Genomic DNA, 68757 nt, shown 5'->3' with positions numbered 1-68757 from the left:
CCTCACACTTGGGAGTTTCTTCAGGGAGGCGGAGAGAGCCTTTCTGGCTACTTCTAAGCGTGCAGACGCGTCCCGTCTCCCGGCACTGCCCCGCCCCGAGAAGACAGCCATCCCGCGTCCCAGGCGCGTCCTAGAGAAGAAGGTTGCCGGCCCCCAGGCTCCTACCGCCCCCCCCCGGCCCCGGGTCACCTGTACGCGGGCCTCGTGAGCCGCTTCTGCTCGTCGGAGCTGCCCACCGGGTAGTCGTCGGCGTCATAATTGAAACAATTGTAGGGATACTGCGAGCTGTCAAACATCTTGGCGCGCCCGGCACCCGCGGGGGCCACCGTGGCAGTTGCCGCCTCCTCCGTGCCGTCCGCCAGCCCGCCGGGTCTTTGCTGAGGTCCTGCTGGACGCGCGCCAGCCGCGTCTGCACTGTGGGCTGCTCTCCGCCCGAGCGGGGAACCTGGGCTTCTGGGGTCCCCCGCCCGCGCCCACCCCGTTCCCTCGCATCCAATCCCGGCGCGGGGGAGGCCCCAGCCACCGGCAAGGCTGCGGAGGGTTGCGGAGCGGGGGCTTTTGGTGACCCTCTGACCGGCCCACGGACCCAGGGAGGAGGGAGCCGCGCGCCGCGCCGGGTGGTCTGACGGGCGGGGCGCCACTCCCGCCTCCCGCCCCTGTCGCTTCGCTTCGCGGCGTCGCCGCGCTCCGGCTCCCTCCGCTGGGCCCCAGGGTTCCAGGCAGAGTCGCTGGGCAGCCCTCCCACACCACAGTCCCGAGAGCCCGAGCTGGGGCTCCTCGCTGGGGCTCCTCCCTGCCCTGGTGGACGTCTCCTCAGAGCTCCCGGGTCTGTGCGCCCTGGGCGCGTAGGGGGACCCCTAGGCTCCTCCCGGGAACCCATCACCAGAGTGGACTCTTGGGTTGCCAGAGCCAGGAGCCAGGCCACAGAGAGGGTGAGAGTGTCGCTGCCCTCCAGCCCCCGGCCGCCCGCCTCCTTCTGCCCAGGCAGCAGGTCCAGGCAGGGTAGTTTGGGTCCAGCTGGCGCGTCCCTGCCTGGAGCACTGGGTCACAGCCAGGTCAGAGACGCGGGGTCCAGCATTTCCTCCAAGGCCCCGGGTCCCAGCGGCACCGTCTCTCCCTGCGCACAAGGGTGCCTTCTGCGGGGGGGGGGGGGCCCAGCAAGGGGTTCGGGCCTGTGCTGTGAGGGAGCCCCTGAGCGCTGGGTGCCCAGAGCTTGCGGTCCTGGGAGCACACTTCACAGCTAAGCCAGCGCTTCAGCTCCAGAGTCGCGATTCGTGCACAAAAGAAGACAAGGTGTGGGAACTTTAGGGGGGAAAAACGAGGTGGGATCTTGGTGGGCTTGGTGGGGGGGGTGGGGGATGGGGTGTTCTCAGTGGACGTGGACCGCCACCAGAGGCATTTCCGTGAAACCTCCGCAGAGTTCTGCATTGGCCCATGTCTGTGAACCTGCCTGAGGCCAGGAAGCCTGGATAGTCTTCATCTAGAAAATCCTCCCTTCAAAGCAGACTTTTAGCTCGGAAATGACCTGTGTCCCGTCTGGCCGGTGGGCGCCACGAGGGCCCCTGCCGCCCCTGGCGAAGAGGGGCGGGCAGGCCCGCGAGGTGCAGCTGGTCCCCCAGCGCACCCAGGGGGCTGTGCCCTCGCGCCTCCTAGCTTTGGTGCCACGGCTGGCTTCTGCTTGGGATGGGAAGCGGCCTGGGGCTCAAACACGTCCGATGGCTCCGTGTCGTCCTATCAGACGTCAGAATTACAGACGCTGGGCTGCGGGAGCACAAGAGGGCACAGCCCCTCCTGAGAACGTTTCGGCAGTTTGTTAAAACACGAAAGTGACCGCAGTCTTAGCCGGCGATTACACTCTGAGCATTTATCCCAGAGACATGGAAACTGAGATTTGCACAAACACCTGTACACACGTGTTCACAGCAGCTCTTTTTGTCACACCCCCGCACGTCCCCTGACAGGGAAGTGGTTACACAGGCTGCGGTCCCTCCACGCCACAGGGCCCCTCAGCCAAGCAGCCCGCCGTTGACACAGCAACAGCCTGGAAGGGTCTCCAGCTGAGCGCACAAGCCAGTCTCAAGGGCTCACAGACTACATGCTGCCGTTTATACGACAAAATGGAGAAAGGGAGAACAGATAGTGGTTTCCAGAGGCTGGGGGGCGGGGGAGGCGGGTGCAGGCAGGAGGGAGGGGCCCCTGTGGCCTTGACACGCTGTGCGGGTCCTGACTGCGTCAGTGTGGGGGCCTTGGTTACGGGATTGTGCCTGGAGTTCTCCAAGATGTCACCGTAGGGGGAACCGGGTGAAGGGTCCATGGGATCTCTGTTTTATTTCTTGTGACATGTGGAATCTACAATTATCTCAAAATAAAAAGTTTGACTACATAACCCTGCAGTGGTCCTGGAGACCCTCTGCCTACCCCCACCCCCACTACCATCACGGTGCTGAGGCCCGAAGGGGCCACCCATGAGGAGCAAACTCGAGACAGAGCGGTCACCAGTGGGTGCCAAAGACAGGGACTCCCATTGCCCCTGCCCGGCTGGGGCTTTTCTCTGCTGAATCCCCGTGACTAGGCGTGCCCCCTGCCAGCCCTGTTCTTGTCTTTGTCCTTCCCTCCCTCCCTCCCGTCAGGCTCGGGCGCATTCTCAGCTGGGTTCTGAGACTTGCTCTCCCGGGACCCCCACAGTCAGGCAGGAGCAGTGGACACAGACGAGGTGGCAGCTGGCAGAGCTCCAGGCCTGCCCCGTCCCGGCCAGCGAGGTCAGCCAGCAGCAGGGACCCTGCTCGCCGGGGCTTACGCTAAGGACCTTGAAGCCTTTGTCACACATATGATGGACAAGCATGCAACAACGGTGGCCACTTCACTCCGGCCTTCCAAATCTCAGCGAATGGCTCCTGTGGCCACCGCAAACCCTGACCTCACAAGGGGTGGGGGTGGGGGGGGGTCCCTGAGCTGGAGGAACCCAGAACCCCCGTGTTCCCCTTTTGCCTCACCTCTCGTGGGGAGTCGTCTCCTCTAGGCTGGGGCCACACACCTAGCCCTTTATACACCCATGTGTGCTGGCCCACCCTCCGAAAACGAAGGCCACATACCGGCCTGTAGAGAAACAGATGACAAGGATCCCAGGCCCTCAGCTGCTGAAGAGCAGAGCCCGAGTTTGAAACCAGTTGGAACTCAAGAGCTGGCATTCTCAAAGACCCGCGCTCTGTCTGTGTGTCACTTCCGGGACCTGATGCAGAACGGCGTCAGAATAGCATGACGTGGTGCGGCCGTCCTTCCCAGCTGCCGTCCGGGCTCCTTCACGTGGAGTGTGATTTGGTCCCAGACCGTCCTGGCGGGATGCTGCGACCCGTGTAAAGCGGGCAGACACGCTCGACCGGTTGGCCGGTTCTGGTGGAGTCCGTGTTTGGAGGTGCAAGCCCGGTCACCCTTCCGCGTCTGTGGGTCTGAGACCTCGTCTGGGCTCATAGTCTGGTTCTGGCTCATCCCTTGGGATCCAGGAGCCAGCATCCCAGTCACCCGCCAGCTGCTTTGAAACCCACCAGTGAGGACGAGCAGTCCATTTGAGCTCGCGAGACACAGAAGCCACCACCAAGGAGAGTTCTCGGAGCAACCGGCTGAACCCGCCTTCGGTCTGACGCCTCCCACGAGAAGCTAAGCCAGACACGGCCACCTGTTTCGTTTGGGCCCGTACATGCATCTAAATGCCCAGCGGTCACAAGGACCAAAGTTTTCTCACCAACTCTCGTGGGCCAGGACTGCTCTGAGTTCTCTGTGTGTCCACTCACTCAGTCCGTTCACGACTCTGCGTGGACTGGCACGTGGCCTGGTCAGGGCATCAGTCGTGCCTCTCACCGCTCTCAAAAAAAGACGCGGAACGAGTCGCCCTACGCCGACAACACTGGTGATCTCTGGGGGAGAGAACCAGCCATAGGAGCTTAGTTTCGACAAGTTCCGTGCGTTTCTGGCGTAATAAACGTACTACGTGAATTCACGTTGATCACTGTTTCTGTTGTTGTGGAACCAGTTGTCACAAACTGCGTGGCTTCGCTCGCCCCCCACTTGCCAGTCAAACTGCCGAGTCACGGCTGTTTCTGGGCGGTCACAGAACCGAGGTTCCAGGGAAACGGGCCTGTCTGAGGGCAGAGCACCTGCTCACCTGGGCACAGCGGCCCCTCCCCGCTCTGGCCGGCAGGGGGCGCGGCGGCGGGTGTCGGTCTGGTCAGGGAGCCGCCTGGAAAGGGAGAAGCCTGCAGGGTCCCTCACCTCATCTCCACCGAGGTGCTGGGAGACCCCGTCTTGGACTTTCCTCCTGAGGTCGCAGGGGGCAGGCGGGGAGTCTTCGGAGCATTAAAGGAACGACATGCGTTGTTGGTCGATTGCGTAGAAAGTACTGGTTGGTCAGTTAGGAAATTTTCTAACAGATTTGGGGGTCTTAGAATTCTGAAACACGTGCTTGACTTACTTGAAAATCAACTTAGTTATTCGGGGCCTGGCAGTGAGAAGGAAGGGTTCTCTGATCTTGAGCCAAAACGTCCTGAAAATACTACTCGTGATAGTAACATCAGCAGCAAACGCGGACCAGCAACGTCCTAAGATTTTTTTTTTTACATATATTAACTGACTTCTCAGGACGGACCCTCGAGTAACCCTCCTGGCCATTCCTGGCTCACAGCGTCCCCCCACGTCACACTATCTGTGTGTGGTGGGGAGGGGGTTTGAACCCAGGCCCTCCAGGAAGGTGACAGCAACTGCGGGTGTCAGAAGGCGGCCTGGGGCACGCCCACACGTGCGTCCAGAGGGCTGTGGGAGGACACGGAATGGGAGTGTGCAGGGAACCTCGGGGCACCAGCCGCGGGAACCCTGTCCGAGACCAGCGTTAGCGCCTCGGTGGGCCTCACCACCACACCCAGAGTGGCAACGCAGTGCTTGATAAACTCGTATTTGGAGCAGAGGGAAAGAGGGTGGGGAGGGGGAGAGGAACACGGGGCTTTCAGAGGGTCTCCGGAGCATCTTGTTACAGCTTGCTCACGATTGCAAGTTGTTGCAGAAAGTTTAAAAGATACAGAAAGGTATGAAAATAAAAATCACGTGCTGGAACATATCCTTTCGATTTCGGAAGGCAGGAACCATACCAACACGTAGTATTCTTCAAGAATTCGATTTTTCATGGTGAAGAGTGTTGAATGAATGTGGGGCGCCTGGGTGGCTCAGTCGGTTGAGCGTCCGACTTCGGCTCAGGTCACAATCTCACGGTTTGTGGGTTCGAGCCCCGCGTCGGGCTCTGTGCCGACGGCTCGGAGCCTGGAGCCTGCTTTGGATTCTGTCTCCTCCTCTCTCTGCCCCTCCCCATGTGTGCTCTGTCTCTCAAAAATAAATAAATGTAAAAAAAAAAAAAAAAAAGAACGTTGAATGTGTCAGAATTCGCGTATAAGTCACATTTTAAACGCAAATAATTTCACTCTGCGGATCCTCCAATGTGTGCCCGTGGATCTATTCCTGCTAAGTTTCCTTAAAAATCAGGTGCCAACCTGAAAGGGCAGAATCTGCCTTCAAGGCTTGCTCCTGCTCAGCAGGTGGTGGTAGGGTGCGTGCCACGTTCCTGACCTTGTGAGAGAAGTTCTCCGACGCGGCACGCACACACGGCAGCTTGCACTGTTTTCTGAGTGGCTGTGCTGGAGCCCCCTGGAGCCAGGAGGGGGGGGGATTTGGTTTTTTTTCTCCCAGCTTCCAGTGGGTGATCGTGGACCCTGGAACCCCACACTTTAGCCAAAGAAAGGACATAGCTAATTCCATAAATCCTGCCCCCAAAGGGGGAGGGTGTGCCTCACGCTCGCTCCTGCCCACGGAGAGCCCCTCTGTGATGGCTCAGGAAGTGCCTTGTGTCGCTTCCCACTGGCTGGCTAGGGTCACCGCTGTCCTCCAACCATTGCAGCCGGGGGATTGCAGTTCTCGCCCTGGAAATGCCAGCCCTGGTGCCTGGAAGCAAGGTCAGGTCTGCTCAGGTCACAGGACGGAGGCTCACAAGGGAAGCACTCCCTCCGGAGGAGCCACAGGTCCGGGAGAACGAAGGGAGGCCTGCCTCTGACCGTGAGGCTGCCAGCAGGCTGCAGGCATATTGCAGAGTGTGCTGTGGTGGAGAACAGACTGTCCTACGTTTTGCTCATTGCAAGGACGTATGCAGTAGCTCACTAGAAACAGGGATAGCTAGCTACGAGTAGACAGGTAGACAGGGTGAGCCCTTCCTCTCCTGACAAGCCAGCTTTGAGCAACTGTGCATAGATGGAAAAGCGTTTGCAATTTATGTAAAAGTTTTGACACAGTGTATTTTGTTATCTACGCTGGGTGATGCACCACTCCAGACTTAGTGGGTTAAGCTAACAAACATCTGACGTCTTGCAGGGTTTCTGAGAGTCAAATCTGCTGTGGCTTAGCTGACTGGTTTCACTCGGGGTCTCTCATGAGGCCGCAGTTACGGTGTCACCCAGGGTTGTGTCGTCTGAAGGCTCTTTGGGGCTCCCGTTCCGAGAAGCCTCCCCCGTGCCTGCTGTCTGGTGCCAGCTGCTGGCAGGGGTGGGGGTGGGGCGCTCAGGTCCTCACCACGCAGGCCTCTCCATCAAGCCACTCCCAGCAAGGCGGGTAACTTCCCCTGCACAGGAGATCTGAGAGAAGGAGAGGCAGAAGCCTAGTGTCTTCTGTATCCTAGTCTTGGAAGTGACCTGTATTCTACTGGCCTCTCAGACCAACCTGGGTGCCGCCTTGGGGGGGGGGGCCCACAGGGACGTGAACAGCAGGAGGCATGGACCACACGGTGCCCACACGGGGGCTGCTACTACCATGAGAAGTGGGAACCCTTGACTCCAGCAGCGGGGATGGCGTGGAGTAGAGAATCAGCAAGTGCTGAGGACCCAGTCGGCGGGTGCCAGGGCTCAGTGTGGGAGAGGGAGGTGCCTTGGAGGAATGTTACAAGTTCAGTGCACAAGACAAGCGGGGGGCTGGGAGGAGGTTGGTGGGGACTGAACCACGCGACGTTGCTCATCTGAAATGTTCAGTGAGGACTTACTATGTGCTGGGGGCCAGGCGGAGCAGAAAGCAATCCCAGCCTAGTGGGGGAGTAGATGGTCTCCATTCCCAGCCCAGTGGGGGAGCAGGGAGTCTCAAAAAGAGGGAGAAGCCCTGTGACAGGACATACTGAGGCACTCGGGAGAAGGACCAGGGCACTCCCCTCCACCGATGGAATGTTTGAACAGCGCTCAGAATAGGAATGAACAGCATCAAAATTGGCAAAGATGAAGTCAAGCTTTCGCTTTTTGCAGATGACATGATATTATACATGGAAAATCCGATAGACTCCACCAAAAGTCTGCTAGAACTGATACACGAATTCAGCAAAGTCGCAGGATACAAAATCAATGTACAGAAATCAGTTGCATTCTTATACACTAACAACGAAGCAACAGAAAGACAAATAAAGAAACTGATCCCATTCACAATTGCACCAAGAAGCATAAAATACCTAGGAATAAATCTAACCAAAGATGTAAAGGATCTGTATGCTGAAAACTATAGAAAGCTTATGAAGGTAATTGAAGAAGATTTAAAGAAATGGAAAGACATTCCCTGCTCATGGATTGGAAGAATAAATATTGTCAAAATGTCAATACTACCGAAAGGTCTACACATTCAATGCAATCCCAATCAAAATTGCACCAGCATTCTTCTCGAAACTAGAACAAGCAATCCTAAAATTCATATGGAACCACAAAAGGCCCCGAAGAGCCAAAGGAATTTTGAAGAAGAAGACCAAAGCAGGAGGCATCACAATCCCAGACTTTAGCGTCTCCTACAAAGCTTTAATCATCAAGACAGCATGGTATTGGCACAAAAACAGACACACAGTTCAATGGAATAGAATAGAAACCCCAGAACTAGACGCACAAACGTATGGCCAACTCATCTTTGACAAACCAGGAAAGAACATCCAATGGAAAAAAGACAGCCTCTTTAACAAATGGTGCTGGGAGAACTGGACAGCAACATGCAGAAGGTTGAAACTAGACCACTTTCTCACACCATTTACAAAAATAAACTCAAAATGGATAAAGGACCTAAATGTGAGACAGGAAACCATCAAAACCTTAGAGGAGAAAGCAGGAAAAGACCTCTCTGACCTCAGCCGTAGCAATCTCTTACTCGACACATCCCCAAAGGCAAGGGAATTAAAAGCAAAAGTGAATTACTGGGACCTTATGAAGATAAAAAGCTTCTGCACAGCAAAGGAAACAACCAACAAAACCAAAAGGCAACCAACAGAATGGGAAAAGATACTTGCAAATGACATATCGGACAAAGGGCTAGTATCCAAAATCTGTAAAGAGCTCACCAAACTCCACACCCGAAAAACAAATAACCCAGTGAAGAAATGGGCAGAAAACATGAATAGACACTTCTCTAAAGAAGACATCCGGATGGCCAACAGGCACATGAAAAGATGCTCAACGTCGCTCCTCATCAGGGAAATACAAATCAAAACCACACTGAGATACCACCTCACGCCAGTCAGAGTGGCTAAAATGAACAAATCAGGAGACTAGATGCTGGAGAGGATGTGGAGAAACGGGAACCCTCTTGCACTGTTGGTGGGAATGCAAACTGGTTCAGCTGCTCTGGAAGACAGTATGGAGGTTCCTCAAAAAATTAAAAATAGATCTACCCTATGACCCAGCAATAGCACTGCTATGAATTTACCCAAGGGATATGGGAGTACTGATGCATAGGGACACTTGTACCCCAATGTTCATAGCAGCACTCTCAACAATAGCCAAATTATGGAAAGAGCCTAAATGTCCATCAACTGATGAATGGATAAAGAAATTGTGGTTTAGGGGCGCCTGGGTGGCGCAGTCGGTTGAGCATCCGACTTCAGCCAGGTCACGATCTCGCGGTCCGTGAGTTCGAGCCCTGCATCAGGCTCTGGGCTGATGGCTCGGAGCCTGGAGCCTGTTTCCGATTCTGTGTCTCCCTCTCTCTCTGCCCCTCCCCCATTCATGCTCTGTCTCTCTCTGTCCCAAAAATAAATAAAAAACGTTGAAAAAAAAATTTAAAAGAAATTGTGGTTTATATACACAATGGAGTACTACGTGGCAATGAGAAAGAATGAAATATGGCCCTTTGTAGCAACACGGACGGAACTGGAGAGTGTGATGCTAAGTGAAATAAGTCATACAGAGAAGGACAGATACCGTATGTTTGCACTCTTAGGTGAATCCTGAGAAACTTAACAGAAACCCATGGGGGAGGGGAAGGAAAGAAAAAAAAGGAGGTTAGAGTGGGAGAGAGCCAAAGCATAAGAGACTCTTAAAACCTGAGAACAAACTGAGGGTTGATGGGGGGTGGGAGGGAGGGGAGGGTGGGTGATGGGTAGTGAGGAGGGCACCTTTTGGGATGAGCACTGGGTGTTGTATGGAAACCAATTTGACAGTAAATTTCATATATTGAAAAAAAAAAGAATAGGAATGAACAAAAATATGGTTGGTGTGGGGCAGAGAGCGCTAGGATGGGAGGCTGTGCAAAAGCCCTGTGGCACCATGGAGGTGGTGCGTCCATAGCTTCCACTGCCCTCCCCATGAGCCCCAGACTTCTTCTGTGTTGAAGAGAGTGTCTGTATGTGTTTACTGGTGCACAGAACTTCCACTCAATTCTCGGTGAGGATAATTCATCCATTCGGGGGTAGTTTTTGAGTGGCAGGCACCGTACCGATCCTCCTGGGACAATGAAGAGGCCCCTTGCCTAGGGCCACCGAGTCCTGGTCGCTGTAGGACAGGCGGGCCTGGTTGGTGCTCAGGTGGCTGGCTGAGGACCCACCTGCCAGGCAGATGAGCGTCCCCACGGCCCCTCCGCCCTGAGCCCCTGGATTGGGGTCACTGGCTTTTAGAGCGGGTCTTGCTGTTCGCGGGCTCTCCTCCAGGTGGTGCCAGTGGACCAGGCATGGGGAGTGTCCTTGGTGCAGGCCTCCCCAGGCCTTTCCTGGGGCCTTTCCCGAACGATGGTGACCGCGGGACATATCTGGCCACGGCGGCCAGTGGTGGGGAGTTGTCTCCTACCGCAGGCTAGCCTGGTCCGGGCCCCGCACCTGCTGTACCCCATCCGGTCTGACCTGCGGTTGGCCTCTTTAAAGGTTTCAGCCCACTGTTCCCGTTCAGAACGCCAGGCCGGGAGCTGTCCTCACCCCACTGAGACGGGGTGGACACCGTACCCAGTTCCCAGGCGGGCTCTGAGCCCCCTCCTTCCCAGGGCCAGCTGCAAGCAGAGTGGGGAGGGCCCTCCTCGCGACGTGGGGACTCTGGGGTCAGAGGCGTGTCGTCCCTCACCGCCCACCGCAGCCCACACCCAGGCGGAGGCTGCTCGAGGCCTCCTCTGCTCGCCTCTTCTGTTAAGGTCCCTCTGGGAGGGGTGTCCCTCAGGGACACGTGGAGGAGTTTCCCTGGGAGACTGGCCAGGGTGTGGGAGGGACGTGGGAGGGCAGGTGGGAGCCCCTTGGGCGCTGGGTACTGTGTTCACCCTGTCCCAGTGGGGTGAGGACAGCTCCTCTGCCTGGGGGCTTGGCCTTTGGGGCTCTGGCCCCAGGGGTCTGTGCATTCAGCTTACTCCCAGGTGACTGGGTGCCAGGTACACTGTGGGGGCCACCGGGGGTGGGGGGAGGAGTCCTGCAGCCCGTGAGGCTCCCTTGTCACCCTTCTGTGGGCCATGGGGGTGTCCTTTGCTGTTCGTGCATCTCAGGCTTCTGGATGGGGGGCCTGGAAACAAGAGGGGGTCCACCCACTTGCACTACTAAGCCCCACTACAGCCATGTTGTCCCCTCGTGAGGGTCCCTCGTTACACATTGGTTTCCTTGTTTATTTACTTCCTTTAATTTGGGTAGTGGTCCGAGCCAAGAGCCTGCGGCCTCTGTCTGGGTGCCCCCCCCACCCCCCGCCTCCCGCCTGCCCCTCACTTCTCCAGAATGAGTCCCCCGGCCCACTGAGGGGGCACTGGTTTTGACACCCCCCCCACCCCACCACCCCGTTTTTTGTTTTTGTTTCTGTTTACATCACGTTTGAGTTCTCGCCCGCACTTTCTCCTGGGCCCCTCTTGAAATTTCTGTCCAGTCTGTGGACCAGGCAGGCTGGGTGACGCCCCCAGGAGACCCGACTTGCACCAAGAGGAGTTTTGTGGAAAGCCCTTTTTCTTCATTTTGTTCGGGACCGGCTCCCTCTGCCCCCCGCCTCTCTCCACCCCACGAGGTTTCATAGGAGTCCCGGGGCAGGCCGGTCTGGGTGTGGGTCTGTGTTCTCTCTCAGCAGCTGACGGTGTGTAGGGGCGAGGTGTGGTCTGAGCTTAAAGACAGAAAGAGGGTCTCCTGCGTCTAAGGGTCTGGCCGATCCAGGCCCCGAACACCTCTCGCTCACCGCGTCGGATTCAGGAAAGTCGTTTCTCCGGTCGGGGACTCAGTTGTGACAGCTGTAAAATGACATAGTTGGGCGGGGGGTTCTCTCGGGCGGTGCTGACCCTACGGCCTCCAGGCCCGCAGCCCAGCCCCTGACCCCACCTCCTCCCCCTGTATCTTCAGCCGCATTCCGGACGTGTGCCGGAGAAGCTGATGGGCGCACCTTACGAAGCCTTGCGTAACCCCGCCATCAGGCCGCACAGAACAGCGGAGCCTGCTCCTTCCCTCCTGCTCCCACCACCGCGTCCCCGGGGAGTCCCGCCCCTCTCCCTGGATGCGCTCGCTTCCATTCTTGTGTTACCTCCGTGCTTGACAGGCGTATGTTAAACTTTATATTTCAAGTTTCACCTAACACCTGTCGACTTTGCCTCTTGCAGAGAGGGCTTAGCGCTCAGACCACGTCCTCCCCGGCCCCGGCCCGCCTCGGTCACACCACCTGTGCTTTCTTTGGAGCAATAATGTGGGGCATGTCTGTAAATACCGTCCAGAGCTGAGTCGTGAGTTCCCGTAATTGCACATCCTCTCCCGAGGAGCTGATCCTCTGCACAGAACGGCCTTTCCTGTCTGCCCGGTTCCCGGAAGGTGCTCGTCACCGGCTGGGCTGTGCTGTTGTCTCTTCCGGTTCCTCGAAACAACCGAAGAGCCGGTTCCTCGCTGTTCCACGTCTTCCTGGACACGGCCCTCCCGCCCCCGTTCTGCCCACCGATCCGGGCTGGCATCCCTCCCCGTTCCTGCTTCCTGGTCTGCTGGCACGGCCTCCTGGGCACAGGCCGTTCAGGGCCCGTGTCCTCACCCAGGCCCGGTAGGCTCCTCGGTGGGCGGTTGGCCTGCTGGGCCGTTGAGGGAATGTGGCTTCTGGCGTCGTGCCCTTCGTATCCCAGTGGCTGAGCCTTGGGAAAGTGCTTCCCTGTGTCGCGGGGACGAGGAGCCTCCTTTCTGCCTGAGACGCCCTCTTCCCAAGTGGCCTCGGCCTTCGGACTTGTGCGTCGGCTTCGCACTGGCCGATTTTAGCAAGGACCCTTCTAAGTCAGTTTAGTGAGAGCCTCGCCCTGGATGTCGGATCGGGTCCCCATCCCCCAGGGGGTGTCTGGTCCCCCCGGCCCGCTTCAGCAAGAATCCTGACCCCATGCCTCCTCAGTAATTTCCAGCCCACTGACCCCCTGCTCCGTGGCTGCGAATCCCCGCTTTGTCACGCCGTGTCCTGAGCTGAGCCTGGGTGAACAGGGACGTCCCTGTGCCCACAGTGTGCTCTCACTGCCAGCCTGCGCTGGGCTTTCTCTGAGACACCTGCACGTTCTGGTGCCAATGATTCTGCCTGGCTTTTGAAGGGCGGCAGATTACGTCACCCCGAGATGGGCCTCTTTGGCGTGAGGATTGTTTCGAGCTGGTTGTTTTGAGAGTCAGCAGACACAGGAGATACTCTGAAGTGGAGTGGAACTTACCCGTTTGCCGGGGACGTTCGCGCTGAGAAGGGGAACCCCCACGTGCAAGGGTGTGCCCCGTCCTGGACCAAGAGGAGTCCGGGCCACAGAGACGGGCCTAGACCTGAATCTGTGTGACAACCGCACGCTCACTCTTTCTGGTCACCTTTTTCGTTCTCTCTTTGCTCAGGAAACTCCAAGAGACCTGGGGGTTCTGTGTTGGGACCCAAGAAAAAAGACCAAAAGTGTATTTCCTGTTATGCCACAGGCGCCCCGGGAGCCCCACCTACCAGGCAGCTTACGCACGGGCTCTTAGAGCAGGTGCGGCTCCTGGTGGGGTCCCCTGCTGGCCTGCAGGTGGCTGTCTCCTGCCTGTCCCCACATGGCCTGTCCTCTGCATGTGCGGGGAGGAAGACTCCCCTCCTCTTACGAGGAGGCCAGTCCTAGCGGATTGGGGCCCCGGCTCTTGACCTCACTCAACCTTATTGCCCCCTTAAAGGTCCATCTCCAAATGCACTTACAGTGGGGGTCAGGCCTCCACCCAGGAACTTGGGAGCAGGGTCTCTCCTACCTCTGTCCCTTCCCCATCTGTCCCTGTCTGGAGTGGCCTAGTTTGTGCCTTACGCATGGGTTGGTCACCTCTGGTGATGTCCCTGGGTCACCAGCGGGTCCTGCAGAAGCTGCCTGGCCAACCGTACTGGACCAACGGTGGTTGGACAGGGGGGGGGCTGGAGACGTGTGCAGCACCGACTGGCCCTGAGTCAGAGGCCGCGACACCAGCACTCCGTTCCCTCGGGGAGGCCTGGGGTGGGGGGGACGCACCGTCCGGGCCACGGAGCTGTCTGCTCCCTCTCGTGGAACCACGGCAGGCCCTCCTGGGCACTCTCCTCCTCCCCACGTGGCAGGGACAGGGACCGAAGCGGGAGACCGGAGAAGGGTGGCGGGCAGGGCCAGAGGTACGCAGGTGCCGGCCATCGGGCGAGCGCCGGGCTGGAAGCCTGTGCGAGGCAGGGAGCGGGCGGGAGCCACGTCCCCCGTTTACTTCCTTGCAGCCTAAGGCTCTTTTGTAGCTGGGCTGTGGGCAGGCCTCCCGCACCTGAGCGCGGCCCGGGTGGGGCTCAGGGACGTGGAGGAGCCCTCCTGCCCCTCAGTGAACAGCTGGCCGTTCTGGGAACCTGAGCCGACTTTGGGGCCCAGTGTCAGACCCTCACGGAGCCTCAGTTTCCCCATCTGTGAAACGAGGAAAAGAAAATCGACCTGGCCATGTCGCTTTAGAGACCAGTAACAGTTCATTTCGGCTGCTTTGCAAGGTGCCGAGCACACGGAAAGTGATGGTCCTGGGGCAGCAGTGGGGCTGGGAGCATGAGAGGGGGTGCCCAGGAGGCACCGGGGGCTCTGATTTCCAGCGCCCTCTGCTCCCAGGCGTTCTCATGCTGCAGGGTTTACGTGAGCCCTCGGTGGCGTGCTCTCCTCGGAAGCCTCGGGGCTGGCCTGTCACGGCGCCCTCTGCCCTCACGGTGCTGCACACGGAGAAGGTCTGGGGAGCCTCCAGGCGGGCTCCCGGGGGAGGATTCAGGCCCCGCGGCCAGCAGCGCGGGGCAAACGTGGTGTGCCCGCAGGCGCCAGTGCCGTGTAGGTGTGATGCCACCCTCTGGGACCAGCCCGTGTCTCCGGGGACCCCCTCCCAGCTTTGTCCGCGCCTGCCACGGCAGGAGTGGGATGGGCGGTTGCCCCCGGGCCCACGCCTCCTGCTTGCCTACGGGCCACCCTGGGCGCTCCCAGCTCCAGGACTGACTTCTGTGGACGGTGGGTGGGCAGGCAGCCGAGCTCAGGGTGTGGGGACCTGGACCCCAATACACATTTGCTGTATTTTTATTGCACTCTTACCACATTGCAATCTATTCCACAAAAATGCTGCAAAATTAAGCCTGTTGCTGAGCCCCGCGGAGGGGCCCGTGTGACGTATTTACACAACCATCAGAGCAAAGTCAGAACAGCAGCAGCACCCTCAGCGGCCGGGGAGCGTCCCCGGGGCTGCCGAGCGGCTCTGAGAAATGGAAGACGTGGTCGTTTACGTCACTCTGGAGCCAGGAGTCTGTCGACCAGCCCGTGGTTCCATCAGGAGCCCCCCGGGCACCGGGATGGGACGGTCGGCCGTCCGGCTGCAGGGCCCCCAGGAAGGAGGGGAGGCGGGAGTTTATTTCAAGTCAGGTCCAGATGTGAGCAAACTTGGTGGGAGAGGCCAGCCCCGTGGGCTCTGCCCCCTCGTGTGCATTTGGTAGCTGGGCTGGCGTCCGTGTGTGTGGGCGTCGCTCTCTGCCTATGCACATACACGCCACGTATAAATACAAAATAGTACATGAACGCTTCCTTTCCATACAAAAAAGGTGGGTCGCCCCCGCCGCCAGGCCGCCTCCCTCCGTGAGCACAGAGCGCCCGCTCCCCGACCTCCTCCGGTCTCGAGGACGAATACGACGTGTCCTGTCGGACCCACCGCCGAAGGTTCCCGGACTCTGGGAGTGGCCTGTCTGTTCCCAAAGTCACTGAACGCAGGGTGTGGACGCACGTGTCCCTCCTCCGTGGCAGGCCGGCGGCTCTCGGTCACTACCTGCGGGGGGGGACTCTGTGCTCAGGGCCCAGGTCGTCCTCCAGCACGCTGTGCGGCCCGTCCTTCTCCACACAGTCCCTGACGGCCTGCAGCACGATGCGGAGCCTCCGGTCCAGGGCCTCCAGGTGAGGCTGGTACAAGACGGGGGCCACGCGGTCCTTGCTCAGGGACTCTGCCATCAGCAGGCTCAGCTTGTACTCCTCCTTGGCCAGGAGCTGCAGCCGCAGGTAGGTGGACTTCCTGACCCTGCGGGGGACAGGGAGGTCAGGCGCCAGCTCGCAGGAGGCGGTGCCCGGCCTCTAAGGACTGGGCGCGGGGCGCTGGGGCAGGACGAGGGACCGCGTCGGCCCCGAGCGGGGAGGCCGCGGGTTGGTCCTCGGCCTGCCTAGGCCCCTGCGTGCCAGAGGCGCCACGGTGAGGGTCCCGCCTGGCAGAGCAGGGGGCCACGTGAGGCCTGGCAGTACACGGGCAGACGCAGGGCGGGGAGGGACGGCCTGACCCCCCGGGAGACGGCGCTCGGCTCCGCGGCGCACGCCTGCCTGGGCCGGGCAGACCCAGTGCGCCTCGCAGACTGCTGTCCCGGCCCTGACAGGAGGATCCGGTGGGGAGCCCCGAAGAGGGTGGCAGAGAGTGCTGGGGACGGGACCCCTGTGCGGGCGCCAGCGTCTTCAGCCGTAAGGTGGGCCGTTATGGGGTCTGTGGGCTGTGTGCTGGCAAGGGCCTTGGGGCTCTGGCCTGCATGCTGCAGGGACTGGGGGGTTTCTGCTTAGCCTGGGGACGGGCCGGGGCTCCCTAGGGGGCAGGCAGTGGAGGCCTTACCTGCAGCACTGCTGTAAAGGCACCAGAATGGACAGCTCATCGTGGGAATATTTTCCAAACCTGCCCAAAGAAGAGGAGAATTGTCCAGGGTGTCGCCTGCGTGCCGAGGGTACCACAGAGCAGCCCCGGGGACACCCAGGGCCCTGGAATGAGCACCTCACGCGTGCCCTGCTGGGACGCCAGGGCCGTGTGGCCCGGCCCCTGCTGTCCCCGGCACTGGACGCAGGGCCTGGGATGAGGGAGGTCCTGGAAGGTAGCCTAGCCTTCTGGCCGCTGCGTGGGGCAGGAGCTCATAAACGCAGGGTCCTAGGCAGGCAGTCGGTGGTCAGCTCAGCCCAGTGCCGTCTTTTATGCTGGGAACTCGTGGCCCCCACACGTCAACTGTCCGGGCGCCCGGTGCCCACTTCTCCGAGGCATCTGAGAATAGCTTTAGTGGCAGCTTTAACCATTTGGGGAGGGCAGGTCCTGTGTCCCTGCCTGCTGATCAGGCAGATGGCCCTCCTTGGTGGCTCCGGCCAGCAGGCCCCCCACAAAGGGGGCAGGGAGGACCGTTTGTCCCTGCCAGCCAGTCCCAGACATCCACATGAGGCATAAAGGGCTCCTCACGGCCCTGTCCTTCCTGGCAAGCACCCTCTCTGGGCCTCAGTTTCCCCAGGGCGACATGGGGACATAACAGGACCCAGTGCACAGGGTGACTGACCCTGAGGGTCAGAAGGAGCAACACGACAGGCACTTTCTGCCGATGGGAGCCAGAGGCCAGGGGCCCCCACCCTGCACCACACACAGAATGTCCTTGGGGAATGGCCCTCCCCGCCGCCACAGTCTGGGCCCCCCGGGTCTGTAGGAGCAAGAACACAGCTCACCCTCTTCCGTTGTCCAAGTGGATGATAAATGTCTCATTCCCAAACTTCTCGAAAGTCTCATAGTGATGACGGTCCATGTTCCCTGTGGACAGAAGCAAGCTGAAAACCCAGGGCTGTCCCCCCCTCACCCCGCCCCTGTGTGACACCAGAGCCGAAACAACGGAGCAAAGCGGGTGCCGTGGCCACAGCCGGTCACGTGCCGGGTGGGAGGCTCGGGTGCAGGCCGGGGCCGTCGACATACCCATGAGGAAGTCAAAAATGGTCATGTCCATGACGTCCAGCACTCGGCGACTGCTGTCATAGGGGGGCGTCTGCTTTACCTCCTCGCAGTAGTCGGGGTCCACTTCCCACCTGCAGGGGAGCCACTGTGAGAAGGCTGAGTTCCTCCTCCGTGTGGACAGGGAGGCCCAAAGCAGCTCAGCACGGCGGGATTACCGCAGCAACGACGGGGGGTGCAGAGAGGCGTCAGCACAGAATAGCGCCTCACGCCTCTGGCCGAGGCTGCATTAACGGGAGTACGGGGCTGGGAGGTGAGCAAGCCATGTCTGGAGGCCGTCATCAGCCCCAGATGCCGGGTTTCTGGGGGGGGGGGGTCGCTGTTAGGAAGCAGAGCCTGGACACCACGCCCACAGAGACACCTCCACGGCCACCTCTCTCGTCTGAGGGACAGGAAGGGCAAGGAGTGCAAGCCGAGCTTGGACACTGAGAGCCTGTGCTTCTGGGCTGGCCAGCGCCACCGCGGGGGGCACCTCTGATTCTCAGGGTGAGGAAGCCCCGTCCCGCCATCTATTCACAAAGCGGAGGTCTCGTCCGCGTCACAAAGGGAGGCTGGGCGCGCCTCCCTTCCCCGACACCCCTTCACACCCCGTGGCCCTGGACAGGCCCGAGGCCCCTCCGAGCAAAGCGCTGTCAGAATGAGCAGGCGGGCCCGGCCTGGGCTCGGCCTGCCCAGCACTCACTCTGCCTTCTTGCGCTTGTGGTAGGAGCGCCGCCACGGGTTCCGCCACGTCTTCCTCTTGGCCAGGGACAGGTCTGGCAGGAAGGCCGCCAGGGAGCCCTCGATCTGGTCGGGCTTCCCACACAGCGCGTGCTCCGTAGAGCAGTAGTAGGAACACTCGCCGTAGAAGCAGACGTTGTTGGCTGGCGGCAGACAGACACAGGGGTGAGCAGGGAGCGGCACGTCCCACGCCTGCCCTCCCGCACGTCCGCCTGGGCCTCCCACGTCCACGCCGTCCGTCGGACTCGCGCGGCCCAGATCTCCCATTGCTGTGACCCTGTGGTACGGGACACGGAGGCCCACGGAGCGGGGCTGAGCGGCCCGAGGCCGCACAGCTGTGGGAGACGGGACGGCCTCGACAGAAACTCTAGAGTCAACGCTCAGAGGCTTAAAAGGCATAACGGAAGCGTGGACGCTCCACGGCGGGAGGGGATGTCTGCGAATCGCACATCCGACGAGGGTCTGGCGTGTGGCACATGTCAGGAACGCCTCAAGCGTAAAAAGCTAAATAATCCAACTGACGCACGGGAAGGGAGTTCAACAGATACTGCAAAGGCGCAAGGGGCCAACAGGGACGTGGGAAGATGCTCCACACCATCGGTCGTCAGGGGAATGCGGTGGAGCCACAGAGACGCCCCTTCTTACCCACCAGGCCGGGTTTGGTCAAGAGAACAGGCGTTTACAGGTGTCGCGGAGGATGGGGAGAGACCGGGGCCCCGGACAGAGCCGGTGGGGCACAAACGGGGGAGTCCCACACAGAAATATTGGTGGCTCGGGGGCTGGGGGAGGCGGGAGCTGGGGGTGACTAACAGGGACGGGCTCCTTTTTGGGGTGAGGAGAGCGTGCGGAGATCAGCGGGGCTGTGGCACGACGTGACGCATGTACCAAAAGCCACCGAATGGCACACTTCTAAATGATGAGTTTCATCAAAAGATAGGGTGGGGCAAATTTAACTCGATCTAACCAATATGTATAGGCAGTTACTTAATAAAACGCCCTGGTCATTTTGTTGCCCAAAAGAAGTTAATGAATTCCATGGCGCCCGAATCATGTCTCGATGAAACAAGTAATTTAGAAAGCGGGCACCTCTTGCTGACCAGGCGACACGCCGATTTGTTGCCAGAGGCCCCTGCCGGTCAGGGGCGCGATGGCGCTCGTGTGAGTATTTACCGGGAGAATCTTGCGTTCAGTGACTTGTCTGTTTGGTGGAGAGACCCTCGAGAGCCCGGGGAGTGCGGCAGCCAGAAGCCCCCTCCCGGCTGTGCAAACGGCCGGTTCCCCAGACGAGGGGTCTCCTTTCGTGCGGCTGCGCGCCCTGCCCGCATGGCAGTCACGAGGCTCCCGAGTCTTCTGGCCACGCGCTCGCTCCCCGTGGACTCCTGACGTGAGCCTGGCAGGCCCTTCTCGCCGCAGTCTCCGTGTCTGGTGGGCAGTCTCCGTGGGCAGCCGTCCAGAGGAGATGGGGGGCCGGTGCAGGGGCTCCCGCCGCGCCCCGCCCCGCCGGCACACGGGAGTCTCCGCCTGGATGGCCTGCCTCTCTCTTCCTGCCCCTGACCTCATGATCCCCGAGCCGGTGCTGGGGAATTGCTGTGAGGACAGTCTGGGAAAGGCCGGTCTGTGGTCTCGCCTGCGTGTTGACGCAGTTCATCAGCGACCCCCCGACACACAGTGCAGCCATAACCGAGGCGGCAGCCCCACTTTCAGGGGGACAGTCTATCTGATCCTGTTGGCCGGAGCTCTGGGATTTGCTACGCTAAGAGCCTAAGCTGGCTCTGCTCAGAGAGAAAGGCATTTCTTGAGTGCACAGCACGGTCCTCGTCAGACATCCAAATCTGGTTTCTGAAGGAGCAGCCAGGGTGGGGCCCGGAACACTGCCCAGAGGCGCGAAATCGGTGTGGTCTTTCACCTCCTGTGCCTCGGTTTCCCCACCTGAACGAGGGCCCCGGCAGTGCCTGCTCATGGGCTTGGGAGTATTAAACAGGAAATGCGGGTAAGATCAGATGTCTGACACTGAGTCAGAGGGCAGTGCAGGTGAGCGGTCACTAGGTCACCCCCGCGCTTGGACGGGGGAGGGGGAGGGGGACGAGGGGACATGAGCCCTTTCTCGTCTCAGCGATGACGTCTCAGCAGACGGCGGGGAGAAGGTGGGGGCCAGAGTCAGCCCAGGAGAACCTGCTTCCCTGCCACTCTGGGGCCACCGCCTCCAACTCCGGGGACCTCGGGGGGGGGGGTGGGGGCAGGACGGGTGACCCCGAGCGAGAACCTGGTCTCTGTGGAGCTGGAAAGCATGTGGCTCGAGGGCTGAGCATTGGGACCGGGAGTGTTCCAGGCCTTTGCACGGCAGGGAGGAGGGTCCAGAAGAACGGGACGCTTACTGTCCTAACCCCACCTGGATGGATCTGGTGTGGGTGGCTCTCAGGTGGGGCTGGAATTCTGGGGAGCCACCATCGCTCAGGAGTGGCCTGAAGGTGTCCGGGCACAACTCTGGGGACCCTTCTTACCCTCGTGCGCATTTAAACTGGACGCTGTGTTGGGGCGCCTGGGTGGCGCAGTCGGTTAAGCGTCCGACTTCAGCCAGGTCACGATCTCGCGGTCCGGGAGTTCGAGCCCCGCGTCGGGCTCTGGGCTGATGGCTCAGAGCCTGGAGCCTGCTTCCAGTTCTGTGTCTCCCTCTCTCTCTGCCCCTCCCCCGTTCATGCTCTGTCTCTCTCTGTCCCCCAAAAAATAAATAAACGTTGAAAAAAAAAATTTAAAAAAAAAAAATAAACTGGACGCTGTGTCCACAACGTGTGGGTAGAGGCCTTGTGCCTACCCAGCCAGACCCAGGCCTGCGTAGCAGGAAAAAGAGTGACTTGAAAGATGTGGGGCTGAGTGGCTGGGAGGGAACAGGAGGGGCTCCCAGAGCTGCTCACAGTCTGTGTCTTGTCCTAGAGGTGTTTACGTAGGTGGGTTCCCCTTGTAGAAACCCACGGATGCGTGTACCTTCCAGGATGTATGAGATGTGTCCATGGAGATTTACTGCAAAGTACAAAGACTTTTGTGGGGCTTGGCACAACTGGGTTCCGACCCAGCCTGCCTTTGTGGGCCTCAGCACAACTGGGTTCCGACCCAGTCTGCCTTTGTGGGGCTCGGCACAACTGGGTTCCGACCCAGCCTGTCTCTGCACTGTTGCTTGGCGGGGGCGCTTAGCTGCTCTCCTGAAAGAAGACGTATCTGCTTAGACTAGGAACCGATTCCGCTTTTGTTTATAGGAAGGGATCCACACCCTTCTTCACCCACCACATGTGGGACTTCAGTGCTGGGATTCTGGACACTGGTGGCTCCGTGGCCCCTTTGAGAGCCCCCGGCAAAGCTGCCATGCGCCCCGGTGAGACCTCGAGACCCAGAAGCGGGGTTCCTGCAGGGAGGTCGCTGTGCACCAAGAAAGCAAAGTGTAGAAAGTTCTTGACTCATTTTCCTTTCTTGACATTTCCTCCACTTCATTTGGGGCGGGTTACTGAGTCCCCTCTCGGCGGTGCCCATCACCAGATGACCAGGTAAACGACATGGGACGCACCCACCCAGGGCCACGGGACCCTGACATAAAGAGCAACACGCAAGACACCACACAGCGATGTGGAGGGACCTCAGAAGAGTGCTGTCGAGCAACAGAAGACAGACAGACCGCCGGTCACCCCCACTGTGCCAAACCGTAGAAGAAGCAAAGAAACCCTCAGATAGGGAAAGCACATAGCGCTGTTGGGGGTACAGGGCAGGATGGGACCGGGGCAGACGGGCCAGTTCGTTGCTTCTCTGCTCGTGTCAAAACTCCTCGAACTTCGCACGTTGATACTGTCTACACTATGCCAATCGTACCTCAACAAAATGCTTAAAATGGGGAGGGGGGGGCGAGGAAACAACCCGCCCCCACAGGCTGGCCTGAGAATTAAAGGTGGAATCCCACAGCAGGTGCATACCAGTGCCTGGCATACCGCAGGTGCCCAGTGATGTCCGTGTTCCCTTGCTGCGGTAGAATGGCCTAGAACATCCCTGCCGTGTGGTGGCCAAGGTGGAGGGCACGGCGCCCGCGGTGCAGGCCTTGCGGGCAGCAGCAGCCCTGTCTGAGGGCGCTGGGGGCTGCTCACGGGGGGGACAAACTTGTTTCAGGCTGAGGGGACATTATCCAGCCCGAGTGGCCCCACCCACGGCCCGCTCTCAGCAGCAACAGGCCTTTTCGGCCCCTCCGCCGGCACCAGAACAGTCTCTCGGCGGGCTCTGTGATCGAGGCCCCAGAACTCGTCCAGGTCAGACCTGTGGAGGAGCGTCCCTCTAACGGGGAAACCGGGTGATGGGCGTGGGGGAGCGGGCGTGTTTCATCTTAAGTTCTGAACACTGAACGACGTCACTAGAAATGCTGCAATGAGAATCGGAAAGACCACTGACGGGGGGCAGCGGCCTGGGGGGTCCTGTGGGCGTGGCCTGGGGCTGTGCGGGCGTGGCCGTGGTCCTGTGGGCGTGGCCTGGGGCAGTGCGGGCGTGGCCGTGGTCCGGAGGGCGTGGCCTGGGGGTCGTGTCGGCATGGCCGTGGTCCGGGGGGCATGACATGGGGCCGTGTGGGTGTGGCCTGGGGCCGTGTGGGCGTGATCGTGGTCCGGAGGGGTCTTGTGGGCGTGGCCATGGCCCGGAGGGCGTGGCCTGGGGTCGTGTGGGCATGTCCTGGGGCCGTGTGGGCGTGGCCGTGGTCCGGGGGGCATGACATGGGGCCATGTGGGCGTGGCCTAGTGGCCTGTGGGTGTGGCCTGGGGCCGTGTGGGCGTGATCGTGGTCCGGAGGGGTCTTGTGGGCGTGGCCGTGGCCCGGAGGGCGTGGCCTGGGGTCGTGTGGGCATGTCCTGGGGCCGTGTGGGCGTGGCCGTGGTCCAGAGGGCGTGGCCTAGTGCCCTGTGGGTGTGGCCTGGGCCGTGCGGGCGTGGCCGTGGCCCGGAGGGCGTGGCCTAGTGTCCTGTGGGCGTGGCCTGGGGTCCTGTGAGCGCGGCCAGCCTAGACTCGGAGGGCTCATCGCCACGTGGGGCAGCAGCCGGGGCAGCAGGGGCGGCTGACGATGAAGGTGCTGGGGACGTCCAGGCTGGAGGACGAGAGATCCCAGAGTCCCTGACAGGCTGAGGTGGAGGAGGAGCTTGCTGTCTCGGGGGTGGGGGGGTGGGGATTCCAGGGGAAAGCACTAGAACCCAAGGTTGGAGAGGCAGGTGTCCACCCTTGGAAAAGAAGGGCCTTTCCAGCAACTCAGGCTGTGCAGACAGGAGCTGAATTACCTCTGAGCCGACGGGCTGCCCGTCACCGGGGGCGTCCAAGCAGCCTGCAGCCTTGGGCAGGCTTAGACAAGGCTGATGAGAAGCCCTCCAAGCCCCCTCCCCTTTGGTTTCTGGTCGGGTGGTGAGACGCTGCCAGCACAGGGGGTAGGGGCACATAACCTCTACGTGGGTTTTATGTGCACGAACTGACAGATGGACCCACACCACCAGGAGGGTATCTGTCTCGGGGTGGGTCCCACTTATCACCGCACTCCACTTCTCTGCCATCGCCGGGACCTCCCAGAACCGAATATGAGGTAGAAGGTGTCCCCACCCTCAGGCCCAGCAAGCACGAGGTGCTCAGCACGGGGCCTGGCCCAAAGGAAGTGCTCACAGGGACGGACGGACAGATCGCAGAGCCCTGAATGCCACATCGAAAAGCTCCTGGGGCAGGTGATTCGGTAGGGCAGGAGTCTGTGTGCGTCTGAGACTGACGATTAGCACCGCTCTGTGGCAGGCCCTTGTGCTGGCCCTCGAGGGCGCCAGGGGAGGCCGCCACTCTACTCGCTCTTCCTGCTGAGCCGGGGGAGGGAGGCAGAGGAGTCCTTGTTGCTGTGTGAGGGTCTTGCTGCGGGGCGGGGGGGGGGGGGGGGGCAGGGTGGTGGTGCCTAAATCCGGGAGGAAGTTCAGGGAACAGAGGTCTCCTCCAGCCGGACCACTTGGACGAGACTCTCTGGGGAGGCTGAGATTTTTCAAAAATGCACTCATTTTCCTTTAAAACAAATGGTAGGAAAAAACCTCTGTGCCCAGCCCAGGGGATCAATTCCATGATGATGACTTGGCCATTTCTGGCAGGCTTTTGACACTGTGATGTAGATACACCCCGAAGTGGAAGGGGCAGCCCTTGGGTGGTCCCGTGAAGGCGGTGGGCTGAATTATGCAAGAAGAAACCGTAAGTTTCTTTCTTCTTCTTCTTCGTAAAGGTAACTAAGCTCGCTGTTCTGCATGCAGTGAGCCAGGAAAGGGGCCTCCCCGAGTGCAGGTTACCTGGAGAGATGAAGAAGGTTCTCCACAGCTTCTTGTCTCTCGTGACGTCCCGGATTTCCTTGGTCATGTTGACCATCCTGCCGGCCACCGGAGGGACCCGGCGGAAGTCCAGGATCCTGGCGGGAAAGTGACAGGGAAGGGTCTTCACCTCCGTGCCCCGGCCCTCGCTAGGCTGGTGCGGAGTGAACGCTCCCGTCTCCGAGTCCCGCTAGGCCCAAAGCGGGGCCCACAGCTCTGACTGGTGCCGTCGGCCACCCACAAAAATGGGCCCCACGAGGACCACGGCGGTTGGTGTTCTGCTTCCCAGCACCGGCCTGCCGTGCCTGGGCCCCCAGGGCTCAGGTCGGAACAGCGTTAAATTAGCTGCTTTTAATGGGACGCTCTCTAACTGCGCTGCACTCGCTCACTTAAACGGGACGCCGATGGGCCTGCAGCGGCCTCTGGGGGCAGCGGCTGCGCGTGGGGAATGTGGGCGTCTTGCGTGCCGCCCGCGCTCCGCCCGCTGCGTGAGCTGTCCTGCGTCATCAACAGGCCTCACCTCTCCGAATGAGGAACCCTCATCGGCTTCGTGGCAACTGTTCCTTTCACAGAAAGGCCTTTTTCTGGGTTTAGGCTGCACAACAGTTGACATTGTTGAAAATCTGACTTGGGGTTTCTGTGGCCCCCAAACAAGATTTTTGATCTTTAAAAAACAAAGCAAAGTAGGGTTTGCAAACTTGAGTGTGCACACGAATCGCGTGGTGTAGAGAGGGTCTGGGGTGGAGACCGGGAATCTGCATTCTAACCAGCCTGGGTGACCTGGAAGCCGCGGCCCAGGGCACACCCCGAGCTGGAGGTCAGGACCCTGCGGGGCGGTCGGGGAGGCTCCTCCCCCTAGACTCTTGGAACGGACTCCAGCCCCAGCCCTGTGACTGTCCCTGCAGGGCAGGGATCTCTGGGCCAGCAGGGTGGCTGCTGAGAGGCCCTCCCCCACGGCCCCCGACACCACTGCCCACCTCGCCTGCAGCAAGGGGCCACGTGGAGCCCGGGGAGGAATTCATGTTCTGCCCGGTAGAGCCAGCCCAGAAGACGGGCGATGGGGGAGGAGGCTCATGTCCCTTGGTGTCACCGTGGCCCCAGAGGTTACACCCTGCAACACTCTGGGCTAAAATTCCCAGCACTCATAGCCCTTTCCGCTCTTCCTTTGTTATTCCCAACGGGCCACGTCCCCACTCTGATCACCAACTGCTCCCGAGGATCTCCTGTCTGGCACCGTTCGTGGTGTGGGGCCTACCGCGGGGTGTTGTAACATCTGCAGGCCAGACTCCAGCTCTGTGCGGCAGAGACTTACCATGCCTCGGTTTTCCCATCTGTACGATGGGGCTAATTATAGGATTCCCGACACCTCGGCAGGGTGTTGGGAGAGTTATTCGGACCCACCCGCACGGTGCTCAGGCCCGGGGTGCAGGCGGGACGGCTCACCTGTCCAGGTGGAAGGCAGCGATCTCTGCGTTGTGCCTCTCATAGTCAGAGAAATAAAAGAAGTCAGGGGGCGTCTCCTGCTCCCTCGTCTGCCTAAAGAAAACAGGGTTTTTCATCACTGTGCGAACCCTCCGGTGAAAGGGTGCAGGAGGCTTGTCCCGGCTGGCGAAAAAGCCGGCCGTCAAACTGGCAAGAATTTCGTGAATCGGTTGTTAAAGTCATTTTATAAACATAAGTCACGTTTTATTATTTGCTTATTTAAAAAGTTTATCTATTTTGAGAGAGCGAACAAATGTGAGTGGGGGAGGGGCAGAGAGCGAGCGCGAGAGAGAATCCCAAGCAGGCTCTGTGCTGTCGACACACGGCCCGATGTGGGGCTTGAACTCATGAACCGTGAGATCATGGCGCCCAGAAGTGACCTTTTATAAGTGACGAGTATTTAAATCGCACCACTGGCCGGTTATTTAATGACGTTCGACGGTTTCTTCTTCTTCGGGCTGTTACCCACCCTGCATCTGCAGGGGCAAGCAGAGGTGACGCGTGCCCCCGCAGCCCCCCTCAGTGACCTCTTTCTGGGAGCAAGCCGTGAGCCAACGAGGAGGTGCAAGCTCTCCCGTCAGGCTTCTCCCCCGCGAGGGAGCTGGTTACCAAATACCGCTCAGCCCACCCGCCGGTCCGCAGCACCGGCCAAACACAGATCCTCTAGGAAGGCAGATGGCCAGGCGGCCCCCGGCCCCTGAGCCTAGGGAGTGTGTGGATGGCAGAGGGCCAAGGGCATCACAGGAGTCACCCCGACGCAGAGCAAGGGGACCTCCCTGGGGCGTGAGCTGGGGCCAGGCTCAGGCGGCACCATTTGTCCCTCTGGCTGCTCTGAGCCTCCCACCAGCATCCCCGCCCAGACAGTGTCCCCCTGGGGGGCGGGGGATGTGAGGGAGTCTGCGAAGCTCCTTGGGGGCCACCCGTGGGACCCCTCTCTGAAGCCCAAAGAGGCGGTCCGTTTTCCACCAGGCACCTGCCGTTGGGGACTGTACAGCCGGCCTCCTCCCGCCCCCCGGCGGCAGCTCCCTCTGCCCCCCTTCCCCTCTCCTGAGCCGGAGTGAGGGCCATCTGCTACTTCCGACTTGTCTCCACTCTGCTGCCTTTGCTGTCACTGTTCCGTCTTCCCAGAACGGGCTTCCTCTCATGTCTCCCGAAGGCTAAGTCAGCATCCCCGAATGTGGGTCCCACCCAACCAGGTCCAGGGGCTTCTAGCACAAAAGGAGCCCTCTGAGAGGTTGGCGTTTGGGGAACATGCCTAGTGGAGCACCCTCTGGGGTCTCAACAGTGCGTGTTACCACCATAAAGGCCCTGATAAGGCCTGCGGCCGCTCTGTTTCTTAACACTACACCGACTACAGAGCCCGTTTTTTTCGTAGTACGTTACCGCGCTGTGCACTTTTGGGAACTGCCGGCTAAAGCCTACAGTGCAAGCCGTTTCTAACCGCTGCTCAAAGGCAAACTCCCTCGCAAAACTTTCCTGGTGCCTTGGTGGGGGTGACCTGAGGCTCACCCCGGACCCTCCCGGACCGGTGGGCAGACAGGAGGGTTCTGTTTGGAGCAGTGCTGTGGGTCACCCCACGATGGCCCCGCACGAAGCCAGAGCCCAGCCCCAGCTGCTGCCCCACCTGCAGCACGTGTGGTGGGGGTGAGCAAGGCGGGGCAGCCCCCGGCCGGCCGTGCGTGCAGTCCTGGCCTCCGCATCTCCTCCCAGGGAGACAGAAGAACTCTAGGAGCCCTGGGCTCGGACATCCACGCCCCACAGTGAGCTGCAGGCAGGCCCCGAAGGAGTAACACGCGACCCTCGGCCAGGGGACAGGAAATCACACACAGGACTCTCTCTAGTCCATACAGGCGATGGCATCGTGTGAGCACAGATACTGGGCAGACGCCTGGGGAGCAGGGACGCATGACGACTGCAAGCGTTTGACCTCGGCAAGCAGGGAATTTCCAAAATCACGTCCGAGCAAAAACGCTCCCTGCGTTAAATCCAGCTCTGTTCTGTGCCCCTGCCCGTACCTGCGGGACCATGTCCACCTTCCAGGCTGGGGGCAGGGACTAACTCAGCCCTCCACCTGGTAAGAATTTACCAGATGCCGGGGACCTTCTCCGTGCTGGAAGACGCAGGGTGGGGAGAATCCCGTGTGACCTGGCCGGTGAGGGGGAGGCTTGAATGATGTTCCAGCCCTAAGAGGCCCGTTCAGGGGCTACGGCTGGCCTTGCTGGGCAGCACAGACCTCCCCGCCCTTGGGGGCCACCTGTCCTCACCCTGTCCAGGGGGTGTGAGTCCAGGGGGCAGGTCTGGTGACGACCCTGAGGGTCGCTGAGGGCCCAGAGTTTTGCCTGCCTGCTGCACCCCACGTGTGCACACAGGCGCACACACACACAGACACACACTCACAGGCACGCCTCGCCATGACAGGGCCGTCAGGAGGGTCTCAGAGAGAATGGGGCCTGGTCCTTTGCCTCCTCTCTGGCACGGCCACGCAGGCGGCTGCGAAGGAGCCTTGGGTGTCATGGAAGGACAGTTGGCTTTCCTCGCGTTTGTGGCGGAAGAGACTCCGGGCCAGAGAGGGGTGTGACTGATGTGATTCCAGTCTTAAGCACATCCCGCCGCTGCTGCCCTGCTCCTGGCCTGGCAGCGGACGGGCGGTCGGGGGCAGGCCCAGCCCAGGCTCTGTGGCCAGGCCGGGGGTCCTGGGCCCTCAGCCCCGAGGCCTTCCGGCCGGTTCAGCGCGCCTATGGCTGTGAGCCCCGGGCAGGTGCGGGGGGCCCGGGCAGGAGGGAGAGGCCACGAGGGTGGGTGAAGCCACAGGCTGCTGGCCAGGCTCAGCCTCCCAAACGTGCCCCCCATCACCCCGTATCTGTGGCACGCACCTCCAATCCAGGACTTTTGCCCGCACAAACCTCCTAGCCGTCTCCAGCTCTGCCCTCCTCTCTCCTCACCCCTGTGGCTCCATCACCAGACCACTCCCAGCCCAGCCCCAGGCCTTTCCCACTTCTGCACCTTTGTGCCGGGCTTTCCACCGGCACTCGCCTTCTCCATCCTTCCCAAGATCTGTCCCAACCCCACCCCCGCCCAGGCCTCCCACGGAGGAGCTTAACACTGCTATACTAGACCACTGTTTGCAGGGTCTGGGGACAGGAGTGCCTAGCCAAGCGCCCGCTTTAGAACGGGTGTGCCACAAACAGATGAAACATTGATGGAGGGAGGACGGCGAAGGGGCACGAACCGGTCCACGGCCTTGAGCTCCTCCCACCCTCGTTTCTTCAGTTTGTACCAGTGTCATCATCAACACCATCACCGTCACCACTCTCCCCTCCACAACCATTATTCCTACTGCATACTGACCCCTTATTGCCTGAGGTGCCTGATGTGATCACAGCGGCTTGATCTGTAACGCTAACACGTGAGCGTTTCTGTTTACCAGTGCTTGGGCTTCCGTTCATTTCTCCCTTACTCCAGCCCACTCCTCTGATCAGGTCAAACACGTGAAAAGCGGGTGGCTCTGAGCCCTGCTACTCTGCGAAGAGACCAGCCACTTCTCGGAAGCCCTGTGACCAAGTTCCAGAACGGTTCCTGGTTCCCTCACATCTTCCACCTCAGGGCTTTTTCCAGTGACCTCCGTCCCCAGGCTGTTTACACAGAGAGGCGGCTCTTTCCCGCAACCCCGAGGCCACACACGAGCCTTCCGCCTGGCTGTCTTGGCCTCCAGATACCCCTGTGCAGAATGACCCTGGACGTGCAGAGAGGTGGTGACGAAGTGCTGTTTGTCTGTGTGCTCAGTGGCTGTCTTCACTCCGGAGAGGCTGCGAGGTGCCCCTGGGGCCTCTGTGCTCTTCGGGCGTGCCTCCAGATGTGTGAAATACCCCTGGGTGATTTTAAGGCTCCTATAGGCTGTGAGCAAGTTGGGTAGGGGTCCTAGCTTAACCCGTCCTGATAAGGGCCAGGCTGGGCGCTCAGGCAACACGCAAAGATACGAGGGGCACGCAGGGTGGAAGGTAGGCTTGGTGTGGGCCTCTCCAGTCATTCGTGCCCTTGGGTGGGAGTGAAGGCGCCCAGGTCAGCACCCATCGCCAACTGGGGGGGCGGGGGGGGGGGCGAGTGTGCTAGACTTCCAGACCCTCCGTTGCTCCAGCTGTCAAATGGGTTCATTCCGTGCATCTCCACCCCCGCAAGGAGAACAGGGCTCTGGGCGTGGCCGGCTGGCTCCGGCTCCGGTCGCCCAAGGGGTCAGCGCCCGCTCGCAAGCGGGGAGCGTGAAGCCGGGGCTGGCAGGAAGACGCTGGGGACTACCTGGTGAGGGTTCCCAAGGGCGAGGCCGGCTCCCTGCTGGTCTCACCGCTGAAGGTCTGTGCCGAGACCACCCAGCATCGCGGAAACCTAGCCGTGCGCCGGCGGGACAAGCGTGGGGTCCGCCCGGCCCCTCGCCCGCCGGAGCCGTCTGGCGAGACGGCGTGAGCCGCAGCCGGACTCCTGCAGGGTGTCCTTGCCGCCAGCCCGCGCCTGCGGGGAGAACCCGGGGGGTCCGAGAGCCGGGTGTCGTTGCTGTCTGTAGAGCAGGGCAGCCGGGGCGGAGGGATTTCCGGCCTCACGCTGGGCAGGCAGGGGAGGGACACGGTCCCCCCTCCCTCCCGGGGGGGGGGGGGGAGGTCTGCCGGCCTCCCGCCACCTCCTGCGCGTCCCCAGAGAGCCGGAGCTGCCGCCGAGCCAGCCATTTGGGGACGCGCTTCGGAAAAGTACTGAGCCCGCCGCACCCGGCGGGACCCCTCGCTCAGCTGCACCCGGTCGCCCGGCCCCCTCTCCTCCTCCAGCCGCTGAGGCGGAAGTTGGGCCCGGGTGTGGGGGGCAGGCGAGGGCGCGGCCCACCTGGGCCTCTTCCGGGGGCGTGGGCCGTGGAAATGCGCAGGGGAGATGCTATCGGGTACTGTGGGGGTTGGCTCGGCACCCACAGCCTGCGCCTGGCCTGGGAGGAGGGGTGGGGAGACCAGGCAGCCGGCACGGGGAGCACGGCACCGGGAAGGCACGGTCCTCCCCTGGTGACTGAGAGGGCAGGGCTGGGTGGCAGGCGCTCCGAGGGGCTCAGGGATGGGAGGAGCCTCCTAGTCTGGCCACCCCCTAACCCCGCCCCCCACGGGGTCACTGCCCCCGACACGACACGGGGAGCAGTCGGAGCCTCAGGGCCCCACCCTGATGGGCCTCGAGGTCAGGGTGGGCCCCACCCGGCCTCGGGCAGGGCTGAGCGGGCAGGGAAATGGAAAAGTGTATGGCTGACTTCCCTCGGAAAACAGCAGCTGAGGGATCAGGTGCAGTCAGTCCTTGGCGTCAGCAACCCAGGGTCAGGGCGGGAAGAAGGGCAGGGCCTGGTGCATTCAGGAGGCCCGGATCCCGGGGAAGGGAACGGGCTGGTCCCAGGGCAGCCCCCGGGGGTACGCCGAGCACCCTGACACCTTTAAGCCCAAGCCGGCTAAACCGTGGCAAGGGGCTGCTCAGGACCAGTTTTGGGGGCTACACTTTCCCATTCCCTCTCTCCTTCCTCTCTGGGGCTGACTGCACCGAATCCCTTCCCGTAGAGGGACTTGCTTCCCTTAGCTCGGAAGGAAGCACAAGAAGAACTGATGATGCACTTTATACTACAGTGAGAATGACTACTATGTTGGCCTCTCCCAGAAAGTCTGTGGCCTGAATCTCCGTACATGGCAAAAGGGACTTTGCAGTTATGATTAAGTCGGCGACCTTGAGATGGGGAGATTATTCTGTATGCCATCCCCGGGGTCCTTATGAGAAGGAGACAGAAGGAGATCTGACTGCAGAAGAGGCCACACAGTAGCTTCCAAGAGGGAGGCTCGGGGAGAGGATCTGTTTTCTCACCTCCTCCAGTTTCTGGAGGCCACCTGCATTCCTCGGCAAGGAAACACGTTCTCTCCGAGGGCCTGTAGAAGGAACAGCCTGCAGGTCCCTTTTAGATTGCTGACCCCCCCAAACTGTGCGAGAACACGTTCGTGTTGCTTCAAGCCGCTAACTGTGAGGTCGTCTGCACCAGCTGCACAGGCAAGGAATATAGAACCTTTGGCAACACCAGAGTGGTAGGGGGACACGGTGACGTAGCAGCTTTGGGGAGGCTGTGGAATGCGGCCTGCTTCCTCAGAGCTGGTCCTGCCATCACGGCTCCCTTCATTAGACTTTTTTTTTTTTTTTTAATTTTTTTTTTTTCAACGTTTATTTATTTTTTGGGACAGAGAGAGACAGAGCATGAACAGGGGAGGGGCAGAGAGAGAGGGAGACACAGAATCGGAAACAGGCTCCAGGCTCTGAGCCATCAGCCCAGAGCCCGACGCGGGGCTCGAACTCACGGACCGCGAGATCGTGACCTGGCTGAAGTCGGACGCTTAACCGACTGCGCCACCCAGGCGCCCTCCCTTCATTAGACTTTTAAGACCTGACGCAGAGCATTTTGAGAAGAAGGCACCTCTGTTTTCACAGAAGCCAAAGAGGCAGAATCCAGTAAGAATCACACGAGCCTCCGAGGCTTTGGTCCCTGTCCCCCCGTCAATGACAAGGAAGTCTGAGGTCAGGAAACGGAAGAGGCATGTGCCGAATCACACGGCTAGGAACGGCAGGTCCTGGGTTCTCTTCAGGGGCCCCCAAAGTCAGACATGGCTCCAGCCGGCCCTGCACGTCTGTGTTCTCTCCCGGATCAGAAGCACCTCTGGGGGCTAGGACACCCCACGGGCCTGGAGCTGAGTCAGGGCCAGGCTCCCCGGGCGGGACTCCAGCAACCGCGACGACCACTCACGTCCTCCTCTGCACTTACGCCCCCTGACCCAGTTCCCACCGTCACTATTAACGTCTCGGTGTTCCTTCAGTTGTGGGAAAGCAGAAATCTTGTGCTGGGTTAAAAATACAGGAAATCGGCCGCTTTTAACCAAAGCCTGTGGGGGAAGAAGAGCCAACAGACGCCCGGCTCTTACTGTGAGCTGAACATCTTGCTGGGCACTTGGCGTGGATTCGCTCCCCACACCGTGACGACCGCCTGGGAAGGGCCCCCCTCCACAGACGAGCGACAGCCAGCGAGGTCTCAGCTGCCACAGGAAGGCCCTGTGCTCAGGTCCACGGCCCTGCTTCAACCCAGCGCGCCTCCGATGCGCAAGGCTGGGTGAGGACTGGGCGGGGACGCGTTCTCCCCGCGGACTCGTGAGGAAAACGGCTGGCAGAGAAGGGTCTGTCTGCCCTGACCCCCACCCACGCCGGGCTGCTGGGGAACAGGGGAGCCCGCAGCCCCCTCGGAGCAGTGTGTGGCAGGCGAGGCCGCTCGGAGGTGATGCCTCCGTGGTCCTTTCCACCCCGGCTGCCACGCTGCTGGGCTTACACAGAGGGCAGAAGCATCCAGTCCCGCTCGGGGGGGCGAAACGCCCGCCAGGTCAGCAGGTTCCACGCGGCGAGTCCGGGGCCGAGGCCGGCCGAGCGGGGCGCCAGAGCCAGAATGGAACCGACAGCGCCCTGTGAGGTCAGACTCCGGAGAGGGGGACCCAGGAGGGGCCCACATAGCCGTCACACAGCGGTTTCAGGCATCCTGGTCAGAGCTAAGGCCCCCCCCCCACCCCACACCCCAAGATCCCTGAGTGCAGGTGGGAAACTGAGGCCCAGAGACAGCCACATAAACACCTTTCGTGTGTCGAGGAGAGGCACGGCCACACCGCCCGAGCCTGCTGGACGGGAGCAGAGGGAAGACGCCAGCTTAGAAGCCGTGGGAGAGACCGCCAGGAGGCGCACCCACAGATGTCCCTGCACAACCACGTGGCTGGAGACGCGCTCGGCCCCGCCGCTGCACGCCCACAGCCTGCCAGGGCCGCCGGGCTCCCTGCGCGGCCTGCCGCGTGAACAGGCTGGTGACCTAGCCGACCCCGGGCTCCCCACCAACACCCTCACCGGCCGGGGATGTGCAGTGTGGCCGCCCGCACGGCTCCCTCTGGGACCTTGCGCCCGAGGGGATCCCACCCAGGGTGTGTGATCAGCACCACCTCGTGCCCCCAGGGCCCCCCGCGGCACTCCCAACGGACCCCGTATCACCATGCGGCCCTGCTGCCACCCCAGTACCACTTGTCACCATCTGTCCGTCGCGCTGTGAACGGGCAGAACTTGGTGGGGTCTGTGTGTTGCTGCCGCAGGCCCTTTGCACTTGCTCTTGTCCCCAGTGCTCTGGTCCTTGACCATCTTTACCTTGTGTTTTTTTTTTTTTTTTTTTCAGAGGGAAAGAGAGTGCATGTACAAGTAGGGGAGGGACGGGGGTGGGGGGGAGAGAGAATCCCAAGCAGGTTCCATGCCCAGCCAGACTCGGGGCTCGATCTCACAACCGTGAGGTCATGACCTGAGCTGAAATCAAGAGTTGGACGCTCAACCAACTGAGCCACCCAGGTGGCCCCACCGTCTTTTCTAACGAACAGACTCGGCCCCACTCACATGCCGAGGTAGGAGTTGGCCAGCTCCAGCCCGTGCGACAAATCAGCCTGTCACCTGACCACGTAAGCAGTTTCACTGGGGCGGTCCCATCACTTTCTCTGGTTCCTCTTCCCTCTTATGAGGACACCTGAGGCTGCATTCAGGGCCTACCTGGCTAATCCAGGGTGACTCCCCTCATCTGCAGGTCTCCGTGCCCGGGGGCTGATACCCTGGGGGCAGATGTCACAGAAGGGACGGGCCCTGGTTCCCATTTCCAGGATCACCTCAGGAGGCAAAACACCAGACAAGGTGAACGCTTTCCCTTCTTCCAAACACACAGCGGGTCCCTGACTCACCAAATGAAGGCACAGAAGCAAAAATTACCCTTTCTATCCTGGATAATCTTCCCATCACTCACACAGCAGAAAACAGCCACCTTGTCATTAAAGAGATATATTAAGCTGTTTAATATCAGGTTTTCGGATGGCGGAGGTTCTAGAAGGAGAGAGGAGGGCCTCTCCCTGGCAGCTGACTTCACCATGACCTTTCAGCCCTATAACCCACTGTCAGTATTTCTTGCTACTTTTGGTGGCTGTCACCTGCCCTGGTGCCATGTGAGTGTGGGGGGCCTACTTGGTCAAACACGCCTGCCGGTCTTTAGTGATGGATGTCTGACCCGTGTTGTTTGAGCTACAATGGCAAGTTCGAGGCCCTCAGTGGCTGCAGAGGGGACATGGCCCCTGGGGCTTGGCTGCCACCCCAGCCGGTGCCCACTAAGCCTGTCCCTGCTCACCACACCTGCAGGTGTGGACGCCAGAGAACCCTTGAGAGCGAGGGCGGCGGCAGGCCTGGGAAGACTGGGGAGGCCCCAGTGCAGACTCGTCACGGGGGGAGGGGGGCCCTTGCATAAAGCGTGCCGAGCAGAAGACGTACTCAGGTGCCCTTAGCCCTGGAAGGCATGCCTGTCCCACAAGAACTTGGAGGTGTGAAGGTTACAAGAGCTTCTAACCCAGACGTGAAGACAGGCCAGCGGACCGGCCTTTGCGGGGCCTGGCCAGGGAGGGCGCTTGGGGTGCAGCGGGCGCGGGGCCGTGGGCCTGGCTGTGCCCTCTGCTGCTCAGTCACCCGGCTCTGGTCCCGTCTGGATATGAGACGGTTGGCCAAGTGCCTGGGTCTAGGGTGAGCGCGTCCAGGGAGGGACCTGTGCGGTCGTAGGACTTTCCCCGGGCGTGCGCGTCCTTGCGCAGTGAAACCTCTGTGGTTCGCCGTTCTTTTCAAGGTAACAGACGAGATGCCACTGTGTCCCGTCTCCTGAGGGGCCTGAACGTTCAGCACCAACGTGACTGCTGTGATGCTGTTTTCTCTCCAGTCGGAAAAACAAACTACTCTAGATGGCGGGGGCGGGGGGGAGGTGGTTTGTATTCCAGCTCGTTCTCCAAGTCTTGTTTAAGGAGACCCAGAGTCTGCAGAATTCCCTTCTGAGGAATGAAAACAGGCAGACGAGAGAAGTGCTAGCCTCCGTTTCCTTCCCAGCACAAGGGAACGGAGACCTGTTTTCCTTCCCTCCTGCTAGTCTCCCCTCTTCTGAGACAATTAGAGTCGTGGCCCGCACGCTGACAGGCACCCCGGGACCGTGATAGCCAGAGAAAAGCACAAAAAGACACTGTCGATATTGCTGTTTGGGAGAACGTTTTGGGGCAAAACAGGACTTGTTTGCCTTCAAACAAAGGGGATCATCTTCCTCAGATCCCTCCAAGGACACGCGCGCCACAGTGTGAGCCAGGTCCCCCACGGCGGCTCCCCCCACGGACCTCAGCTTCCCCATCTGCACAGCGGGGGCAAGGCAGGCGCCGGCTCGGAACCACACTCCCTGAAGGTTTTGCTCGGTTTTTCCCGTTTATTCCTTTTCCTGCCAGACTCTTGCAACCGGTTTAGAATTGTTAACAATTTCCTTTCCTTTTTATTTTGCTAAGCAGAGGGATTCCGGGGTGCCAAGTAAAAGCAGGAGAAGACGGTTAACTTCTGCGGTCAACCTGAATTAATGCAGTCTTGGCTGGTGGTCAGTCCATGGGGGGCTCGGGGGCAGCTGGGGTCGGCGAGGGAGGAAACCCTTCTCCAAGGCCCCACACAGGGCTCCCGGCCACAGACCCTGCAGGTCAGGAGCCCCACTTTGTCCCCAAGGGTGCCTGTCCTGCCGTGTCTTCTCGAGCTGATTGAGTCCGACGCGCTCTCAGTGTGGCGGAGCTCAGCGTGACCAGCTTACTCGGATGGTGCTGCGGGGCAGGGAGCCCAGGGCAGACGCCGGCCGCTCTGGGCCACCGGGGGTCCCAGCAGCTCGGCCTCTTGGGGGCTGGCAGGGCTGTCCAGAGATGCCTGGGAAGACCCAGGAGAGTCTCTCCAAAGCCAGGTTCAGGTGTTGCTTATTTGGTTTTCAGTTAATAGGGTCCGTTTTTGTTCTGACTCTAAAAATAACCCACAAAGCTGGAGACGGCCCGTGTGCCACACAGCAGGGGGCCCGTGAGGTTAATGGCCGTGTGACACGTGGAATCGGCTTGTCCCTCCCAGAGCCTCGGGAGGCACGCGGGCTGCGTGCTCGGGACACAGCTGGAGGCCCCCAGGGGGACGCAGCATCGCAGCTGAAGAACCTCAGGGTCAGGTGCCTGACCCTCCCTGCAGGTCGCTGCAGGGACCAGAGCACACCCCACCTTGTGGACCTCCCCTGCCCTGGGGTCTGGAGCACCTGGCCTCTGAGCCTCTGGGAGCCCTGTGTGCGCACCTGCAGCGGCCCGGACAGCCTGCTGGGGTCCTGCTCCTTCCAGCGGGCACCACTGTGGCCCGTCTGGCGACCCAGACGCCAGGTGCTGCTCTGAACCCTCAGGAGCCCGCATATGCCCCTGGCTGGTGGGTTACACACATCAAAGCCCCTCGGAGTCTGTCTGTTTAGTCACTCGTTCACTCTACTTCACTCACTCATTCTGTGCACCTACTATGTAGCTGGGGCTGCAGACACAGAGTTGAGGAAAATGACCTGGGGCGCGCCCCGTGGAGCTCCTAGTCTAGTGGGACAGCAGATAGCGGTTACACCCCAATCCCTGTCATTGTGACCGGTGAGCAGGGAACAGTTAGATAGACGCCGATCCCCGGCCCTGCGACGGGCCAGCAGGGAACAGTTAGACCCCGATCCCCAGCACTGCGACAGGCCGGCAGGTAACGGTTAGATAGACGCTGATCCCCGGCACCGCGACGGGCCAGCAGGGATAGACCCCGATCCCCGGCACTGCGAGGGCCAGCAGGTAACGGTTAGATAGACGCCGATCCCCGGCACCGCGACGGGCCAGCAGGGATAGACCCTGATCCCCGGCACTGCGACGGGCCAGCAGGGAACGGTTAGATAGACGCCGATCCCCGGCCCTGCGACGGGCCAGCAGGGAACAGTTAGACCCCGATCCCCAGCACTGCGACAGGCCAGCAGGTAACAGTTAGATAGACGCCGATCCCCGGCCCTGCGACAGGCCAGCAGGGAACGGTTAGATAGACGCCGATCCCCGGCACCGCGACGGGCCAGCAGGGATAGACCCCGATCCCCGGCACTGCGACGGGCCAGCAGGTAACAGTTAGATAAACCCCGATCCCCGGCCCTGCGACGGGCCAGCAGGGATAGACGCCGATCCCCGGCCCTGCGACGGGCCAGCAGGGAACAGTTAGATAGACGCCGATCCCCGGCCCTGCGACGGGCGAGCCGCAGATGTCTGTGTGGCTTTGGGAGGAGGGGTACTTGCAAGGGTGAGTCCTCAGCGGGCTCGTCCTCCTGACAACGAGATGCTCGTTAGTTCTCCCACCTGATGGCTGAGCCCCACAGTGTCGATATGCCGCACAGTCTATGTGGGAGCCTGGCCGCTGCTCCAGTAGGAGCTGACAGCCCGCAACCAGCCAGAGAGAAGCGGGTCCCACGCCCGCTGAGCTCTGGTGGGGGGACGGTGCTGGTCCTGACTCCCCATGTGCCCACTTGCATACGTGCACACACACATGCCCACATGCACACCCGGTCTCTTGTGGGTTCCCAGGACTCGGGCCCTGGGGGGAGGCCGATGGCGTCAGCAGGCTGCTCTGGAGACGTCCGGCAGTGCGCGGCCGGGACCCTCGCCTCCCTCCTTCCTCACTGCCAGGACCCTAGACCCCGCTGCCCCGTGCTCTCAGGGACGTCCTCCACACCTGCCCACATTGGTCTGGGAGCTTCCTCAGACGCGGATCAGGTTGTAGCACCGCCCCCATCACAGCACATCCACTGAAGTCCCGGCCCCGGTGCCCAGAGTCCCCCCACACACCCTGGGTCCCAGCCACCCCGAATCGTCCTTCCGCGGTGCCTCTGTTGGCCAACGCCTTCTCGTCTGCTGAAGCTCAGATCACAAGATCTGCCCCATCCCCAGCCGTGTGGAGAAGGCTGCTCCTGGCTAAGCCCCGTGATGCACCTGCCCCACTGCCCGTGGGCTCTTCTCCTGTCCCGCTTCCCCAGCTGTGGCACTCAGGGAGCCCCACGGGAAATGAACTGACCGCCGTAAAACCTCGCTTTCTTGTCGGGGTGCTCTTGAGGGTCGGCAGGGAGCCCCGGTGCCCGGAGGCAGCACCACACTACCCCGTGCGCAAAGCCGCACTCGGCGGCTGTCACAGGGAGGCCAGCAGGGCGTGCTTGCTCGGGTCTTCAGCCTACCCTGCCCTGCCCTGGCCTCTCCATACCCGTGTGGGCCACCGGCCTCAGACGGGACCACAGGTGGCCCGTTGCTAGAATGTTCTGTCCTAGACCTTCACGTGTCTGGTGCTCGCCTTACGGCTTACACACCCCCTACTGCCACGTGGCCCGGAGCCGCACCCGCATGCGGGCGACGCTCTGCCAGTTCCCCGGGGGGAGGAACCTACACACAGCAGGGGAGAGGCCTGTCGCCAAATCGTCTCTGCCGCGTTGCTCAGCCGGAACCCTCTCGGGACGATGTGGCCTCTGAAATGTTCGTGTCCTCCCCACTAGAGCTTAGGCTCCCTGCCAGGCTGGACCTTATTGCTAGTAAGTCCGCCGTAAGCCAGGCCAATGGGGGTGCAGAACAAGGATGGGCCCAATCACCAGGACTCATAAGGGGTCTACAGCAGAGACAGGGGCTCTAGCAGCTTCTGGGGTGGGGGGTGGGTCACGGTCTGACCCGTGAAGCTGGCTGGGCTGCCCACGGGGGAGGGTGCTGGCGCTCCTGGAAGCCAGTCAGGAGGAGGGTGGGAAGCGGGCTCGCAGATTGGCCCACGCTAAGCATAGACACAAAGCGGTCCTTGTTCGCCTCCGGTCAGGCCCAGGCCTCTGCTGGCTCCACACCCAGTGGCTGGCTATTGGGCAATCAGTTTGCCTTAGGGGCCCGGGTCAGGGCACCGGTGGAGAGAAAATATGGATCATTTATCAAGAGAATGACAAATCCTTGGAAACTCCACTAAGTGCCCGCTCACTGGTCCTCAGAATCTTTATTTCCCCAAGCCTTAGTATGTAAGGCAGTGCCTCGAAGTCCTTCTGCACCCAAGAAGAACTCCTATTCACCCTGCAAAACCCAGCTCGAAGGTCTTCTCCCAAGGTTGTTTGGCAGCCAAGACTCCTCCTTTCTTGCCCTCCCACCCCGTACGGCCTCGTCAGTGGTCCTGCGTGGGTCTGTGCCCAGGTCCGTCCATAACCCAGTCTGAACTCTCACCCCTCGGAGCTGTTCTGGCCCCGTGCCAGGCGCCCAGCACAGTGAGCACAGGACGGGACAAGACCACAGCTTCTCCTAGGATCAGTGAATCCTCCTCAGGAGCATCTGTTTTCAGAACCGCACCTGCTGTTCACACAGCCCCGTGGCCGCCCTCGGGTCTCTGGGCTTTGACTGCGTTGGATGCCAGCAGCGTCTCACCTGCCCACCAGAGCCCTCCCAGGTCACCTCCGGGCCTCAGGACAGCGGCGCGCGTGGAGGAAGCCCGTGGCCCGAGTAGGGTCAGCCTCGGCACTGCCCGGTGGGGACCACGGACAGCCTACCGCAGCCTCCCTGCCCGCACAGGCCTGTGGGACAGGGGAAAGCCAGCAGCTCCCAGCTGCCTCTCTGCATCAGGCAGCCGCCACACGGACATCACTTCAGGAATTCCTGCCCCACAGCGGCCCCAAGGCAGGGCACCCCTGCCAGCCGAGGAGCTCAGGCTCTCCGGGGGCCCCACCCCACATCCAGACGGGGACCCAGTGAGGACCAGGGGCTGCTCAGGGCCGACCCAGAGTTCAGGACAATGTCCCTGAGGCGGGTGCCTGTCAGGGAGTTTGGCCCCTGGTCAGACACTGGCCATGTGGGGGGCCTGCAGGTTAATGGGGGGTGGTGGTCGCTCAGTGGTCTCCAGCGTGTGGCCCCCGGCGTGGCCCCACAGCCTCTTGGGCCCTCAGCTCGTGGGGGAGGCAGCTGCCCTGCGCCCAGGGCAGGGCCGAGGTCACGGGGAGCGGGCCTTCAGACCAAGGTCGTAATCACAGAGGGGACTCTGCTCGCCTGCTGGTGCCTCCTGCTCTCAGCATACACTCTGCCTGGTGGACCACGCTTGGTCAGAGCGGGAGGGAGGCTCGGGGCTCTGCGTGTAGAGACACTGCCTCAGCCGGAACATTCTTGTGCAGCTGCCTCTGTGCATGCATCTCGACTGCTCGGAATTCCTGGGCCTCAAACAGCCGTTTGAGGACGGTTTCTCTGGGTTACACACACACGCGCACGCACACGTTTCCATTCTTTGCAGAGACAAGCAGATGTCTCTTGGGTCTGCGGCACCCACGGGACACACGGTTGAGGCCTCCAGCCACTGGGCCAAGGCTTGGCCGTGCAGAGAACAGGTAACTCAAGGCGGACAAGACATGCTGGACTGGAGGCCCTTCCCTGTGCTCCGTAAACACAGATAAACGGCAAACAGGAGGCGAATCGGAGTATTTAGGCCTCTTCACCATGTGCCGGCTGGGAGACGTAGCAGACCCCAGCCCCAGCAAGGTGGGTCCCACCACAGCCCTACCTCAGCCTGGTGACGCTTGAAGGGCCGGGACCTGGCATCCGGGAGCCTGGACCACAGCCCTGGCCGGCTGCCCTCCCCCCGTTGATATTTAAACCCTCTGGATCCTCAGTTTCCTCCTCCTTGAGGGGGAGTTGGCGATACAAATAAAGCCTACTTCTGTGGTTGGAAAGGTCACAGGACTTGGTGCGAGTGACAAAGCTGTCAGCTATCCATCACCTGCTCCTTCACTGGCCAGAGCAGCGACCGAACAACCCTGATAGATGTGCAAAGAGGAGGAAGTCCGAGGGTCAGAGCCCACACGGCAGCCTTGGACACATGTTCTTTCTGCATCCACGCGGAGACACGAGAGCGAAGGGGGAAGAGAAGCAGGTGCGTGCTCCCCCCGCACAGGGGCGGTCACCACCGACGAGTGTCACAGAGCTGTGCGCGCACAGTTGGCCCCGATGCTATCCATTGATTCTCCCAAACCCAGGGAGCCTCCTGCCCTCCTAGGCAAGGGGAGCAGGGACCCGAGGCCCAGACCTTGGGATCAACACGTTCACTGCCTGTGACCTCTCCAGGCCGTGTGGACAACCTCTCGCCTGCCCGTTAGTCCCCAGCACAGCCCCCACAGCGAGCAGAGACATCGGATTCCAGCCCAGGCACCAGGCTCCAGCCTGGGAACCTCGCCCTGGGTTGTAGACCGCTGTGTGGCCTCTGGACGGCTCTGGCAGGACCTCTTACAGCCAAACACAGCCCCACCCTGTGACCAAGCACTTCATTCCGTACCCCCAAGACAGGGTCCTCCAAAAACACAAGCATGGGCACAGCAGCACAGGGTTCCACGCACAGAAGGACAAGGGATGGCTGTCTGTGTGCAGGAACTGGTTTACAAACACTTACAATATTCGCTCGTGGTCTAGTCTAATCTCTCAACACATAGAAAATGAGGTCCCAAGAGGGTTGGAGGGCAAATTGACGAACAGTGAGGATGAAGACTTTAGTACCCTTGTCAACCACGGCACTGAGAAGGGGTGTTGTTGGTGAACAAGGAGACTGTGCTTATCTGGGTGCCCAAACGGGTTGGACTGTACCCCAAAAAGATATGTTGAAGTCCTAACCCTGAAACCTGAGAACCTCCCACGTCCTGGCCCTGGGACCCATGAACATTCTGAGTCCTGACCCTGGCACCCGCGAACCTCCCGCGTCCTGGCCCTGGGACCCGCAAATGTTCTGAGTCCTGGCCCTGGGACCCGCGAACCTCCCGCGTCCTGGCCCTGGGACCCGCGAACCTCCCACGTCCTGGCCCTGGGACCCTCAAATGTTCTGAGTCCTGGCCCTGGGACCCGCGAACCTCCCACGTCCTGGCCTTGGGACCCGCGAACCTCCCGCGTCCTGGCCCTGGGACCCGCGAACCTCCCGCGTCCTGGCCCTGGGACCCGCGAACCTCCCGCGTCCTGGCCCTGGGACCCGTGAACCTCCCGCGTCCTGGCCCTGGGACCCGCGAACCTCCGGCATCCTGGCCCTGGGACCCGCAAATGTTCTGAGTCCTGGCCCTGGGACCCGCGAACCTCCCGCGTCCTGGCCCTGGGACCCGCAAATGTTCTGAGTCCTGGCCCTGGGACCCGCGAACCTCCCGCGTCCTGGCCCTGGGACCCGCAAATGTTCTGAGTCCTGGCCCTGGGACCCGCGAACCTCCCGCGTCCTGGCCCTGGGACCCGCAAATGTTCTGAGTCCTGGCCCTGGGACCCGCGAACCTCCCGCGTCCTGGCCCTGGGACCCGCGAACCTCCCGCGTCCTGGCCCTGGGACCCGCGAACCTCCCGCGTCCTGGCCCTGGGACCCGCGAACCTCCCGCGTCCTGGCCCTGGGACCCGCGAACCTCCCGCGTCCTGGCCCTGGGACCCATGAACATTCTGAGTCCTGACCCTGGGACCCGCGAAACTCTTGCATCCTGGCCCTGGGACCCGCAAACTTCCCGCATATTGACCTTGGGACCTGCAAACCTCCCGCGTCCTGGCCCTGGGACCCGCAAACCTCCCGCGTCCTGGCCCTGGGACCCGCGAACCTCCCGCGTCCTGGCCCTGGGACCCGCGAACCTCCCGCGTCCTGGCCCTGGGACCCGCGAACCTCCCGCGTCCTGGCCCTGGGACCCGCAAATGTTCTGAGTCCTGACCCTGGGATCCACAAACCTGACCTTACTTGGAAGTAGGGACTCTGCGGACGTGATGGTTAATAGGAGGTCACGCTGGAGCAGGGTGGGCCACAGAGGAGGTCCCTTCTGAAAGCCCTCCAGCCGCCTGCCCTGCACTAGCCAGCCCCGGTCATACTCAGAGGTGAGGGGAGCTTGTCTGCCCCCGTCTGCCGCCGTCTGCCCACCTGATTCGCTTTGTGCACAGGCCCCACCCGTGAGCCAGGCCCCCATCCTGGGGCCGCACTGCCGGAGCACTCTGCTCTCTGTCCCATCTGAGTGGCGGGACGGCGGAGTCCGCACAGAGTGTGGGTCCGAGGCACGAGGCCAGGCCCAGAGGCTCGGTGGGCATGTGTGGGATGGCTGTGAATGTTTGTGCTGGGGGGTGGTCACAGCCCGTGTCACGGGCCTGCCCGGAAGGCTCCTTTTCGAGAAGCAGGCTGAAGTCCGTCGCCACGAGCCGTACTCTCTGGAACGTCCAACTGAGTCCACCCACTGTGGCCAAGCCACCGGCTTCTCGCAGCCGCCTGGGGGGCACATGGTGCCCGCGGCCACGCCTGCTTGCTCTGTGGACACGTCGGCCCCGCAGACCTCAGCCACACAGCTCACCGCCGACGTAGCGTATGTGTTGTCTCAACGTTCACCCGTAAATGCTGCACTGAAAGCACGGCCACAGCAGACACACGGAACACCCTCAGGACAAAAGCCTTGGGCTGCAGGGGGCACCTGGGGGGCTCAGTCCGTCAGTCGTCCGACTCCTGCTTTTGGCTCAGGTCATGACCTCACGGTCTGTGAGCTTGAGCCGCGTGCCTGTCTCTGTGCTAACCGTGAGGAGCCTGCTTGGGATTCTCTCTCCTTCCGTCTGCTCCTCCCTAGCGTGTGCGCTCGGTCTCTCAAAACGCTAAATAAACTTAAAAACGAAAACTCTCGTGCTTCAAAGGACACCACACACGTGATGAGGGTCTTGGGCTCAAAATACATAAAGAATGCTTACAACTTCCTAATGAAGAGACAGCCCCTCTGGAAAATGGCAGATTTGAGTAGACATTCCTCCAGAAAAGATACACAAACGGCCAACAAGGACGCGTCAAGACGCTCAACATCATTAGTCATCAGGAAAATGCGGGGCTAAACCACTAGGAGACAGACACCACACCGCAGGGGGGCCGGGATCTAAGAGACAGATAATAACGGCCACCGGCCAGGATGCAGGGTTGCCGCGGACATAAGGGGAGCGGCTCCCGTGGGAAACGGTCTGGCAGTCTCTCCGACAGGTCAGTTCAGTTGTGAGAAGATCCAGCAACTCCGCTCCTACGTGTGGACCCAAGAGACACGAAAACACACGTCCATGCAAAAACCTGTCCGTGAGTATTCATGGCGGCAATATTCACAACAACCCCAAACTGGAGCTAGCCCCAATGCCATTAACAGGTGGAAGTACAAATAAAATGTGGCCCGGCCCCACGATGCACTATCGTTCGGCCCAGAAAGGAGTGGGGCGCTGGCACCTGCCACAGTACGGGTCATCCCGGAGGACGCGGTGCTCGGCAAAAGAAGCTGGTCACGTTTATGTGTGATTCTATTGGGAGGAAACTCCAGAATTGGTAAATCCCGGAGACCGAAGATGGATTGGTGGCGTCTGGGCCTACAGGGTGGGCGAGGGGGACCCGGGCATTGACGGCAACACTGCACGGGGTTCTTCCTAGAGTCACCAAAAAGTTCCGAAGTGGATTGTGGTGATGGATGCTCATTTCTGTGAATGCACTAAAAGCTGCTGAGTCGTAGGCTTTAAGTGAGTGAACCGTACGATACGTGAATTAAATCTTGCCCCTAACTTGTTAGAAACCTTACTTTAACCCTAAAGCAAGAATGTCCAGGAACTCGTGAGCTAATGTGCTAGGGGTGTGTTTTTCAGTGACTTTTAAAAATGTGTAATGCTAAACTTCAAGTGGTCATCCCCATGCACAGAAACCACACTTTGCAGGACCCCCAGTCTCCACCCCCATCTCACCAGCCACCCTCTTCTAGAGCCTCGTAACTTATATCCTTCAAGATCTTGGAGGAAAAGTACTACCGTATAATTAATTCCCAATGTTGGACTGACAACTTACAAAACTTTCAGGAGTTCAGAGAACAAAGTTTTTCTTAAAAAGAACTATTAATCATGGATTTTAGTTTTTTAATGCCATGGTCATAAACCACAGCTGTTTTCATATTCAGACCACAGCCACTGGGGACAGGAATGGGGTGTGCAGCCTCCTGGGGTCCTGGGCCTGGGCCCCAGGGTCCTCAGGGGAGTGGAGGCCGCTGGCAACAGGACCACAGTCAATGCCAGGCTCAGGGCACGGTCAGCGGAGGGGAGTCCGGATGCCAGGAAATGCCTGGATACGACCCAGCAGAGCAGCAAGAGGATGGGACGAGAGGGGTCAACACCATCAGCTTGTAACCCCTGCCCTGTGCCCACCGTGCCCGGCCAGTCCTCTGCCTAGGACCACGCTGTGTGCAGGGGAAGGGGCCTGGCTCGCCTCAGGATGCCCACCGTGGCTCTGGCAGTCTAGCTGACAGGCCATGGGCATACACGCTCCCTTTCTGGCCTCATTTTCCCCAGTTGCCTAGAGATTCTCAACCCTGTTTCCACGGCTTCAGCCTGGCCTCAACATCCCCCTGGCCTTTGCTGAGCACCGGTAGAAACCCTGTCCCAGATGGTCCACGGGTGGCCTCAGCCTTCAGATGCCAAACAGGTAGGACCAGACATCCCTCCTGCTATAGACAGGCTGGGTGCTGAGAATTCAGGAGAAAAGGGGCCGACGTGAGCTACGTGAGCTTTCCGGGGACCCATGAGCCTGGCTGTCCTACCCTGCCAGACCGCTCTGTTCCTCCATGACCATGGAGGTGATGCTGCCCACCATGGAGGAGGAACCCCGGGGCGGGGGCTGGGAAGGAGTGGCTTGGGGAGGCCATAGTGGAGGCCAGAGGGGGGTGAAGTTAGGGGAGGGGAGACCTGGAAGAGGAGGAGGCTGGGCTGGGGCAGGGCCAGGGGAGGCCGGGAGAGGCCAGAGGAGGGAAGGCTAGGAGGAGGGGAAGCCCAGGGGAGAGGGAGGCCGGGGAGGGGGCGGAGGCCAGGCTCCCTGGACTTTTGGCTCGACCTCAGGCAGTCTATACGACTTCTCCGAGTCCCGGTTCCCTCATCTTTATGTGGCAAGAGTAATACTGCTTCCTGTAACCACAGAGGCATTTTGAAGACACAACAACAACTGTGTGACCCCGTGGCACAGAGCCTGGCCCAGGAAATGCCAGGACGGCTGTGCCTGCACAGAGCAGCCACTCAGGCAGTGCCACCAATGCTGCTGTGTTTCCGCCCACACGGGGCCTCCTGACCGCAGGCATTCGCACAGATCACTCCATGGAGGGACAGGAAGGGCACCGTTGTGACATTAAGGGACCTAGAAGTAGCCGTTCTACTTCAGCTCCCTGTGAGAGGCTGCGACCTCTCAACTGCTTCCCCTCGGCAGAGGGGCCGAAAGCGTGAAGAAGCCCAAGGAGGGTGGAAAGTTTCACAAGGAACCCACGCCTGCTCCAGGCCTCATCTCCTTCCCGAATGTTCCACGAGAAGCCCATACCCACTCCAGGCCTCAGTCCCCTCCAGAATGTTCCACGAGGAGCCCGTGCCTGCCCCCAGGCTGCATACCCTCTAGCTGTCTCACCCCAGTCATCCCTCGTGACTCGGGGATACATGAACCATGCTGGTTGTCCACACACCTGCCTCCAGCCGTCCTCCTGAGACAGCCAAGCCCGTTAACGGCTCCCTCTTCTATACGATTCTCCTGACGGAGGTGCCAGCTTCCCTTCCTGCAGCCACAGGGAAGGAGGTGCTGTGCTCACGGACCCTCAACACAGTCAGGGGTGGCATCAGCACTCCTCAGCATGGGGCATGCCCACTGTATCCCGGCAGCCCCAGGCCTTCGCCCTCCCCTGGTGCCTTCGTCTTGCCTGTGTGAATAAGGTCCCATCTGCTCCAGGCAGCCCCAGACCACAGACAGGTCAAGCGGAGCCTTGGGGAAGCCCCCAGCAGGACATCTGGCCCAAGGAATGAGAGCAAGAGTCCCAGAAGCACCCTGACACAAAATCATACCTTCGGTCACAAGTTACACACTAGCAGCTATATTTTCTTTGGCCCGAAAGGTATTTGGAATGCTTCTCGATTAGTGACCATCATCCTCAACGTTTGAAAATTAAGCAGAAGAGATGTTCCAGCTTATTCTGAAAATCGTGTATCAGGACAAATGGCCACGATCTGGTGAACAAAAGACAGCTTCCCTTCGTCCCACCACCCCCCAGAGCGGCAGGCTCACACAACTTGCACGGTCCTTGTGGGCACTCGGGGGTGCAACAAACCCTTGCCGGTGCGCAAACAGCCTTGTTGGGGCCAACAAAGGGTGGCAGAGCAACCTTGGACCGCACGGATACCCAAGCCCCAGGATCACCGGAGCGGACATCAAAACCACGACGCTCCTTGTGAATTTTCTGGGGATGGCCTGGATGTCAAGTATCCCTTCTCCACCATTCCCACAAATTTTCGTGTGCCAACGAGTACCCTAAGGTTTATTTTGGTAGCATGGTTTCTGCTTTATTTGGAGCAGGAAACTACAGGCGAGGGGTCAACCCAGCCCCCTGTTAGTTTTATAAATAAAGCTTCATTGGCACACAGCCACGTCTGGTTACCGACACGTTGTTTGGCCGCTTTGGGGCTAGGACAGCAGAGTCGATTAGTGGAGACACAGACCATGCAGCCTGCAAAACCTACAATATCTATTGGCTGGCCGTTTATAAAAAAGTGGATGAAGGTGGAGAGAGGGAGGACTGGGGAGGCCAGGAAGGGGAGCGGGTAAGGGTACCGGACCCTCGTGCTGCCCGCTTGCCTTGATGGGGAGAAAGCCCCGAGCAGTCACCCATAGTTCACCCGAAACACCTCTGGGAGGAAACACTGCATTTTCCACTAGAAACTTGGTGCCTGCGTGTGCCAGCACGGACCATGCCCACACCTGGCACCCTAGTCCCAACCAGCCCCCCGTACTTACTTCATGGGTTTGAACAGTGCTTGCCCATAATTCTGGAATGTCATGATGAGCTTGAGCTGCGTGCCCCCCGACTTCATGGCTGCAGGAGAGAGGGAAAGAGACACGGGGTCACTTGCTGCCCTCAGCTCGTCCCTCTGTGGGTAAGTGAGCAGCTCCCACCCTGGTCCCGAGGCTCCGCCTGGGCCTCTGGATGTGGTTGCGGGCTCCATTCTGTCTGGGAGGTCTGGGGTTTCCTGCACTGACAGTGATACACATCCCACCTCGATATTTAGGTGCCGGGTCTGCGGGGGGGCGGGGGGGGGGCGGGGGAACGGAATCTCCCAGGCAGTCTGACCCATAGACAAAGGGAATGGCTTCTAGAAAGGATGGCCAGGTAGAGGTACCTGCCAGCCACGCCTCCCTCCCCCAGACACCCGCACGACCTCATCACACACCCACCCACCCACGCCTACACACCGCTGCTTGCCCCGTCTAAGTCTCTGGGGTTCTGTTGGAAGCCTGAGCAGGGTTAGTCTGAGACGCTGAAGACCCCCTGGCTGGAAGCAGCTCATTCATTATAGGGGCCTTCCGGGGGGTCCCGAGGGACACGGCTCCAGAAGCAACATTATGTTTCCCAGATGCTGCACCAGCTCAGAAGTCTAGAGAATCCCTGAAAAGACCCACTCTTCCCCAGACTGCGGTTCTCTCTTATGGATGGGGCTAGAGGAAGGGAAACAGGGGTCTCCAGAAGATGTGGGGTAGGAGGCTGGGCTTGGCCTGTGGCCACCTCAGGAGCTGGGTGGGCTGGCCCACCCCACCGTCTATGCGGCAAGGGCCAGGCCACGTGCAACAGGTCACGCAGAGGGCCTCCTGTATCCGCACCAGGCACCAGCTCTGCCTTCTGTCACAGGCGGGAGTCAGGGCGCGGCTGAGCACATTTCCAGCCCGGAGCAAGCTTGTGCACCCGCCCATCCCAGCGGGTGGGAGGGAGGTGGCTGGGGCACCTGGCCGTGTGGCAGTCCTTTGCCAGCAGGGAGGGAGTGGTCGGCACAAGGCAGTAGAACAGCCAGGAACCAGGTAGACACCGCCCCCCACCATGTAGGGGGGCCGGCTACATGGGTGGAGGGTGCAAGCCAGGGGAAGGAGGCTGAGGCAGCCACAGCACCCCCAGCAGAGGTGGGGAAAATGGAAAAATTAAAGAATATCTGGGGGTCCAAGGAATCATTTAGTGGAGTAGGTGTGGGGTATGGAGGTGAGAGAGGAACCTAGGATGACTCCTGGATTCCAGGGGGTCAGCGAATGGGTGGGGAAGAATGTGCATGGAGGTGAAGATCAAGGCCAGGTGACTACAGGATAACTGAGGGGCAGCATACTGGGGGTGAGCCACACTGAAGGGCGCCATACTGGAGGGCTCCATACTGGAGGGTGCCATACTGGAGGGGTGCCATACTGGAGGGGGCCATACTGGAGGGGCACCAGACTGGACGCCGCCATACTGGAGGGGAGCTATACTGGAGGGCGCCATACTGGAGGGCTCCATACTGCAGGGTGCCATACTGGAGGGGTGCTATACTGGAGGAGGGTACCATACTGGAGGGCTCCATACTGGAGGGGTGCTGTACTAGGGGGGGCATACTGGAGGGGGCCATACTGGAGGGGCACCAGACTGGACGCCGCCATACTGGAGGGGAGCTACACTGGAGGGTGACATACTGGGGGGGCATACTGGAGGGCGCCTGGGGGGGCATACTGGAGGGCGCCATCCTGGAGGGGCACCACACTGGAGGGCGCCATACTGGAGGGGTGCTATACTGGGGGGGGCATACTGGAGGGCGTCATACTGGAGGGGTGCTGTACTGGGGGGGCATACTGGAGGGCACCATACTGGAGGGCACCATACTGGAGGGGTGCTATACTAGGGGGGCATACTGGAGGGTGCCATACTGGGGGGCACATACTGGAGGGTGTCATACTGGAGAGTGCCATACTGGAGGGGTCCTATACTGGGGGGGCATACTGGAGGGCGTCATACTGGAGGGCTGCCATACTTGAGGGGTGCTATTGGGGACACACTGGAGGGTGACATACTGGGGGGGCATACTGGAGGTTGCCATACTGGGGGGGCATACTGGAGGGCGCCATCCTGGAGGGGCACCACACTGGAGGGCGCCATACTGGAGGGGTGCTATACTGGGGGGGGCATACTGGAGGGCGTCATACTGGAGGGGTGCTGTACTGGGGGGGCATACTGGAGGGTGCCATACTGGAGGGTGCCATACTGGAGGGGTCCTATACTGGGGGGGCATACTGGAGGGCGTCATACTGGAGGGCTGCCATACTTGAGGGGTGCTATTGGGGACACACTGGAGGGTGACATACTGGGGGGGCATACTGGAGGTTGCCATACTGGGGGGGCATACTGGAGGGCGCCTGGGGGGGCATACTGGAGGGCGCCATCCTGGAGGGGCACCACACTGGAGGGCGCCATACTGGAGGGGTGCTATACTGGGGGGGGCATACTGGAGGGCGTCATACTGGAGGGGTGCTGTACTGGGGGGGCATACTGGAGGGTGCCATACTGGAGGGTGCCATACTGGAGGGGTCCTATACTGGGGGGGCATACTGGAGGGCGTCATACTGGAGGGCTGCCATACTTGAGGGGTGCTATTGGGGACACACTGGAGGGTGACATACTGGGGGGGCATACTGGAGGTTGCCATACTGGGGGGGCATACTGGAGGGCGCCTGGGGGGGCATACTGGAGGGCGCCATCCTGGAGGGGCACCACACTGGAGGGCGCCATACTGGAGGGGTGCTATACTGGGGGGGGCATACTGGAGGGCGTCATACTGGAGGGGTGCTGTACTGGGGGGGCATACTGGAGGGTGCCATACTGGAGGGCACCATTCTGGAGGAGTGCCATGCTGGGGGGGCATACTGGAGGGCTCCATACTGGAGGGGTGCCGTACTGGAGGGCACCATACTGGAGGGGTGCTATACTGGAGGGCACCATACTAGAGGGGTGCTATACTGGAGGGTGCCATACTTGGGGGGGCATACTGGAGGGCACCATACTGGAGGGCACTATACTGGAGGGGTGCTATACTGGGGGGCATACTGGAGGGCACCATACTGGAGGGTGCAATACTGGAGGGTGTCATACTGGAGGGGTGCCATACAGGAGGGCACCATACTGGAGGGATGCTATTGGGGGGGCACACTGGAGGGTGACATACTGGGGGGGGCATACTGGAGGGCACCATACTGGAGGTTGCCATACTGGGGGGGGGCATACTGGAGGGCGTCATACTGGAGGGTGTCATACTGGAGGGGTGCTATTGGGGGGGGCACACTGGAGGGTGCCATATGGAGGGGTGCTATACTGGGGGGGGCATACTGGAGGGCACCATACTGGAGGTTACCATACTGGGGGGGGCATACTCAAGGGCGCCATCCTGGAGGGCGTCATACTGTAGGGGTGCTGTACTGGGGGGGGCATACTGGAGGGCTCCATACTGGAGGGCTCCATACTGGAGGTTACCATACTGGGGGGGGCATACTGGAGGGCACCATTCTGGAGGAGTGCCATACTAGGGGGGCATACTGGAGGGTGCCATACTGGGGGGGTGCTATACTGAAGGGTGCCATACTTTGGGGGGCATACTGGAGGGCGCCATACTGGAGGGTGCCATACTGGGGGGGACATAGTGGAGGGCGCCATACTGGAGGGCGTCATACTGGAGGGGTGCTATACTGGGGGGCTGCTATACTGGGGGGTTTTGGTGTGGAGGAGCCCTGAGGCTGGAGTCTGTGCCCAGCTCCCTATGGCCTGGCACCCTGGAAGGAGTCCTCATCCTCCCTACTGTTGGTTTGTGTTAGATGGCATTTAGATGCCTGCCCAGCCTCCGTCAAGGGGCTGTGGCCAGGGTCAAGTCAAATGAGGGAAATGTATTGCTTGGCACAGCCAATTCACATGCGGCACGGGGATGCCAGTCCTATTTACCTCCCAGGACTGCTGTCGCAATCAGGCGGGTAATGCTCGTGAAGCATCTAGAACTCCAGGGCACACAGCACATTCAAGACGGCTGACAGTCACGAGCGTGGAGAATGACCAGGAGCTTGAAGCTCTCTGAGCATCTTCCGTGGTCTCAGGGCCTCTGTGACGGCCGAGGCCCAGCCCGCCCCCCCCGCCCCCGGTTCCCCACCTGGCCACAGCCCGCTCCTTCCCGTGCAGCGTCCGAGGCCGGTCTTGGGGTCCAGGTGATGCTAGAGGCACAGTTCCCCCAGACCAGCCTGCGACGTGGGTCTGCGGTGATGCTCTTCCAACCTGCACCCTCCTCAGGAAAGCAAAGCCAGCAACAAATTCTCCTTCACTCCAAAGCACCGGAAATAACCTCAAACGCCCAACCCGGGGGCAGACGCACAACACAGGTCACCCCGTGTGAAGGAGCACAACGCAGCCTTCTTGCTGCCTCCCAGGAACTTCTGCGGACACGGCAAACGGCTTAGGATTTCCTCACTAAGCAAAGTGGCTTCTGAACCCTTCCGTTCGGTGAGCTGCCTCCTTGGAAGGTGTCTACCAAGTGCGTGGGAAAATCTGGATGCACAGATAAGCTTCAGTGGTGACCCCCCCGGAGTAGAGCCACAGATGATTTTAATTTCCTTTTTCCCTTATCTGTGCTTTCTAAGTTTCTACAATGAACATTTATTACGTTTTTAATAACACGAACACAGAAGTGATTATTAAAAAAATTAGAGGCCCGATTAAGCCCCATTCGATGTCCCCATTTGCACGTAATAACTGGGGTCACTGGATTTAATTATTCCTTCCAGGGCCAATCAGCGACAGCACATCAGCTCTTTCCAGGACCCGTGGTCCTGGTTTTCTTGAATACTAAATTATTATGCAAATCTGGCCCGTTTAGTCACTCTTGTTCTGGAAGGCGACTCCCCGTGCACTGTCGCCCCTTGTTTCCCGCTGTGCTACGGGCTCCTCCCCACAGACAAGAGAAAAACTAGAAATTAAAGTACGTTAGAACCTCCCAGTGACTAAGGACTCCCTGCTGTGGACACCGCCCTTGTCTTGTCTGGGGACGTGTGCCTTCCCGTCTGGGTGCACCGTCCCGTCTGCCGAGCTGGGGTTGCCAGCCGGAAGGCGCTTGGACTTCTGCTCGAAAGTCAAGTGTGGTCTCCCTGCCAAAACCCACAGGCAAACGGCCTTAAGCCATGGTGAAGGTCACGTGTGCACCTGGGGTGGGAGAGAGGCAGACACCCCCAGACGCCTGTGCTCGCAAGTGGGTGGCCTCGCTCTGCTGCTGCAGGATGGACCCGGGGACCCGGGGGGCTGAGGGCCCAGGTGGCAGGGCCCAGAGGCCGACCAGGCCTCAAGAGGCAGGGTGTCAGTGTGGGGTTTCTTCCTGAAGGCAGACTTGAGGGGTGAGGCCCGGTGCAGGGTTGCGAGGTGCCACAGAAGCAGAGGCAAACTCGGGGAGAGGCCCAGGTGTGCGGCAAGAGCCCCGCGTGGACGTGCCCTCACCTGGCTGGGTCTCCACGTTTCCCAGGGGACGGGGGCCCATCCAAACCTGGCCAGCCTTAATCCCAGGAGGCGACCCCACTGAGCGGTTGTGACAGGTGAGGCCAGGCTAAGGCCAGGGTTGTCACGGCACCTGCCCAGATGCCACCTCCTCTCCATCTCCGTGTCCCCTCCCAAACCTGGGCCCCACTGTCATCCGGTCACTAACACACGAGGGGCACCTGCCAGTGTCTGGCCTGGTTCCCTCTACCCCACCGGCGTCGCCTCTCCTCTATGCCCTCTCCTCCCTCACCGGCTTCCTACAGGTGACTGCCCCATTCAGACCACGGATGTCAGCTCTGTCTCTCCTGCTGTCACTTGGGAACCGTACCCTCCAGTATGCGTTCACAGTACGGGGTAGGTTAGCACTGAGCAGCGATCATTAGCACACATGCATCGGTCAGCACACGTGTCAATCTGTGCGAATAGCACACCCCATACTTTATTACCTAACGTTTGCGGACGCTGTAATTCCGTGACCACGAAGACGCTTGGACAGTCTGGGGTTTTGCTCACTGTCTTTCCCCAGAACACAGCTCTCCCCAGAACAACCCTAACAGGCTTTACATTTCTTGGGATCCCCCCGAGGAAGGATGGGGCCGGGCCAAGGACCGAGAGCCTCCGTGGGAGGAGAGAGACAGCCCTGAAGGGAAAAGGGGTGCCGTCCTGGCCAGGGACCCCAGCACCGCCACACCAGTCGGGGGGGGGGCCTCTGATGTTACTGCCTTTGGCCTCTGTCACCTCGTCTGGGAAGTGGGACCCATGTCTGTCCTTAGGGATTGCGGTCAGGCAGGTGGTCCGGATTATTTTCACAGCCACTGCCTGTTTTAAGGGTCAGAGGAAGCAAAGGCCTCGCCATGGACAGCTCAGATTTGAAGACTGTGGTGCCAGGAGCACCTGAGTCCCTGCCCACCCCACGCACCTCACCCCCTGGCGGGAGTGGGATCTGACCCGTGTTCCAGACCCCTGGGTGCCATGCAGAGCCCCGTGTACTGCCTTTGGGCGTGGAGGGACGTGGACCCTCGGAGAGCAGTGGGGGGCGTGTCCACTCGGCCGTCACTGGTGGGTACCCTGGTGCTGGCATCGAGGGGGCTGCTCGGAGCAGGGGGTTGGAAGCGGCCACAAGGGCCTGGGTCCTCCCGTCCCACTTGCCGTGAAGCCTTGGCAGGCCTCCACCAAACTTCGTGCCTCACGGGCACCCCCAGGATGTGTGAGCGGTAGCTGCCCCCAGCCTAGACGGCCATGCGCACCATGCTCCTTAGGACTGCTCACTTTTATTTTGATAATTAAATGTACGTCAAAGAGAAAGTCCAGCGCAGCCCCAGCTGGAACCCCGCACCCTCCCTGCAATGGGAAGGGACACAGTAGAATACATGCCTGTGGGATTCCGGGGCCCCAGCTGTCGTCTGCTCAAGGAGGAGAAAGCAGGTACCCACTTGGTGGGCTTTGTTCTTGATCTCGGACCAGATGGCTGGAAGGGAAACCGGGGGGGGGGGGGGGGGGGCGGGGCTCAGCTGTATCACCTTCTCTGGCCTGCTGCCTGCCATCGTCCTCTGGGTGGGCTCTGTCCTTCCTCCCTGATGACCTACGGTGCCTCCCGCGGATTGAGCCTTGTCACTGGTCAGTTTACAGGTTGCAGAGCCAGCATCTGGGGTCTGGGCCCCGAGTGGCCCCCAGGGCGGGAGGGGGACTGTGGCCTCCCTGGGGCTGGAACTGCCTTCCTGAGGAGCTGGCCTCCGACCAATTAGGGCGGCCCCCAGGGGCCCCCAGGGCGGCTGCCCACCCTGGCCGTCCCAGCCACAGCCTTTGTTCTTGGAAGCTCACTGGCCAATTAGTCCCGACCCAGCTAGATCAATTAGCGCCCAAAACTTCGGTCTTAGGGAGCAGCTCTTTGTTCAGGGACCGACCACGGTCGTGTCCCGACCTGGATGCAGTATGGGTGGCGTCTTTCAGCTGGAGGCTGCCTGAATCCTCTCGTGCTAGTGACTTCTTTTCCTTATTAAGCAATTCCAAGTACAGAGCGGTTAATTGTGTCATTTATTCTTTGCATCCATAATTGTGCACGATAGCGATTTAATTATCACTGGCCCGAGCCGAAGGCGCTGCATGCCTGATTTCAGGCTGAATAGAGGTAGATAACGTCCCAAGCCTCTTTAAAGGCAGCGAACGGCCGTTACCAAGCAGCCAGGAGCCCGGCTATAAATAAATCTCTGTCGGCCACAGCAGCTGTACCGAAGGCCACACGTGCTTCAAAGTGGATCGAGCGGTTCCGAACGGGGGCGATTTAATGGAACCGTTCCGAGGGGAAGCTCTGGGAAGCTTGCAGAAACGATGTTTCCGGGCTCGCGTTTGGTAGCGGGATGCACAACTTGAAGGTGAAAGGGACAGAGCTCTGAGCAGGGATGCGCGAGACCTGCCTCGTGGGGGCGGTTCCCTGTCTGCAGAAGGCGCTTTGGAAGTGGGTTGGATCTCCAGCTCTTTAGATTTAGACTCGCCTGTACACCACGAGTGTGGGTCAGTGTGATTTCTACGTCTTTCTCCCATTTCGTGTTCAGGAGGGTGGGTGGCATTGCCGAACCTTGGCCCTGAGGCAGGCTTGGGCTCCAGGAAAGGGGCTGCCATCCGGGGTCCCCCACGAGACCTTCAAAGGCTGTGCCCGACTCCGGGTCACAGCAGTGACAGGCACAGAGGCCTCCAGCAGCAGACAGCTCCTACCCAGGGCCTGCATTTACAGACCTGCCCGGCTGGCTCTCCTGAGCCAAGGGCCCCGCCAGGGGCTAAGGCCTCAAGCAGCTGGGTTTTTAACCAGAACATCCCACTGGAGGTGGGAGCACACACCGCCCAGGAAGCGTGCATCTTTGAGGGACTCCTGCAGCCCCGGAGCAGGGGCCAGCCCTTCTCCTCCTGCTGCCTGTGGACCAGAGCCTTTTCACAAGTGTGAGCTCACCTGGGGGCTCACTGAGGCAGCAGGGAGTGCGGGGCCAAGGGTCGACCGAGGCCTTCCCCTGGCCTGTCCAGCTCGCGCTGCTCTGGGCAAGCAAGGAGGCTCTGGTCTGCCCTGGAACGCTGCCCCAACACACACCTGCCTGCGGAGACGCTCCCTAGCCTCTATTCCCACCTCTTTCTCTTACTCGCTCATCGAAGCCTCTCAGCAGCCCTGTGATATAGGTTTCGTAGGGCCACGCCGCTCATCAAAGTCTCGGAGGACAGAAGCGCTCCAGGGTTTCAAACATCTCAGCTGACAGAAGGCGCAAATAACGTGTCCCTCCCACACATTAGGTAGCGGCCCCGATAGGTCTGGGCAGAACCCCGTAATTAAACATACTCTTACTGCCTCAGAGGAACATGTGAACGTTTACTCCAAGGGAGAGAAAAAAGGGTTCATAAATAGCCTTGTGAATTAAGGTTTTGCCTCCATATACGTTCAGGTTGGGTCAGGTTTTGCTGTTGAACGAGTTACACTTGGATTTCAGATTTGCAAGTGGAGATTATAGGGTCTAGGTCATAACCATCTTTTATGTTCCGCGTGAGAACCCAAAGTACCTGAGATTAATCTGCCAACCCAGACTCACACCAGGCACCAGGGGCATCAGTCAGACTCCCAGCACCGACTGGGTCCTGCACAGTGACTGGGAAAGACCAGCGAGGCCAGAGCAGTCTAGGAGTGAGCGGGATCAGCACAGACCGCCCATCAGGAGCTCACCCCCCCTTCACACCACCAGGCCTGGGCCAAGCAGGACCCTGGGATGAGATCCCCAGCCCCTGGCTCAGTCCACCGTGGTCAGGAAACTTAGGCACCCCTGCCCAGGGGCAGGCCAAAAGTAGGTGGGAGGTGCCTCAAGTCCAGACCCCTGGGGAGGCAGACAGAGCAGGGTGCCTGTGTTCTCCCTGAGCTGCCGGGCCCTGTCCTCTGCATCGCGCGGGGGTCCGAGGAGAGCTGGAGGCCGTCTGTTCCCTGAAGGACATGGTGAGCCTGGCCAGCCTCTGGAATCCCAGCAGCCCTTCCTGCACCCCAGACCCCGCACTTGAGAGTGGTGACCCTGCAGACTCACACGCGTCATCTTATTAGAACAAATGCAGTGTACCTGAGCGGGCACAAGCCCATTGGACAGATGGGGAAACTGAGGCAGAGAGGGGCACCACGGACAGCCGCAGAGCAGGCCCTTTTAATACTGTATTGTCTAAAACCATTTCTAACTTTACATTTTTTAATTTTAAATTTTAAAATGTTATTCTTTCCCTGGAAAGCCCAGCCCTCCCTGCCCCCTTCTATGACAACTGCAAACACTTCATCTAAGCCCCAGATCAGATGTCTTTTCTCACAGAAGGTCCTCCGTACCCCTCCTTCCAGATGAAGGTCATCTCCTTTCTAAACCCTCCTCCTAGACTTTGTGCAAACAGCGTTCAAAGCATTTGTCTTCCTCAGTGTGTCCGTTTCCTGGCCTCCCTGGGCCTCTCGGGTCATCCACGGTGGAACCTTGTCGAGGTTCATTCACCCTCAAACCGCTAGGCAGAACGGGGCCTGGAGGTCAGCAGGTGCCCGAGAAACTCTGCTCAACGGGTGAGCAGTCAGTTGGTCGATGCCCGGGATATGTCTTTAATGGCCTCGTCTACTCTCAAGAGTGGAGGGGGCACCGGCTGTGGCTGTCTGGGGACAGCTCCTGTCATGCACACGGCCTGCTTCCCAGCACCGCCTGAAGCCCCTGACACCGGCAAGAGGCAGAAGGGAGGCTGGGCTTTCCACGGGGAGAGCTGGGACAGGGCTGGGTCTGGGGAGGTGCTCAGACCCCTCCTGCACAGCCAGCTAAGAGAGGAAAACGCCAGCTTGTTCTTGCCAGCTCCCCTTCACGCGGGTGAGCAGCCCTGGCATGTGGCGGGTGCCCAGCAGACAGCTCGGCACCGGCCAGAGAGGGCCGGAAACAGGCCCTAAAGGCCCCCCGCAAAACCCACTTGCCAGCCTCACTCCCCCGGTCAGCAACTGGACAGAGCCCCAGGGCGCTGGGGCCCTTTCAGCACCGTGGCTCCTCGGGAAAACGCCAGGAAGACTGTGTCAGAGAACCGTCCGTCTGTTCCACAGCACAGGGTGGGGACCTACACATGTCACCCCCCGACTGGCCTACCTCCACCCCTTCCCGGCTGTGTGTACCGAGGCCAGCTCCTGGCAGAACCCCCAGAACTATTCTTTCCACCCCAGGGCCTCAGCCCATCCCTCTCGCCACTGAGCCACCACCACCGGTGACTAGCGGGGACCTTCACAAACGATTGCTTACAGGCCTGAGAACGATGGCACCAAACCTCCGTGCTCAGAAACTGCCCCTGACACATTTGCCTGAAATCGGTAACTGGATGCCCCTTTTTGTCCGAGTCAGCAGATCCCAAAGTACTCAGAGATGTTGCCTCTGAATTACTAAGTGCTCGGGCCTCCACCCCGGACAGTCGAGCCCTGGTCACTCCTCGCGCACAGGAGATGACAGGAGCAGCTGGCAGAGCTCTGATGCAGAGCTGCTCCCGAGCGCACGCCTGTGAGTTCTGCATGTGTCCCCCTGCTGCGCTGAGGGAGGGGCCGCAGCCACCAGGGGTGTGTGTCCCCTCTTTACCCCTGGAGGGGAGACCTGCGGTCTGGGAGGTGCTCCTCCGGGGGACCTCCTCAAGGGGGTCAGCGGAACGCAACAGCAAGGCTCTGAGGCCCCTCTGTCTCCCTCGCCAGCCTTGTCACAGTGGGCAGCAGCCCCTGGCCCGCTGACGGCATCGAAAGCATCGCTCCCCTCCCAGAAGGTGCCGCATAAATCATCCCAGGAGGTGATGCTCCGGCAAGGAGCCGAGGAGCGATAGCTCCCCGCCCCCCACCCGTCTCCTGCGGAGGAAGGCAGCCCCTGCCTTCTGCAGGTGCCCGTCTGCAGCCCCAGACCTGCACCTACCAACACTGGTGATCTTCTGAGCGCTGAGGTCATGCAGCAGGGCTTCGATGGCGGGGTTATGTCTGGAGTAGAGCTCGTACCGGTTAATGCCGATGTGGAACTTTAGCCAGTTGGGGTAGGAGTCCACTGCTGCCTCCCCGGTGGGCAAGAACCCTTCGTTCTCCGTGCCTTCGCGCGGCCTGCAGAAAATTAAGGTGACCGGAGTCAGCAGGGAGGGAACGGAGTGCTGAGGCCCGGATGGATATGGAGGAGCTGGTGCCCACGCCAAGGTTTTCACTTTGGGTCCAAACCGATGCAGACGTACTCAAAGGGGCCTCTGCTCAGACAGGACCCTGCGGACGTCGGCACTTTTTCTGCGGCTGCCGTTCTAGTAACTAATGACATAGCTAAAGGCCGTAATTCCTACTTGCGCTCGGGAGACACCCAGACAGCTGTAACTACGTGAGGACCAAGTCCAGAACATCAGCGCGAGGCCCTGCCTCGTCTGTCCTGGGGTCACCCAAACAGCCCAACAAGCCTGATGTCAGCTTGGGGGGTGAGAGGCCACCAGCTCTTCCTGGGGGCAGACCAGCGAGCCGTCTCTGACCGCGCGCTATGCGCACACGCAGACACGCCCCGCCCGTCAGAAACGTTCCCTGGGCACTCTCTTTTGGTTCCAACAACCAGGGGCAGAGATGATGCAAGAGGCTAAACTTGATTTTAACGAGAGCAGTCTTGGGTGGGGAGCGAGGAAAGGAGCAGGCACTCGCTCCCGCTGAGGCCCGAAGTGGCGCATCCTCCGACATCTCCGGAGCCGGGGGCCAGTCTGGGGGAGCACAGAGACTCCTGCTGGGCCGGAGGGAAATGAAGCTTCTTCTCCTAGCTCCAACTCGCCCGCAAATAGGGCCCTTCCGGCCCCAAGTCCTGTCCCGCAGGGGCCGCATCACTGACCATCGGCCCTGGGCTGTGTCTCTCCTGTGAAGAGCTCCAGGTCTGGGCCACTGCTCTGATTCTCAAGTTTCTGAGTGTTTCCTTGAACCTGGCCAGCAGTCAAAGCTCAAAGGCCACCGAACACCTTGGTGTATTTAGACAGAAAAGCCTGGGCCTGGTCAAGTTTCAGGGTAGAAAGGATTTTTATGAGATGTTTTGCAAACCTGGCCTTTCCCTGCGTTGCTTGGGTAACCTCTTGCAGGTAGCTATTTACTCCGGCCTGGCTGCTAGTTAATATTTCACTTCTCTGGGTTCCGCATCTGCCTATTCTGCTCCGTGTGGCTGAGGAGGGCCTGGGGGGGAAGGGCTTACACCAGGACAGTTTAGAGAAGTGCTCCTGGGATATGCTTCTCACCTTTTATGAAGCTGTCACCCAACGCAGCTGGCACCATTCCAAGGGAGCCTGCTGTCTGCACCCTGGCTGGGAGAGCCCTTTTGTTCTGCCTCATTGGGGCCAGCACGCCCCTCTGCTAATTTTGTTCTCGGCCACTGGCTTACAGGGCTCATTAGGCTTCTGCAGACCTTCCTATGTGTCCACTAGAGAAACGTCGCCGAGCGTCTGGAAGGCCTGACAGCCGGCAGCTCCCCCGGGAAAGGTTAGGGGCAGTGGCTCCTCTCATTCGTGCCCTTGCCAGCCCGTGCCTGCATTGCCCCACTGGGCTTCCGGAGCCAGAGACCAGGAGCTTGTAGGCCAGCATGGCTCTCCTGTGAAGGCAGCACTGACCCTCCCTTGGCTCCACAGGGAACAGTCCCCAACCACCCAGCAGCCCTTCTCAAGGAGGCAGTCATTCTGGAGACAAAGGCAGTGCCCTGAGCAAGAGACAGCATGCCGCCCCACCCCACAAAGCTCCCCTGGGTGGGGCGTTGCTTGGCCGTGAGGGTCCATACCCTCCCAGGGTTCCTGAGCCTCTGGCCTCTTTACACAATGCCTGGGATGTGCAAGGCCCTTTCCTGGGAAGGGAGCACAGGCTGAAGGCCCGGTGGAGGGGTCGGGGCCTGCCCGCACCTCCCCCCGCCCCTGCCCTCTCCGTGAAGCCTCACTCACCAGTCAGGGTTCTCAGCTGCCGCCTTGGGATTGAACCTGATGTCGCTGTTCACATTGAAGAGCACGTCGTCCTCCGTCAGCGGTGGAACAGCCATCCGGTAGAGTGGGTGTTCAAACAGCCTAGCCAGGAGGGAGCCGTCCCCGCTCGGGCCAGGGGGCGGCACCGACCGGCGGGGTCCGGGGTCTCGGAGCAGCGGTCGGTGCGCGGGGTCTCGGGCGCGGGGGCCGCCGGCCTCCTGCCCCTGCGAGGCTCCTTCGGCCGGCTCGGCGGCAGCCGGCAGCTTCTCCAGCGAGTGGGACGTGAGGTTGGAGGAGGGGTCGGAGCTGAAGTCCTGCAGGATGCGCAGCGTGTGTTTGTTGGGCCAGCCCGCGTCGCCGGCCGCGGAGGCGGCGGCCGGGGGCTCCCCGGGGCGGCCCCGCGCCTTCGCCCAGCCGGGCGCCGCCGCCGCCTCGGCCGCGGGTTGCGCGCACGAGCAGCCGGGCTCCCCCGGCGGCCGCACGGCGCGCTGCTCCAGCTTGGGCAGCAAGTCCAACACGATGTGCAGAGCGCAGGCCACCAGGAACACCATGAGGATCAGCACGCGGAACCTGCGAACCAGGATCATCTTCATGGCCGCGCGGCCTGGGGCTCCGGGCGCCCTCCGGGAGCGCGCCCCGCCCGGGCCCCGGCTGGTCCTGGCCTGGCCCGACCCAAGTGCCGCGGCGCGGCTCAGCGTCCACCGGGCGTCGGGCGGCTACCAGCTCGGGGGCTGCCCCCGGGCCCGCACCACGTGGAGGGCGCCCGCCGCCAGAGCGCCCGCTGGCCTGGCCATCTCGGGGCCGTCCCCTGTCGCCTCTCTGGAGCGGCCGCGCCCGGCGGCCCTCGTCCGCGGAGCTGGGGGCGCAGCCGGGTGAGGCCCCGGGCACGCAGCGGCCGGCGTGGGGTCTCTGCGCTCATCCGGCGCGCAGGAGCGCGACGCCACGGCCCATGTAGGCCAGGGTGCGGCTGCCGGGGGGGTGCGGCGCGCCAACGCCTCCCCCCAACCCCTCAGCGGGTCCGTGGGCCGCGCTAGGCGCCGGGCGGGCCAGCCGGAGAAGGGGCGGCTCCTGAGGGCAGGGCCCCGGAGGCGGGGACCTGAGGCCGAGCGGGGGTGGGGGTGGGGGTGGGGGTGGGGACTGGGAGGGGCCGGGCACCGGGTTGGGGGGCGCACGGAGCGGCCGGGGAGGTCCCCGGGCAGGTGCAGCGCCCGCGCGGCCGAGCCTCTCGGCGCCCCGCGCCCGGGCCGGCAGATATCCGAGAGCCCGGAGCCGCCCCCCGCGTCAGCGCCCGCAGATTGGCGGAGACGCGGCCCCACGAGTCACCGCCAGGCCGAGCCGACTCCGCTCCCTTTTTCCTTTCTCCTCCCCTCGGCCGCGCCCCGCGCTGCCGCTGCAGCTCCGGGCCCGCTAAGGAGAGGGCGCCTTCCTCCCGCGGTTGCCGAGAGAGGCCCGGGGGGCCCGGGGGGTGCGCTGTCGCCGGGGGGGGGGGGCGGGGGGGGAGGGACCCTCAGGCCAGGCTGTGGCTCCCCGGGACCTCCGTCCGCCCAGGGCCGGCCGCCGCCAGCTGCAGCCTCCCGGCTCCTCCCCAGATGAGCGGAGGGCCGCAGCCCCGGCCAAGTCCCTCCCCGGAGCCGCTGGGCGTCTGCGCCGCCGGATGAGCTCCCTGCCGGCGGCGACCTTGTGCCCCCCTCCCCGCCCCCGCCTCGGACGAGAGGAGAGGAGGGGAGCTCGGTATTTGGCCCCAATAGCCAATCTGGGGCGGGGGTTGGGGGGTGCCCGGGCAGGGGGGAGGCTCCTGCACCCGGCTGGGGCCCCATCCCACCCCAAGGGGACACGCCTGCGCCTTAACTCTGGTGGCGCCGGGGCGCTCCCCGCCTAAGATTTGCTTGGCACTGGGAGGTACCTGGTGTTTGCGGAGGCCGCACCTCCCTCGCTCGCCCCTGTGTGTGTGTGTGTGTGTGTGTGTGTGCGCGCGTGTGTCATTTGCTTCACAAGATGCATAAAATCAGCCACCCATACCCAGACGTGGCCCTTCTGCATGACCTCTTCTGGGCCCACACAGCCTCTGGGCCCCCAGCCCCCAGTAGGGAATATTAATGTGAATGTCAGGCCAAAGTCCTGGTGAGAAGGGTAATGACCTGGCTGGGGAAGGCGGTCCAAACACATCCACCATCAAGCAAACAGGCGAGCGCTCAAGGCACCGCACATTCTCAGCCTTCTCCGGCAGCAGAGAGAAGGGAAGCAGTCTGTGGTGGGGCGCTTGGGAGGGAGCCCTTGCCTTCCCCTCCACTTGCTGTGCTGCCTGGACGTCTCACTGCCCTCTCTGGACTTCAGTGTTCTCTTCCGTGCATTCAGGAAGAGACCCGTCATTGAATCTCTGTGTCTGGCCCAGTGCCGAGCATGTGGTAGGCGCCCACTAGATACTTGAGGAGGGAGAGGAGTCTCAGCCCAACTGATCAGTGCGGTAAGGGTTTCGGAGGCCATCTGAAGTAAGTGAAAGGCTGCTCCGCCCTTCTGGAGCTGGAGGTTAGAGGGGACTAGGTGTGAAGGTGGGCCCGACCTGGAGCTGGAGCTCCCCCTCCATTCTACACCAACTGCACCGTTTGTGTGCAGAAAAGGGAACTTTGGGCGAGGTTACCTAGAGAGAGGCCTAGGAGGTGGCCTAGGAGATGATGTCTGAACATAGATTGGTGAGCAGCCCCCGCCCCGGGGAGCAGGACCTTGAGCCCCACAATGTCTCCCTAGACTGTGGGGTTCTGCAGCCTCTGTCCCCCCTGCCCTCCGCCGGCCAGTGTCCTCAGGGTGGCCGTGGGGTGGCTTGCCCCCAGGAACCATAGACATCGTGTAGGGGGCCTCACGTCCCACCCCCGCTGACCTCTCTTGGGAGCTGAGGTGTTATTTGGACTCCTGTTCACCACTCGATGGCTCCCTTGTGGAGTTCTTGGTTCATCTCAGCTATCACCTTGAGGAAGTATTGTCTCACTGTCCACATGGTTTCGAAGCATCCCCACCCCCATTCCCTCAATGTCCCACCACGCTGTTTCCCTAACAACAGCCGTCACCATCTGAAGGCAACTCTTGTGTTCCGGTTTATGGCTCGTCTCCCCCCAAATGCACATGCTCCACTAAGTGGGAGCCTCCCATGATGCCTCGCTCACAGCTCTGTGCTGGTGCTGAGCGGGTGCCCAGAGCAGACCACAAGCCACCATCCAACTTGGGTTAGGTGTCAGCGGGCTAAGGTGCACGCGTGAAATGGCCTTTGAAAACAGAGCCCACACCACAGGGGACATAGCATGAAAACCCTCGGCCAGATGTTTCTGCCTGGTTCCTTGTACTTTGCTCTGGGGAGTAATTGCATGCGGTCCAGTTGATTCATCCGTGGAAATCACAAAAAGCAAACACACACATTCACACCCACAGAGGCACATCCGGTCACACACACACACACACACACACACACACACACACGTTTGCAGAGACACACATGCACGTGGGGCCGAAGCTCCCTTAGGCTTCTGCCTTATTGTCCCTGAGCAGATGCCGGGTGGGCCAGGCTGGGCTGCTCCGGGAAGGGCCCCAGGAGCCGCACATGAGGCCTTGTCAGAGACCAGGGAAAGATTCGGGGGACTTTTTTCTCCTAAAGGCTGGAGCTCCCATGAGCCAATGTAGAATATGTCTGGTGGTAACAGGAATTACATAGAAAAATAAAGTTGGTGCAGCAGAGAGGGGATTGGACATTCTGGGTGAGGTGAGGGCTATTTATACAGAGTGGCCAGGGAAGACCCCCCAAAAAGTGACATTTGACTAGAAACGTGCCTGTGCGGTAATTAGCAACTTGGAAGTCTGTGGGAGTGGTGTTTGGGCAGGGCACCGAAAGTGCCAAGGCCCTGGGGTAGGAGTGCATCTGGCATGTTCTTCAAGGTTGGAACTGAGTGAGGGGGAGACAGCGGGCCGGGGTGGCCATGTCAGGCCAGCATCCAGCAGAGGCTTAGGGACAAAGAGGGACATGCGACCTCAGGACCGGAAAAGGCCGGCTGGGGGCTGCGCCAGCACAGCAAAGGGGGGCCGGTTATTGGTGGGAGGTGGCCACTCAGACCTGGGTGGGGTGGGCTCCCCGCATCTCGGGCTCAGACACCCCCTGAAGGTAGAATCAGGGGCCAGCCATGGGGCAGGGGAAACTGAGGGCCCCAGGTTTGGGTGCTGGGCATGAGCAGTCTGGTTTTGGACTGTGAGTGCCAGCGTACAGAGCCACGGGTAGATGTGCCCGCAGGACCGGGTGGGAACGGGCGGCGGGGCCGAGGCCTGGGCCCCAGGACCTCTGCCCCTGAGGCCGGGAGGCGTGTGAGCAACCAGGCGAACAGAGAAGGGGCACCGTGAGCCAGGAGGCCACGATGGCCTGCCGGTGTGGCCCAGAGGCTGACCACTGGTGGTCTTATCCAGACGGCCCTGGTGGGGCGGGGTGAGGCTGGCAGGAGTCCTGAGGGAAGCAGAGGGTGGTGGAGACCAAGGGCAGATGTGACTTTTGAGGAACTTTGTGTGGAAAGGAGTGGAGAAATGGGGCGGTGGCTTGAGGGCAGGGCAGGACCCGCCTCCCTTTCCCACCAGTGAGAGAGCCTGGGTGCTGAGCTGAGCTCTGGGTTCTCTGAGGGTGCTTGAGCAGGAGTATGGTCCCCAGGGCACCAAGGATATATACAAGGGTATCGGCCAGGAAGACCCTGCAGGGGCGAGGGGAGGGTGACGGGCTGCAGTGGTGGGGATGGCGAGGTCTGGGCCAGCAGGAAAAAGGGTCCGCGGTGGACCGGGGAGGGAGGGGCTTTCCAGGCAGAGAGGGAGCAAGTTGCCTGGGCACAGGATGCGGACGTGGCCGGGTCCCTGGGGACACTACCTGGGGCAGCCAGGAGGTCTGTCCAGGCTCCCCCGCTACAAGTCCCTCCTCGCTCTTGGTCAAAGCACACTGGAGGTGAGCCTTGTGCCCTGAGCCTCCCCAGGCGCGCGAAGCCACCAGCTGGCCTGGCGGAAGGGCCCCGTTAATACAGGGCTTCTGCAGGTGGCGGATGTGAGACCCAGGAAGAGTAGCAGGGTAGGAAGGGCATGCGGGTGACAGTGGGGTGAGGGACAGGGGCGGTGCGGAAGGGCCAGGACAGAAGTCGTCTGGAAAGTGGGGCCCCCCTCCACAAGGATGAGGGTGGAGAAGAGACTTTGGGGGTGTGTGACGAGGTGAGGAGACAGAGCTGCTGGGGAAAGACTGTCCTGGGAGCTGCGGGCTCCTCTCCTGGCCAAATAGCTGGGGAATATTCCAGAAGGGCCTAGGAGGGAGGTCCAGAGGGACCCACCCACTAGGTTCTGGCACCTATACCTCTGGGATCCTTCGATGTTTTCCTAGGGATTACTCATCCGGGACCCACCAGGGAGGCTCCTGGGGCTGTTTACTACAGGCCAGCCCTGGCCACGGGCTATTCTGGGAGCTGGAGGCGGGCAGGTCATGGTCTTCACCGGGCACCTGTGTCCAGGCGTCATGGGCTGTGCAGTTTCAACCCTTGTCTGGTGGAGCTGGACGCAACGGGCAGGGGTGGTGGGGTAATGGGCCTGGGCCTGTGGAACTTACACAGGGAGGTACTGTTAGCAGGAGAGACACCCCCACAGGAGGAGGTGAGTTGAGCCCCGTGTCCTCTGTGCTGGGGCAGGGGGACAGGAAGCGTTCGGGGGACAAGGGGGGCCTCTGGCGGATTCGCTCCCCAGCCACATGGCCACAGCCTGAGGGGTCTTCGGAAAACAGAGCTTCTTTGTTCCAATTTAAAGCAACAGGTCAAGAAAGCAAAAAGGAACAAATAAAACAATAAACATGAGTTTATTTTTTCCGTTGTGGATTGCTCAAATACGTGATGTATGTTCTATCATACGTGGAACAGCCATGAAAACTGGCCATCTGTTGACCGTAGGGAAACTGTCAAGAAATTGCAAAGGCAGATAGGTAATCTGCGTGTGCTCACTGAGCGTGCATACACAGACACGTTCGTACAAAAACATACGCGTGTGTGACCTGTAATCTGTTCGCTGAACACAACGCAGTTTAATAAGAACAAGGTCTATGCCTTAAAAATGTCTCTACCTGGAAGTCAATATCACAAATAAAAACACTCATATATATATATATAACTTGGGGGTCACGAAGGAAACCAGAAGGCAAATTGCATGCTATTTAAAGATGAGCATAAGTGGGACTAGCACCCGTTAAACCTGCAGGACGCCACCACAGGGGCGGGCGGAGGGAGGCTGGGGCCATGGCCGCGCTCCCAGAACCCCGTAAGGACCAAACGTCCCTGAACTGAACTTTTGGTCCAGGAAGCTCAGAGAAGAGCAGTAGGAAAAAGCCGAAATGAAGACAAACCAAAGCAAACGCAGCCGGGAGCGAGCGGTGCAGGGGGCGAGGAGCGGGGGGTGGCTGAGGAGATGGAAAAGGCCAGTGGGACAGCCCATGAGTTGTGACAGCCAAGCAAGGGCCAGAGGGGGGTGCAGGGGAGAGCCCTGG

The 68757-nt window shown here is 60.8% G+C and overlaps 2 protein-coding genes across 2 annotated transcripts in view; both read right to left on the bottom strand.

The window, feature by feature from the left end:
• FOXL3 (forkhead box L3) overlaps positions 1-296 on the bottom strand; it is a 1344-nt gene extending 1048 nt beyond the window's left edge. The window contains exon 1 of the mRNA XM_047089211.1: positions 190-296. Coding sequence (XP_046945167.1) covers positions 190-296 — 107 coding nt within the window. The remainder of the gene's footprint in view (positions 1-189) is intronic.
• Positions 297-14762: 14466 nt separating this feature from the next.
• On the bottom strand, positions 14763-62858 carry FAM20C (FAM20C golgi associated secretory pathway kinase). The gene is made up of 10 exons (XM_047089445.1): positions 62211-62858; positions 60197-60375; positions 48728-48806; positions 25971-26063; positions 24510-24625; positions 18156-18336; positions 17438-17547; positions 17197-17278; positions 16334-16393; positions 14763-15760 (listed from the first exon to the last, which is right to left on the bottom strand). The coding sequence occupies exons 1-10, from the start codon at positions 62819-62821 to the stop codon at positions 15511-15513; spliced, it is 1761 nt and encodes a 586-aa protein (XP_046945401.1). The 5' UTR covers positions 62822-62858; the 3' UTR covers positions 14763-15510.
• Positions 62859-68757: the final 5899 nt, after the last annotated feature.

Source organism: Lynx rufus, unplaced genomic scaffold (genome assembly GCF_022079265.1).
Source record: "Lynx rufus isolate CCGP_SWC_20201006 ecotype Redwood Valley unplaced genomic scaffold, mLynRuf1.p SCAF_27, whole genome shotgun sequence".
Classification (NCBI taxonomy): Eukaryota; Metazoa; Chordata; class Mammalia; order Carnivora; family Felidae; genus Lynx; species Lynx rufus.
Note: the sequence above shows the minus strand (reverse complement) of the source record. Positions and strands in the feature narration are given on the sequence as shown.

What these genes read in the sequence shown, in the direction of transcription:
- FAM20C (XM_047089445.1), bottom strand. Translation starts at nt 62,821, where the DNA reads ATGAAGATGATCCTGGTTCGCAGGTTCCGCGTGCTGATCCTCATGGTG. An exon ending in GCAGCTGAGAACCCTGACTG is followed by an intron (nt 60,376 to 62,210) that starts GTGAGTGAGGCT and finishes AATTTTCTGCAG; the next exon opens with GCCGCGCGAAGGCACGGAGA. An exon ending in GCTGCCTTCCACCTGGACAG is followed by an intron (nt 24,626 to 25,970) that starts GTGAGCCGTCCC and finishes CTTTCCCGCCAG; the next exon opens with GATCCTGGACTTCCGCCGGG.